Source organism: Balaenoptera musculus, chromosome 12 (assembly GCF_009873245.2).
Source record: "Balaenoptera musculus isolate JJ_BM4_2016_0621 chromosome 12, mBalMus1.pri.v3, whole genome shotgun sequence".
NCBI lineage: Eukaryota > Metazoa > Chordata > Mammalia > Artiodactyla > Balaenopteridae > Balaenoptera > Balaenoptera musculus.
In genome coordinates this window covers 86,950,277-87,022,365 of record NC_045796.1, presented here as the reverse complement: position 1 = coordinate 87,022,365, position 72,089 = coordinate 86,950,277, and positions in this window count along the sequence as shown.

Below are 72,089 nucleotides of genomic sequence, written 5' to 3'. Positions count from 1 at the left end.
AGATGTTTAAAAAAATCCCTATTCACTAATTTAAAATGCTTTTTAGTATACAGTACGTTCAAAATGTTGTGCTACATAGTATAAAGTGCAAAATATTTCCTCTGTATAATTTTATTATATATTTGGTGAAATAAATGTTATTGACAAATAGCTACAATGAATAAATTTTGTTTGGTTTTATATATATATATATATATATTTTCCCCCAGCCCCCTTAGAATTTGATAATAAATAAAATATCACAGAGTTAGTCTGAAAAGATTCCCTCCTGCAGTGGTACAATCTAACATTTACATGAAAACAAATTAATAGCACTAAAGAAATATTCATAATTATCTTAACTTATTCTATTGAAACTTGAGTAGTTTAAGTTATAATTATTCAAGCTAATTAGAAAATAAATTTAAAAAATTCAGAGTAGTCAAATACGCAGTGTAAAAGTTCACTTGAATTGATTGTTTTTACGTTAATGGGAAAATAACCTGCATTCTTGAAGAGTTACTCATTCATCCATCCCATCATTCTGTATGTTTTGCAAAATGACATAAATTATATACATTGCCCTTTTTTAACACATTTTTCAGATCCAAACTTGGTAAAATTTCACACTCAATATTTTTGAAGGTTTAATTGGTACCTTGTATCAGCCTGAATGACCTCCTACTGCGTCGTGCCCTTTACCAAACGCTTTTCATTTGAGAGGCCCAATCCTGGGCCTCTCAAATGAAAGTTCTTCCAAGATTTATAAGCTCATGACCTGCTATTGTTCTTTTCAAGCTACTGTGACCTTCTTGGCTCATCATTCATTTAATAAAATAGATTCACTTTTATGGTGGTGCTAAGTCTCTGTGTTTAGAAACCCAGTGACCTTTTCTCTCATAATAACAGTTTTTTAACAAGCCTAGCCCTCTTAAAACTAAAACCGGTTAAGAGTTTTTTGCATCTTTTCCTAACCATGGAAAAGTGAGCCACACCAATAACTAGTGCCGTGCCCAGCTAAAAGTTCTGCCAAGTTGTACAAAAGCTCACGGTATGCTTGCCTTTAGTTTTGTGAGTTCCATTAAATCAAATGTCATTCACTGTCTGTTGAAGGGCACCCTCTGTAAACGTGTGCTTCTTATTCCCGGAGTGTTCACAGTGAGTCTCTCAAAGACTGTTGATGCTTTCCAAGTTTGTGATGCTGAGGTGGGACAGGGTTGACTGTTCTACAAAGTTGTTTCTAAATGTGTACGTTTATCTCTTTACCTTGTTCTTCCTGTGTGATAACAACTTTCCTACTGCTTTTGTAATGCTTTTATCTCCTAGACCAGGATTTTTATCAGCATTATGTGAACTTTAGATAGCAAAAGTGATGGTAGTCTCCAATGTTCTTTGCATCCCTCTCAAGAAATACTTCTTCCAGTTTCCAGTTTCATAAAAAGGAAGTTTTCTTGAAAAAGTTTCTTGTCAGTCATAGACCTATGGTTTACAATGTCCTTGGCCATCTTGATTGATCTGTATGATGGGTCTGCCCTGATAATTACACATCAAACTGGTAACAGGCTTCCAAAATATTTCTGAATATAAAGAAATAGAATAAATTTATTACACATTTACATAATATATTAGGGTTTGTTTAATTACAGTTATTAGTAATTTTTAGTCAAATCTAAAGGGAGATGCAATGTCAAGGACATTCTATACAGCATTAAAATTGAATATTGGAATGAATTATATAATTTTTTCTTAGTAAAATTAATTTCCCTACTTTTTTTATTTTTATTTTTTTTTCAGATTTTCTAAATCAGACACTCGTGGCAAAATGGTTATGTCCAAGTCACAATTATTTCTCAGTGGTGACTAAACAGGGGTTAATACTTTGCTTACACAACATAACAAACAGAAAATACACATATAGGTGAGAAGCTCCACGGAGCAGGCTCAGGACAGCCTCCCCAGTCACCATCGAGGGTCTCTGACCTTAAAATAAGTAAATGAATAAATACACATATGGAAAAGTGGGCAGTAACCATTCATTTACTGTCTCAAAAAATAGAATATGCTTTGACAATAACACCACCAGTAATAGGGTACATTTATTGGGACCTACAACTGAATCAGGCCGTTCCATGTAGAAACATCTCAAGATCACTCTATGAAATCATACTATCATTAGTCCCATTTTACAGATGAAAAAAATGAGGCCCAGAGTTTTCAGTAACCTTCACATAGTCTTGATGGATATGTACAGAAGAAGGTTTTTATCTCACTTATTCTCCTTTGAGAACCTGTAACTCATCCTCCTGTCTAATGACTCATGAGCGCTGTGTATGTGTGAAAAATCATGCTAAGGGATTCATTTACATTACTTCACACGACTTTTTGTAATAAAGCCAACTGGGACAATACTTTCCTAGTTTTAGAGACAAGAAAACTGAAGTTCAGAAAGTTTAAATGAATTGTGCCAGGTACACCCCACTGGTGAATGGCACATTGAAGATTTGAATCGGGGTTTATTTTACTCAATAGGCTGTGCTCTTAACCCCTTTAGTGACTGTCTTTATATAGTCATCCTCTTCTTCCCAATACAGTTCTTTATCAGTATCCTTTTAGCCTTTCAAAGAGGACAGGACTTACTTTCTTGTAGTCATGGCCCAATTGAATCTTATTTTCATTTTGTAGCCATCTTCTGAGGCTAAGAGTGTTTTAAAATTTATATCTAATTCAGTATTTATTTTTATGAGTCATTGTGTACTATTTCCATTCTCAGGAAGATAATTGATGGCTTCAGTAATACATGCATTAATAACACTGTTATTATTTGAGATAGTATTACTTGTAGTAGTAGTAGTGTTACTTTAATAATTATCCAGTGATGTAAAGGAGAAAAAAATCATATGAATATGTTTTAACAAGCCCAGATGCTGAAAAAGTTGTTTACACATTAATATGCTTTTGAAAGCTAATCTATCCTTTTTTCTTGTCCTCTATTACAGTTTCTGGAATAAGTGTTAGTGATTAAAATAATGATTGATTTCTTGGATTTAAGCACAAGCTAAGAATGGTCTTGTCAACTGAGAATGCAATATTCTGGAATATTATTGATTATGGTTTCCAGAGCAAGAACACTTTATACATCATTTATTATTACTTGCAACAATTTTTATTACCTATGTGTCAAATAAATGGAAAGTTTCATCTAACTGAGAAGTTGTTGACATGAATGTACACCACAGTAGCTCTAGATTATATCCCAATTTACAGCTGAGATAGCCTCTGGATGTGAGAATGAGGGTACATCTTAGAGCAAAAGAATGTGCTGACAATAACACAAGATGGAATTTATATTCCATATCTACTCTATGTAGCTATTGATTATTTGAAATGTATTCTTTCTAACACAGTGCTGAATCCACTTTGCCTTCTTCCCATTGCTTTTAAACTAGCTCCATCTCAGGAGGCAAAGTATCGTCTAGGAAAATCAATGAGAGTAACCTGAACACTGAAACTTTTACCTCTATACCAGATGTCTGGACACTAATATACTTCTGCAGATTATAGCGTTGAGAATACTAGCTTTATAGGCTGGAGTAGTTTCCTGAAATATCTCAACAAGGTAAAATGCAGGCAGCTTTCCAAGTCAAATTGTCAAATTTGGAGTGTTACAGAAATGTAGGATAGCAATGCTTTACCTCATATGCCCATTTGTTCCCCAAATATCTGTTACGAAAGTATGGTCCTCATCATATTCCTTTTGGTGTGTATATTAAAAACAAAACATCTTAGGCCCAAACTCATATCTACGGAATCAGAAAACTGGGTTTGAGATCTCAGAATATGTATTTTATCTAGCACCTTAGATGACACATATGTTGATTTAGGATTCACAGCTAGGCCCATAATGGCTTTTGAATCAGACAAGTATGGATTAGAGTAGAGATTCTACTATGTATTTGCAAGTTAAGTGACCTCTCTAAGCCCTGCTCTCCACTATAAATTTGTGGAAATAATGATACTTGTTTCAAAGTATTATTTTAAAGGACAAATGAGACAGGTAAGAAGCATCTATAGTCCAGTGTATAACATGTAAACAATCAATAAAAATCATATATTATTATTATCATCATTACTCTTTAGGTCTGTGAGAAAGCTGCAAGAATATTGCTTCTTGATCCAAATGAGAGCCTTGGATTGTGTTTATGGAGGAGGGTTGGTCTCATAGACACCCACAAGAATCTCCACCATACACATTTCTAAGTAAATAATTTTAAATGTTTTTTGATTCATTTTCCTCACCCCTTGCATTCTGCCATTTCAAACTCTAAAATAAATCTCCAGTCTCCACTTCTACCCACTGGGCTACTGCCCTAGTCCAAGCCACCTCACCTCTTACTGTAAATGAAGCAATAGCTTTCTAAAGGAAAACAGTAGCAATCTTTAAAATACAAAACTGATTGAGATAGTCTTCTACATGGGACAATTAAAAACAACAACCATACCAACGACACCATAATTGATTTAAAAATTCACCAATGCATTAAAAAAAGAAACACTTCACAATCTTGGTCCTTGTCTGTCCCTCCAGCTCCATCTTAGAAAACGAGCCCACTTCAGATGGATTTCCCAGACATGCTACTTTGTTCAAATAGGCCCAATTAGCTCTTCCCTTAGGAACGTGTGCACACTGCTTCTTTTGGGTATAGGTTCATTCTCATAACTCCCTCATGTTTCTTGGCTACCTCCAAGTATATTTGTATGCCTGACTCAAATTTTACTCCCTCAAACAAAGCTGACCTCATTACAATTCTCCTGCAGTACTGCCATATTTTTCCCCCCTTGGAATCTGGATGTTGCCATTGTTTCTTCCTAACCTATAACACTTTTAAATATATATTCATCTTCATATTTTTTGCCAGTTGGTTTAATACCCATATCTCTTATAACATTCTAATCTCCATGATGACGTGTGATATGTCTGTTTTGTTCTTCAGTCTAGTTCTCAAGGCAAGTGTAACCCCAAACACATTAAGTACCCTTTACATGGTTCTCATCTGAATAAATGATTGGACTGTTTAGATACCATTTTAAAGAACACGTGCCCATTCTTGCCTACTTGGTAATCTTTTATAAAAAATTGAGATTAAAAAAATTATTGGGAAGAAAATGTACACACCTCTATTACTATTATTTTAATAAAAAGCAAGAAAACTTAGAGAATTTTCAGATGTTCAACTTTTATGCTCTCCTTTGGGCAACACTCTTTTAGATGTTGACAGCTTAAAATTGGTTCAGCACTTGTCTCCTTTCTGGGGATTATTTCTATGGGTAAATGAACAGGCCTGAATAATTCTTTCCTTTAGTAAGTACTGTGGGACAAGTAACCAATTACTCCAGGGGATCTGGTGACATTAACTGAGACAATTCAGGGAATCACTAACAATATCCACCTTCAAGATCTCAGAGTATCTTATATTTAAACTTTGAATGCTTTGCTTCTTACTTTATCTTTTTTTCTCTCTCTTTCTTTTTTATTTTTTGGCGCGTTGGGTCATTGAGGCGTTTTTTGTGGTGCTCCGGCTTCTGTCTAGTTGTGGTGTGCAAGTTTTCTCTCTCTAGTTGTGGTGCACAGGTTCCAGGGCTCGTGGACTCTAGTTTGCCGGACGTGGGCTCTCTGGTTGAGGCACACAAGCTCGGTAGTCGTGTCACGCGGGCTTAGTTGCCCTGCGCATATGGGATCTTAGATCCCCTGACCAGGGATCAAACCCGTGTCCCTTGCATTGGAAGGTGAATTCTTTACCACTGGACCACCAGGGAAGTCCCGCATTTCTTGGTATTTAAGTATGTATAGGTATTTTCAAGACAAGGCAAATTATTAGTGCTTTTATATGATCATGTCCATGGAAGTGTAACAAAATTCAGAACCTCTCTAATTGCTACAGAGAAAAGTTGTCTTTGGACCCCTATCTTCTAGGATAGTTAAGCTGAGGATGTGGCAGGTATTCTGCACCCATTACTTCTTTTAACCATAAAATATCTTCAAACATGGAATATTATTATTCACATTTTACAGATGAGAAAACTAAGGTTTAAGGTTTAAAAATACTCACATATCTAATTAATTCATTCATGTTCCATTTACTAATTCATTAAAAAATTCTGAGGCCATATAAGTAAACAAACAAACAAAAAAACCCAAGAAACAGAGGTTCCATCCCATTCTACAGGGGAAGACTGGAAGCATACACAACAAATAAAGTTATATATAAAATATTAACAAGTATTAAATACTATAGAAATAAAGAAGTCTAAATAATATAGATTAATGAATGCGTAAGTTGGTTAAAGAAATTAGCTTTAGGAAAGTTACTGCTAAGTTTTTCTCAATAAAATAAAGCTTTCTATGAAAAAAAAAGAATAAACTTTGAAATTGCCCAGGGCAGTGGTCTTCCAGGAAGAGGAAGAGAAAGGTTGAAGCCACTAAGGCAAAAAGAAGATTGGCAGTTAGAGGACAAGAGGGCTTGTGAGTGCAGTTAGTGAGACATAGAATGGTAGTAATTGGGATCAGAGAGATAGTCTTTTAAAATCTGGGTCCTCAGAGGCTATTAAAATGGTTCTTTATATTCTTCTAAGCTTGCCAAATATCACTGCAGGGTGAGTTTTGAGCCATGAAGAGGCATGATCCTTTTTTTTCCCTAATAATACCTTTTTCTTTGAGATATAATTGACGTAAATTTTATCCTTTTAAAGTGTACTATTCAGGTTTTTTTTCACAGAGTTGAGTAATCATCACAGCTAATTTTAAAATATTCTCATTATCTCAAAAAGAAACTTATTCCCCACCTTCCCTCTTCCCTCAGCTCTTGGTAACCACTAATCTTTTAGTGAAATTTCTATATCTGTGTGATTGTTTAATGTCTATCTTTCCCACTAGACTGTACGAGTCATTAAAAGCAAAGAAAAATGATTGACATATAAGAGTCGCTCAATAAATATGTGTGGTACAAGTGAATGGATTATGCAAAGAAAATACTTTTTAAAGTGTTTCAGTTAAATTTTACTTGAAATAACACCACATTAGTCACATTTAACTTCAGTAATTTATGGAGTATTTGTGTAGTCCTTTGGAGTTTTCTAAAACCTCATTGCTAGGGAGAGTTATACATTCCCTGTGCATTATACTCACCAGCCAAAGTAAAATACAATTTCAATTTCCACTTAAGGTTTCTTTTTCACTTGACGGACCATTTTGCATTAGCTATAACATTCATGGGAAGTATTATAAATATAGCTTTTTTCAGTTTTACAACAAAATGTCCATGGTGGTTTCATCTTTTCTAGGTATAGGTTTCCCCAATATATGAAAGTAGAGTGTTCTTATGAAACATTTCCTAAACTGAAAAGGCATAAAGGGAAGAAGCAATTACCTTAGGACACATATTGCTAATGGATGCACAAAATAAATTAGATAAAGCACAGACACCCACAGACACAGGTCAAAGCCTGATGCTGAGATGCTCAGTGTGGTCCCTGTGGAAGGAGCTTGGCTGTGTCACTCTCAATGCTTGGAGTACACACTGCCTCTATAACAGCTTGCTGCAAAACAAACACTGAACACTGTTTTTGCTTTTTGCCTTTTTTGGTAAAAGCAAAAATCCTCTTTGGATTTCTTTCTGTTAACGAAAACAAGTACTAATGAAGTCTTTTGTAAAAGTGAAGTGGTGTAAAGGGAAGTTTCAAAAAGTGGGGAGCACCTGTACTTTTGCCATAAGCATCATTACAGTAGATATATTTACAGCAGGCATTTTTGCCACAAATATTTTTGCCACATAACTAATTGTCCATAAGGCAATTTTTCAGTAAAAGATAACAAAAAATAAAGGAAGGATATTAAAAAGGACATAATGAAATGTGAAAAAAGAATAACAAGATAAAATAATTTGAATAAATTTAAAAGTGTGTACAGTCATGCAGTGCTGCACAAGTAACTGATTCTACTTTGTGGGTTGTACCTAAGCACTGTCCTCGAAGTCTTTCATTCATAGGATTACACATTTTTTTGCTTATTGATGTGTTTCCTCCTTAAGCATCACACTTTTTCTTTTTCACAAAAATTTCATCCTTCATTAAAGAGGCATCAGTTTCCAAATACTAAGATGCACATTTGTAACGGAACTTTGTATTGCATTGTGAAAGCCTTCTACAGTATCATTTGTTCTTGACATATGGTCACATGTCCTTTGATACATGTTTCTAAGTTCTATGGGAAATGTAGGTTCAACCCTGTGCTTTTGAGACCCTCAGCCTCTTCCTCCTCCAAGGTGGGGAGTTTCAAAATAAATAACCAACTCTTGGGGCAAATCATTGTCATCTGTCAGCTCAATAAACCCATCAATAACATCACTCAATGGAAGAAATGCTAACACATTTCAACCAGTTGACACCAAACTATCAAACCAAATTGTCAACCAGTTATTTTAGCTTTCATAGCACAATTGCCTTATGGCCAATTAGTTCTGTGGTAAAAACGTTTACGGCAAAGCTGTTTACAGCAAAAATACTGGACATGGGCTCCATCACGGCATGGATCAAGCCTACCGATGAACATAACATCACACTATTAAACACATCATTCTAGATATATTTCTTATCTCTTGTTTTCTATGATGAGAATTGAAATTGAATTTCTCCTAGGGAGTCATTTTCAAGGTAAAAAAAATATTGTTTTAATATTTGTTTATTTTTGTTTTATTAAGTCATTGAACATGTAATGAGGAGTTGAGAAAGACAAAATTGAGATGAGATGAAGAGAATGGAAATGGAGACATCAAGTTAACTCAGTCCTGCAGTAAAGTGACACATTAGTTAATATCCTGGACCTTGAGTTTTACTTGCAGATAGTAAAAACCATGAATATTGCATGCACAAATGCTAGAGTTTACTGCAGATATAGGAAGTTCAAAAGTCTATAAAACCACTGGAAGATGTTTCAATTAACATGAAGGATTGGGATACGTGTTGAACTAGAGATACTACAGACCACCCACATGCAGGAGTTATTGATTCTACACAGAAATACAGACTCAATATTAGCAGATCTTCTGAGATTTTTCAGGAGAAACTGGAAATTCAAATTATTTAAATGTGATACCCTCCACCTTAAACATTAACAATTAATTTAAAAATACCAACATCATATTTCCTAATACTCCATGATACAGACAACATAGTTCCTGGCCAATTTTGTGCTATGGGTGAAGTCTGATTTATTGTATTGTTTTCTGGAAAAATTTTTCTTTCAATATTAATTTTTACTTTTTATTCAGTGGTATGGCAAATGAATCACAGTGGATGAGAATGGAAATGGTTGTCTAAGGTAAAATAGTGCCTCTTTGGGAGAAGGCTCAGAGAACTTTGGATAAAAAGCAAGGGGATAATTAAAAGGAGAAAGCACTTTATATTGCATACATAATTCCTCCTCATATAATATAGGCAATTCTATCTTTATCTACAGCTTTGCTTCCTAAAGCCCCAAGGAAGACATCTCTGAGCTCATGTGGTTATTGAACCTTATCACTGGCATGCAAAAACATTAGCCTTTGGCAAAAAGGGAGGAATGAGAATTAAATCTTCAAAATAGCTTCAATTATAGCAGTAGGATTAGGATGTAGTATTTCTCTCTGAGTTCTCACATGGATTTAAGATTTTTTTTTTTCCATAAAGTTTTAAAGTGCATCTCTCTTTCCTGAAGAGAACAGCATTATCCTTAATTAAAACTCCTGAGAGAGCTTTAAAGGTCTGTAGTTCAGATTGCAGTGTTTGAGTCTTTTCACTTAAGAATTTAAGCTCGTTCTGCCAAGTTTTTGATTTTGTTTCAAGATTGGTGGTTTGAGGGACATAGGAATCAATTTAGTTTCAAGTGGATAGCTTTTAATATGGTTTATAATAATATCTCCTTAACCAGCTACATGGAGATTACTACTATGCCAATAACAACAGCAAGACAGATTCACTGAAAATTTATGGAACTATTTTTTAAAATATGTAGTCATTAAATAAACACCTCATAAAATTACATTACTTCGTCTCTAGGTAATGAGTATCCTGAAAGTTACCCAAATAAGAATAATAATGTTTAATGGATGGAAAAAATAATTTTTTTAAGAAAGCAAAAACAAGTGGCCTACACAGTCAGTGGGCAAACAGAATTCAGGAGACTTGGGGTCTAGTTCTGCATCATTCATTGACCTTGAAAAAGTCACTTAGTATCTCCCCAAGTTCAGAGTTCTCATTTAAAAGAAAAAGTAAGTTTGAATTTGACCTCTCCAAAGTCCTCTTTAGTCCTATTTATTCCTGGGTCCCATTTTCTGCAGTAAAATTCTGTAACTGTGAAAGGCTTGGTGAAAAGGATGAAAGAGATGTGAATACAAATCTCTGACCCACCCGTTGCTATAACGGTGACCTTGGAAAAATTATCTCTTGGCTCCAGAACTCATTTTCCTACCTGTCAAATTTAGATTTAGAGAATTTCTTATCTCAGATACTATTAGGAGGATTAAATTTTAAAAAGGAGGTAAATAGGGGGACCTTCAAGATAGTGGATGAGTAAGATATGGAGATCACCTTCCTCCCCACAAATACATCAGAAATACATCTACATGTGGAACAACTCCTACACAACACCTACTGAACGCTGGCAGAAGACCTCAGACCTCCCAAAAGGCAAGAAACTCCCCACGTACCTGGGTAGGGAAAACGAAAAAACAGAGACAAAAGAATAGGGATGGGGCCTGCACCAGTGGGAGGGAGCTGTGAAGGAGTAAAGGTTTCCACACACTAGGAAGCCCTTTCAAGGGCGGAGATTGCGGGTGGCGGAGGGGCGAAGCTTCAGAGCCACGGAGGAGAGCTCAGCCACAGGGGTGCGGAGGGCAAAGCGGAGAGATTCCTGCACAGAGGCTCGGTGCCGACCAGCACTCACCAGCCCGAGAGGCTTGTCTGCTCACCCGCCGGGGCGGGCGGGGGCTGGGAGCTGAGGCTCGGGCTTGGGTCGGATCGCAGGGAGAGGACTGGGGTTGGCGGAGTGAACACAGCCTGAAGGGATTAGTGCACCACAGCCAGCCGGGAGGGAGTCCGGGAAAATGTCTGGAATTGCCTAAGAGGCAAGAGACCATTGTTTCAGTGTTTGTGAGGAGAGGAGATTCCTTCCCTATCTGCCCACAGAAGGCAGAGCACCGCCTAAAAGAGCTCCAGAGAGGGGCGCGAGCGAAGGCTATCAGCACAGACACTAGAGATGGGCATGAAATGCTAACGCTGCTGCTGCAGCCACCAAGAATCCTGTGTGCAAGCACAGGTCTTTATCCATACCTTGCCCCCCCCCCAGGAGCCTGTGCAGCCCACCACTGCCAGGGTCCTGTGATCCGGGGACCACTTCCACAGGAGAAAACATGGTGCACCTCAGGCTGATGCAATGTCAAGCCGGCCTCTGCTGCCGCAGACTTAACCTGCATTCCAATTATAAATACTGTAATTCTCCCTCCCCCGCCACCCCCGGCATGAGGGAGCAAGAGCCCCTTAATCAGTCGCTACCTTAACCCCCTCCTGTCTGGTGTCTGTGCTGATAGCAATGGCATGTGCCTGTCACTGAAGCTGGTTTAGGTGGCGCCCTGAATCTCCTCTCCTTGTTCCGCCAAAAAGAATGGCGACCTACACGCAGAGGTGGGGCCAAAACCAAAGCTGAACCCCAGGAGCTGTGCGAACAAAGAAGAGAAAGGGAAATCTCTCCATGAAGCATCAGGAGCAGCGGATTAAATCCCCACAATCAAAAGAATACACTTTCTTCTCAAGTGCTCATGGAACACTCTCTAGGATAGACCATATCCTAGGTCACAAATAAAACCTTGGTAAATTTAAGAAAATTGAAATCATATCAAATATCTTTTCCAATGACAATGCTATGAGACTACATATCAACTACGGGAAAAAAACTATAAACAATACAAACACAAGAAGGCTAAACAATACACTACTAAATAACCAAGAGATCACTGAAGAAATCCAAGAAGAAATCCAAAAATACCTAGAAACAAATGACAATGAAAACACGACGACTCAAAACCTAAGGGATGCAGAAAAGTAGTTCTAAGGGGGAAGTTTATAGCAATACAATCCTACCTCAAGACAAGAAAAATCTCAAATAAACAACCTAACTTTACACCTAAAGCAATTAGAGAAAGAATAAAAAAAAAAAAAAAAAAAAAAAAAAACCCAAAGTTAGCAGAAGAAAGAAATCACAAAGGTCAGATCAGAAATAAATGAAAAAGAAATGAAGGAAATAATAGCAAAGATCAATAAAAGTAAAAGCTTGTTCTTTGAGAAGATAAACAAAATTGATAAACCACTAGACAGACTCATCAAGAAAAGAAAGAAGACTCAAATCAATAGAATTAGAAATGAAAAAGGAGAAGTAACAACTGACAGTGCAGAAATACAAAGGATCATGAGAGACTACTACAAGAAACTATATGCCAATAAAATGGAAAATCTGGAGGAAATGGACAAATTCTTAGAAAAGCACAACCTTTCAAGACGGAACCAAGAGGAAATAGAAAATGTAAACAGACCATTCACAAGCACTGAAATTGAAACTGTGATTAAAATCTTCCAACAAACAAAAGCCCAAGCCCAGATGGCTTCACATGGGAATTCTATCAGACATTTAGAGAAGAGCTAACACCTGTCCTCAAACTCTTTCAAAATATAGCAGAATGTGGAACACTGCCAAACTCATTCTACGAGGCCACCATCACCCTGATACCAAAACCAGACAAAGATGTCAGAAAAAAAGAAAACTGCTGGCCAATATCATTGATGAACATAGATGCAAAAATCCTCAACAAAATACTAGCAAACAGAATCCAACAGCACATTAAAAGAATCACACACCATGATCAAGTGGGGTTTATCCCAGGAATGCGAGGATTCTTCAATATACGCAAATCAATCAGTGCGATACACCATATTAACAAAGTGAAGGAGAAAAACCATATGATCATCTCAATAGATGTTAAAAAATCTTTTGACAAAATTCAACACCCATTTATGATAAATAGTCTCCAGAAAGCAGGCATAGAGGGAAACTACCTCAACATAATAAAGGTCATATATGACAAACCCACAGCAAGCATCATACTCAATGGTGAAAAACTTTAAAAATTTCCTCTAAGTTCAGGAACAAGGCAAGGTTGCCCACTCTCACCACTATTATTCAACATAGTTTTAGAAGTTTTAACCACAACAATCAAAGAAGAAAAAGAAATAAAAGGAATCCAAATTGGAAAAGAAGTAAAACTGTCACTGTTTGTGGATGACAAGATACTATACATAGAAAGTCCTGAAGATGCTACCAGAAAACTACAAGAGCTAATCAATGAATTTGATAAAGTAGCAGGATACAAAGTTAATGCACAGAAATCTCTTGTATTCCTATACACGAATGATGAAAAATCTGAAAGTGAAATTGAGGAAACACTCCCATTTACCATTGCAACAAAAAGAATAAAATATCCAGGAATAAACCTACTTAAGGATACAAAAGATCTGTATGCAGAAAAGTATAAGACTCTGATGAAGGAAATTAAAGATGATACAAACAGATGGAGAGATATACCATGTTCTTGGATTGGAGGAATCAAAATTGTGAAAATGACTATACTATCCAAAGCAATCTACAGATTTAATGCAATCCCTATTAAACTACCAATGGCATTTTTCACAGAACTGCAACAAAAATTTCACAATTTGTATGGAAACACAAAAGAACCCGAGTAGCAAAAGCAATCTTGAGAAAGAAAAACAGAGCGGGAGGAATCAGGCTCCCTCTCTTCAGACTATACTACCAAGCTACAGTAATCAAGAGAGTATGGTACTGGCACAAAAATAGAAATATAGAGCAATGGAACAGGATAAAACCCCAGAGATATACCAACTCACATATTGTCACCTTATCTTTGATAAAGGAGGCAAGAATATGCAATGGAGAAAAGACAGCTTCTTTAATAAGTGGTGCTGGGAAAACGGGGCAGCTACATGTAAAAGAATGAAACTAAAACACTCTCTAACACTGTATACAAAAATAAGCTCAAAATGGATTAAAGACTTAAACGTAAAGCCAGACACTATAAAACTCCTAGAGGAAAACATAGGCAGAACACTCTATGACATAAATCACAGCAAGATCCTTTTTGACCCACCTCCTAGAGAAATGGAAATAAAAACAAAAATAAGGAAATGGGACCTAATGAAACTTAAAAGCTTATGCACAGCAAAGGAAACCGTAAACAAGATGAAAAGACAACCCTCAGAGTGGGAGAAAATATTTGCAAATGAAGCAACTGACAAAGGATTAATCTCCAAAATATACAAGCAGCTCATTCAGCTCAATATCAAAATAACAAACAACTCTATCCAAAAATGGGCAGAAGACCTAAATAAACATTTCTCCAAAGAAGATATAAAGATTGCTAACAAACTCATGAAAGGATGCTCAACATCACTAATCATTAGAGAAATGCAAATCAAAACTACAATAAGGTATCACCTCACATAGGGCAGAATGGCCATCATCAAAAAATCTACAAACAATAAATGCTGGAGAGGGTGTGGAGAAAAGGGAACCCTCTTGCACTGTTGGCAGGAATGTAAATTGATACAGCAACTATGGAGAATAGTATGAAAGTTTCTTAAAAAACTAAAAATAGAACTACCATATGACCCAGCAATCCCACTATTGGGCATATACCCTAAGAAAACTATAATTCAAAAAGTGTCATGTACCACAATGTTCTTTGCTGCACTATTTACAATAGCCAGGACATGGAAGCAATTTAAGTGTCCATTGACTGATGAATGGATAAAGAAGATGTGGCACATATATACAATGGAATATTACTCAGCCATAAAAAGAAACGAAACTGAGTTATTTGTAGTGAGGTGGATGGACCTAGAGTCTGTCATACAGAGTGAAGTAAGTCAGAAAGAGAAAAACAAATACCGTATACTAACACATATATATGGAATCTAAAAAAAAAAAAAAAAAAATGGTTCCAATGAACCTATGGGCAGGACAGGTATAAACGCACAGATGTAGAGAGTGGACTTGAGGGCATGGGGAGGGGGAAGGGTAAGCTGGCACGAAGTGAGAGAGTGGCAAGGACATATATACACTACCAAATGTAAAATACATAGCTAGTGAGAACCAGCTGCATAAGACAGGGAGATCAGCTCGGTGCTTTGTGACCACCTAGAGAGGTAGGATAGGAGGGTAGGAAGGAGACACAAGAGGGAGGGGATATGGGGATATATGTATACATATAGCTGATTCACTTTGTTATACAGCAGAAACTAACACAACATTTTAAAGCAATTATACTCCAATAACGATGTTAAGAAAAATAAATAAATAAAAAAAAAGTCTTCACAATTTTAAAAAAGTAAAATAAGTTTTTAAAAAATAAAAATAAATAAATAAAATATTTGCAAACATGAAAAAAAAAAAGTAGGTAAAGAATATGAACCAAGCTTGATGCATCATGTATGTTAAAAAAAAAAAAAAAAATTGTAAATGAAACGCTCCTGGAGCCAGATCCCCTGAGGTTCCTTGCTGTTAGAATGTCAAAATAGAAAGTGAAATTGAAGGTCAAAATGTAATTGTAGCATAATTGGAGTCATTTATTGCTTTTTTTTTTTTGAAGTTATTGAAAGTAGCCAGTTCATTGGGTATTTGTGTGTGAGTGTGTGTGTGTGTGTTTGTGTGTGCTAGTTCTCATTGTTACCCACCAGGCTTGCAAGTTGGAGCAAGAAGTCAGCAGTACCTTAGTGGTCCTGACACCTGCTGATGAGTCTCCGTACTCTCCTTAACGAGAGTAAAGCCATTGGAGAAGAATCACTACGCTATATAGCTTTAAATAAAGGAACAGTCAGTGTAGGGCTTCTTAAACTCTCATACACCTTGCTTAGGTATGTCTCTACCACTAAGTATCTTTTATCATCTGCACAGTATGTACTTACCACAGCTCAAGGTCCTTTTCTTTTATACATGGTGTAATATTCTCTGTGTTTTTGTTCTATTGATTCCAAATCCAGTCCAAGAACTATGCCCGCAGATGGGCATGATTCACCAGGTTATTTATCTAGGAAAGTGCTAGAGCCTTGAACAATCCCTGTCACTGACCTTCTCTCCCTTCCTGGACTTGCCTCCAATTTCTTTCAAAACCAGGTGTCTTTAAGGACAGATCAAAGAAAATAAAAAATTCAGTGAGTAATTTCATCAGGCCACTTTTTCCCACTTCTCAATTTAATTTCTCATTAATTTACAGGAAAGAGTGGAGGTTGGTGATTTCTTCATTCTAAGAAAGCCCTATTGTATTTGGAGGAGGAAAGCTGATGGAAGACCATGATTCTGTTTGATGAAATGAGGGACAATGGAGCTGTATACCAGATTCAGAGTTCAAAAGCATGGCTTTGGACAATTTGAGCTTTATTCAGTGGGATTTTTTATTTTTTATTTTTTTCTGTCTTGTTCTTTATGCATTGCTTACCCTTTTTTGATTCTCTGTTATCTTTCTTTTAGTAATGGTTTAAATATCTCCCCTTTTTCCATCTAGTCCCATATTTTCTTTGTGGTCACATACATTTTAGCCAAAGTTTAAATATTATAAATATTATAAAAGTAACCTAACATTAGTTGTCTAAATTGAATTGAACAGGAAACAAGCAGATGCTATTTAAGAAAGGTTTTAGGGAAGTGTCAGTTAAAAGTATTAAATAAAAAATCGGTCTTCAGTAACTTTGCACATGCAATTTTATATTAAATTTCATTAATTTTAACTCTATGGTTAGACTAAATATGCTATTATTGATTTTACTCAGAAAGTTGACTCAAAATAGTAGTGTTTTGCTCTTACTAAAGCATACTTCCTCTTTAGTCTTTTTTTCTTTTTTTCTGGATTCTCCCTACTTCATACTTGATTTATTTGCCCACATGGTAGACTAAGCATTTTATAAGAAATAAAGTATTTTCTAGTTAATTGAAATTATTCCAAGTACATCTGTTCTCAAGGATAGTTTACCTGACATGCCCCTTCCCATACAGCAGCACTGGGGCAAAATACAACTGTGGCCTCTGAAGATGTAGAGGAAGTTAAATGTTCAGCTAAAACAATCACGAGAGATGAATAGTTAAAAATAATACAACCATTTACATCACAGGTTAGAAATCGATAGATTCCTTTTGAAATAACATTTTGAAAGATAAAGTTTGGGAATTCATCAATGTAATCTTTAGAGTACTTAAAATCAATAGCATTTCTCTTTTGCAATACTATGTATCAGAGAAGAACGGATGCTACCAAAAAAGATATCTTTCCTGACATTTCGACTATTTCTGGGAAGAAAATATTAATGTGCCTAGATTTATGAATATAAAGATTCAATCTTTCTGAAATTCGGAGTAGGGTAAATAATAGCCTACTATTAAGAAAATCTTATGAAGTAAATAAAATAAATTTGTCAAAAAAAATACAGTGACTTTCACAAAACAGAGATGATATCAACCTAGTCAATTATGGACATGCTTTGTTTATTAAATAGGAGGGCAGTCTTATGTAGAGAAATATTTTTCTCTATATATTTATGAGTTTATGAATAAGTATGTGTTAAGCAGAAAAACATGTGTAAGAGAATTTTTTACTTTGCAGTTATCTTAATTTTAAATCATGAATTTATATTACATAAAAGGAATTTTTATTTGTAAGAAAATTAAACTTAGAATTTTTAAAATTCACTTTATTTTTGGAGTAGTTTTGGGTTTGCTGAAATATTGAACAGGAGGTACAGAGATTTCCCATAAGACCCTGCTCCCATGCATGTAAAACTTCCTACATTATTAGCATCCCTCATCAGAGTAGTACATTTGTTTCTATTGACGTACCTACGTTGAAACATCATTATCACCAAAACGTCATCATTCATAGTTTACAGGAGGGTTCATACTTGTAAATTCTATGGATTTGGACAAATTTATAATTTGGCATGTATCCACCATTATAGTATATTTCAGGGTAGTTGTGCTGCCTTAGAAATTCTCTGCGCTTCAACTTTTCATCCCCTTCTCCCCACTAACATTTTGGCAGTCACTGGTCTATTTACTATCTCCTTTGTTTTGCTTGTTCCAGAATGTCATATAGTTGGAATTATAGTGTTTATCCTGTCTTTGAGTTTCACAGTTTTAAAATCCAATCCACAAAGCTCTAAGCATCTCATAAACATTTTTTTTCCCTTTGAAGTGTAATCTTCAAACTTTCTGATTCAAAATCACCTAGGACTCTTGTGAAAGTGTGTGCTATACCAAATACACAAATTTGATGGGCTTAAAAATCCAGACCTAAAAATTCAACATTCAGTGGGGAGGTGGTGGTGGGATGAATTGGGAGATTGGGATTGACATATATACATTAATATGTATAAAATAGATACCTAATAAGAACCTGCTATATAAAAAAATAAATAAATAAAACTAAATTAAAAAAAATTCTGCATTCTAGACAATTATCCCAGGTGATTCCGGTGCATATCAGATTTTGAGAACTGTGGCTCTACAGCTCCTTGCCTAGTGCCTTGCTTTTGCATTAGTTATAGTTGCCTCTCAATTCTATCAGAAAAGGATAACTTATAATTAACTTACAGTTTCACTGATCTTTCTCTTATGACCATAAGGTTTTAAGGTTTTGCCTCAAATTGTATGAATATATGGAGCTTTGGAAAAACACTGTACTTGAGCAAGGATTCAAATCTGAATCAGAATCTCTGTCTTGTATGCCCTAGACACCTATATATTTTAAAGCTTCCAGAATATTGCAATTTTCAGTCAATGTTAAGAACTCTAGTGTTAAGCCATTTTCCAAATTTCAAGTAATGTTATCTTTGTAAACCATAAATCTTTTAAAGCATAGTCATCTGATTAATGTCAACTTAATTATAAAATCTAAATTCTGTAATAAAATGACAGTCTGCTCCAGCTCCTGCTTTACTTTCTGGAATGACCTACACATCCAACACCTTCAAGTTATTATGGCTCCTTGTGATTTCTAGAGCAAACCAAGTTGTTTCAAGCTTCTGCCCTTTGCCCACTTGTTCCTCTCTGCCTTTGTTGCCTCACCCTATATTACATAGCTGGCATGTACCCGCTGTTTATTCATAACTGCATAAATGTATGCTCAGTTAAATCTCAAATTTTCCCATGTAGATCTTTCCATTACACAGCTCTACTAGCATTTATTTGTAATTATTGCTTTGTAAATATTTTCATACATATGTCTCTACATTATTAGACTGAGAGCATTCCAAGGCACATTATTATATTCTGCAATACCTAAAGCATAGTGTATACTCAATAAACACATATTGAATTAATGAGAATGTATTTTAAATACTCATTTGTTACTAAGTTGATATGGCATTTCTAGATGAACTATTTTCAAACCATGACCCACCTCCCTGAAATTTCTTGGGTCCAGTACTTTACAGTGGAGATATTGTGGGGCAGAGAAGAAGCTTAGTTGGCAGCAACCAAGCTTTTCACTCTCATTTCAAGCAGAGTAGATGCAGGTTCATCTGCTTTATTAATAGGGGTTCCAGACTTCTGCTTTCAAGATTATGGAGTAATCTTCATTACCCTCCTTTCTTAAATAATTAGAAAACTGGACAGAACATACAAAACAATAACATTTAAACATTGGACAACAGAAGGTACAGGACTAAGAGAGAAGAGGAAAAAGAAGTCCTATTCCCAACTTACTTCTTGAATGCAGTCTTTAGAACAGTGCTAGCTAGAAGGTGGAATCCCAACAGAATCTGGCAATCTAACTTTAGGAGACAGAGATGGGAAACTAGAAAGGATAAGTCAGGTGTAATTTTCAGGGAAGAGTTAATGAAAGAATGAGGAAAAGTAAGAGATAGCTTCAGATATCTGCAGATGGAACCCCTTATATCTGTGCATGCATGAGAAGAAAATCCCTTAGCCTGAGGAATGAAAACCAGGAGAATAAATAATTTCAAGATCCTACACATGGCTTAAAAGAATTCATGCTCACACAAGCAAGGGTGTTAAGACCTCAGAGCCTGTGAGACATTGGGTAGAGTCCTAAGAAGAGTATCACCTTAATAGTGCTAAATTGACCTTTGACTAAAGCTGCTCTGGACTATCAAAAAGCAAAAAAACCATGAAACCACAAGAAGGTAAACTTATCCCAAGTAACTACTTGAGTGCCAGGACAAATCCAACACTATTTAAAGTGACACATGCAAATCAGCATACAACAACAAAAAGTTAAAATGTCTAACATCCAATCCAAAATAATCAGACATATAAAGAGGCTGGAAAATTTAATCCCTAATTAGGAAAAATATTGTTCAATTAAAACGGATCCAAATATTACTCAGAGTATTAAATTTGCTGACAAGTATGATAAAGCAGCTATTATCAATAGGTTTCACATGCTCATGTAGGTAAAGGAAAACATGAACGTAATGAGGAGAGGAGTGAAAGCTATGAAATATTCCCAGGTGAAATTTCTAAAAATAAAAAATATATATGTAATAAAAAATACTCTGGATGGGATTTGCTGATGATTAATCAGCAAAGAAAAAATATCAATGTACTTGAAAAATAACAAGAGAAACTATCCAAAATGAAACAGACCAAAAGAAAAAAAAAAAACCTTTGTAAAAAGATAAACAAACCAAAATGCTTAAAAACGCCTCTCTAGAATTTTATAGCCAGTGAAAATATATTTTAAAAATTAAGATGAAATAAAGATTTACAGCACTAAGGGAAGCTTAGAAAACTAATCACTAAAAAATCCACAGTATAAGAAATTCTAAAAGATGCTCTTCAGATAGGAGAAAAACAATACTCAAAATAATGAAGATGCGGATCTATTGAAGGAATTAATAATCTTAGAAATGGTAGATTATGTGTGTAAATATAAAATATATGTGCATATTTATTTTTATTTTTACTTATAGTTTCCTTTAAAGATTGTTTTGGAAAAAATATTCATAGGATATCATTTTAAAACTGCCTTAGGAGATCTTGAAAATTATAAATCATTCTTATAGAGTTTTGCAAACCATAGACTATCTAAATTATTTCCTAGCATAGTAGATGCTTCATTGAGGTTAGTTCTAATTTACTTACCACTATTTTTAAGAATGGCAAAAATAGAACAAAATAGCCATTTAGGTAGATATAAAATAATATAAATCACAAACATCAGAGAAAAATACAGATACACCCTTAAGTGGATTTTAAAAAATTTTGTCAAGATGCCAATGGATTAGAAAGCACTATTGGTACAATGCCATATTAAGATAGTATTTCAAATATAGAACAGTCTAGTCGAGTGTTGAAACAGAAATAATTAATTAGTGGATATGAGGTAACGCACAGACTCTCCAAGGATGCTAGAAAGCCAGATTTAAAAATTACATCCTCATTGTTCACAGATTCCATATTTGCAAATTCACCCACTCACTAACATTTATTTGTAACCTCAAAATCAATACTTATGGTACTTTAGTGATCATTTTTGGACATTTATAGAACAACAAAAAATTTGAATCACCTAAGTACAAGTAACCAGCTGAGGTCCAACAAGGCAACTGTAAACAAGTGTCCTTTTGGCAATATAATTAGCCTATGTTTTTGCAAGGTTTTGCTGTTGTATATTTGTGGGTGTGTATTTTTTTTTTTTGGTAATTTTGCTGTGTAACATGCCCCCAAGCACAGTGCTGCAGTGCTGTCCAGTGTTCCTACACATAAGAGAGCTGTGATGTGTCTCATGGAGAAATGTGTGTTAAATCAGCTTTGTTCCAACATTAGTTACTGTGCTATTGGCTATGGATTAAAATATATATTAAATAAGGTGTCTCTGAACAGAAACACATAAAGAAGGTAAGTATTGATTTGTTGATGAAATGTTGTGACCACAGGCTTGCAAGAAACAAACACTGTATTTCCCTAGGAGCAATGTTCAATATCCTCCAGTTCAGTTTTGGCAATGAATGTAAATCGTAACAACTGCAAATAATGATAATCATATTACATATGCATGTATACACAGAAACAAACCCACAGCCATCCTGCAGATTGCTCCAAGGAAGCACCAACCGTCACCACTGCTGGGTATGAATAGCGCAGCTGACACCACTGATACTGTGCCCTGGACACCGAACCTCTGTGAATACTGCCCTCAAAGACACCACCCTGGCCAGAATACAGACTCTGCAGGACCCTTGCTTCTTCCCGGAAGCCTCCTCTAGATGTATGCTTTGGATGTTGCCTAGATCACATGATGAAGCCCTCTCCAAGGGGAGCTGAGAAAGTGAGTTTCTGGTTTCTACCTTCTTAAAGTAGGAAATTTGCCAAATGCAGGAAGTATATTCCCAAGGTGCTGGATACCAAATAAAAATAACAGACAACAGTTGTCAGAAGGTTTATCAGTCAATGTCATTTTAATGGTGAAGATGATATAATAGTAATTGCTAGAATTTACTGAAAACTTCTTATACTGTGCCAGTTACTTTTCTAAACTTTGTATCTTTGGGCTCATTTATGTAATCATAATATAAATTCTATTTATTATCATTTTCTCTATTTTTCACATGAGAAGATTGAGCAAAAACGTAACTTAAGAAACTTTCCCATGCTTACACAGCTAATAAATAGTAAAGTTGAAACTTGACCCTGGAGATTCAGAGAGAATTTGAAGCTTTCGGAAAAAGCTATTTGAGAAAGTGTTATAGCAAGAATAAACAAACAAATAAATGTGGGATGGTGTAAAAGAATGTAAGAGTGACAAAATGCATTTTTGTTAATTTAAGAAGATAAAAAATTTCAAAAGAAACTATTTTTATAGTTATGAAATATAAAGTTTCGTTTAGCAGTATTTTATCACCTGGGGACTTTTGAAAAATCCCCAGACTGAGGATGCACCAGATGTTAATTAAATCAGAATCTCTGGGGGAAGACTAAGCACCCATATTTAAGACAAACCAGATGATTCCAATGTTTTACACATTGTTTCACACAATTTTCCAAGTGCTGCTTTATACACTTAGTACTCGGTGATTGTTATTAAGCCCATTCTCAAGCTTCAATGTGCTTATAAATCAATAGGGGATCTTGATAAATGCAATTCTGTTTCATTTTGTCCAACGTGGGGCCCAAGAGTCTGAATTTCTAACAAAACACCCAGGTAATTCTGATGCTGCTGTTCTGAAGCCAAGTTTTAGAGAAGCATGTGTGGAAGATACAACTGGAACTTGTAAAATCTCAGGGCTGTTATCAGACCTGTTGAATCATAATGTACATTTTAGCAAGATCCCAATTAAGTCATAAGCACATTACATTTTAAGAAACATTATTGTAGTTGAAACCAACAAGCTTGACAATGAAAGGAATGATAAGTGACAGAGAGCGAAAAAGAAAGCTTAAGTGTTGATTTAGTTTTAGGCAGAAGAGGTAGACTTTGAAAAGTTTTAAGAAATTGATATTTTTTTTTAAAATGCATGGCTTTTAATAGAGAGTAATTACCAGAAGCATAAAACTGGAAATTGTAACTGTCAAACCAGCAGGAATACAGTTGTATTACTCAATAGATGGTTATGAAAAAAGAGAAAAACAGGAATAAACAGTAATTATAGGAAAAACAACCAACAGACTAGGTGTAACAAATAAGTTATAATATCATAGTAACTGAAGTAAATTCAGATATGTTAAATTAGCTATCCCTTGAAGAAAAAGTTAGAGAGAGAGAGAGAAAGAGAGAGCTAATTTGATATATAAACAACAACAAAAAAATCAAGATCCGAATAGTGTTCTTAGAAGAAATGGTTTGTGTTCCAAGAATCCTGCTGGTTTTTATTTTCCACCTCAACTTTCATGATACCTACTCTTCCACTTTAACAGAGAAGAACATGTCTCTAAGCCATCCTGAGTCTTACTATGGTTGATTTCCCAGGTGTAAAAATAAACATTCAAAGTTGACAGATAGACAAAGAATTCTCAAATGTTGGGACTTAAAAACAAATAAAGTTAGTGTCACGCCACTCTTTATTAAGGCTTCAGAAATTTTCAATAAGACACAATGCCCTTCCCTGTTCTATTTATATATGTTTCTACTAAGGGAAAGTTTTGGCATTAGAAGTGAGATATTTGAACTCATAGGATGATTTATAAAGTAAGGTGAGGTGGGGTTGGCAGAAATTTTAATACATTCTATTAAAGGACTTATTTTTAAATTTTCAAATGATGTATCATTTTTCAGGTAGGATCCCATGATAGCAAAGCAGAGAGTGTAAAATACATTTAAGAGCTAATATATGTTATCCAAGCTACAAATTCATGGCAAGATTCCTCTAATTCCTGTCATGTCTATTTGTATTGGGTTGGCCAAAAAGTGCATTCAGGTTTTTCTGTAACATCTTATGGAAAACCCGAACAAACTCTTTGGCCAACTCAATATATTTGTCTTAGGAGCCAGAAATCAGATGATTTTTCATGGGAACCTGTATATTAACATGTTATGTAAAATGGACTCAGAACCTCAAAGCAAGTAATTTTAATTTGACTGGTTTGAAAATGGAGACTGGCCTTGCCAATTGGTCTATACTGTGGGTGTTTTCTATTGAAAAGAGCTGAATCTGGAGCTCCGAGGGTTAACAAAATATATTTAAAGCTGGGAAATAAAAAACACATTTTATTGAAAACTTTATTTGTAATAGGGTATAAATACTAACAATATGTCAATTTTGCCATTGTTTTCTGAGCACGAGTTTAAATAATATGTCTTTAAATGAAAGTGTAAAGTTTTATTTAATAGTCATTTTCTAAGTTTTACAACAGTTATGGTATATTTCACAGATATTAGGGAGTAAATACCTGTGATGAAAATGTTACAAATCTCTAAAAAATTCTGTTGTTTAATTCTTGGTGTCAACTTGAGAGAGGAACTATAAAGTTATCAGCTAAGAGAGAATAAAAATAATTTTCTTAACAAATTAATGTGTGATTTTTGCATATAATTTGAATGAAGTTTAAAGGATAGTGCGGTTTGAAAAAGAACCACTAGAGACAGATTAGTCAGAGATATCTAAAGAAACAGAAACAGAAGCAATATGATGTATGTATAGGGTGCATGTGTGTGTGTGTATGTGTCTAGAGAGAGGGAGAGAAATTTTAAGGAATTGACTTACACAGTTATGGAGGCTGACAAGTCCAAAATCTGCATCTAACTCAAATTCAAGAATTCCCTCTTGTTCAGAGGAGGTCAGTCCTGTTTTATTCAGGCTTTCAAGTAATTAGATGATGCTCACCCAAATTATGGAGGCTATCAGCTTTATTCAAAGTCCAGCAATTTAAATGTTAATCTCACCCAAAAAAACTCTTACAGAAATATCCAGAATAATATTTGACCACAAACCTAGGTGCTATGGCCCAACCAAGATGACACAGAAAATTACCATCACACACTCTCAGTGCTGTACAGCTAGATTTTATTCTGAACCCTGTCTCATTTGGCAATAAGAAATATTCAGCCATCAAATGTGAACTACACTGGAATTAAATACTATCTCTGTCATTAAGAGAAAAATAAACACATTTTCAGTAAAATTTTACTTTTTACATTTATTAAGTTTTTATAAAAAATATATACATATGTGCATATATTATTTTAATTAATCATAAACTAATACAAATTAAAATAATCTTTTGATTCAGAATACTGAGGTTTATATTCACAGGAAATAAAATGACAATTTTAACAAAAGGCAATTAAAGAGTTTTCATGTACAAAATTATAGTAATTTATAACAATAAATACCTTAGATAGGATAAAATTTGGCAGGGAAGTAGAATGTAAATTCATACTCATGGAGAAACCAAAAATTTCTGATTGTTAAAGTAGATCTACTTCATTAATTTTTAAGTGTTTTATATTAAGTATAAAATAAATAGGATGTTTAAATTTCATTTATTATGTTTGAAAACTAATATAACTCATTTGAAAATATCAATATTCACAAGATGTCAGAAATCACATAACTACATAATTTTAAAATTATAGATTTTAACTTGTAAACTTATTCTTTAAAATAGGACTCATGAAAATGTTGTTAAAGCTGGTTTAGAATACGGAGAAAATAAATTTGGGCCCCGATTTAACATTATAACCCAAGGTGAAATTTAATGAACTAAAGATATATATGAAATAGGAAACTAAACATCTAATAGATTAAATTTTAAGAATACATTTGTGTTAATTGTGTAAATTTTAAGAATACATTTGTGTTAATTTGGAAGGATTTATTTAAAAATAAACAAGAGCTTGAGATTGTAATATGTAAAGTTGAAGGTTTTGAATACATTCAAATTGAGTTTGTGATTAACAAAAGACCCAACATATAAAGTTAAGAAAAGTTTGATTGACTGAAAGATTATTTCAAGTCTGACGTTAGCAAGAATTAAAAATCTACTATATCTAAGAATACTAAATGGCTACTACTTATATGAAAAGACATTCACTGCCACAATTAATCAGATAAATAATTCAACAATAAGAAATATTTTTTGTTCCAAAAAGTAACAAGGAGTTACTTTAAACCCACTGGATTGACAAACAGTAGAAAGTTGAAGAAAGCCAAAAGCTTGCAAAGATGTTAGAGGACAGCTATCCAAAGGTACTATAGTTGTGTAGTTGCATTTCTAGAAGTCAATCTTATAATAAAATTATGAACATATTTATTTTTCAAAAATTCCATGTCTAAGTATTTCTCACATAGATATAACCTCTAAGAACCAAGAAACTCAAAGAGCAACAAGTAGAGTTAATAGTACCCCCAAACACACGTGTAAACATACACACACACACACACGTGCACACAAATTAGGAATATCATAAACTGCCAAAAACCAAAGATAAAGAGAGAAACATGACGGCAAACAGGAGGCAAACACTTGCATACGAAGAAGCAAGGATGAGAATTACATCAGACCCTCATTAGAAACCAAGCATAGAAGAAGACAATGCAGTAAAATCTTTACTCTTGAAAAAAAAAAAACAAAAAAAAAAAACAACTATCAACATAGAATTCAATATTCAGTAAAAATAACCTTCAAAAATGAAGGAGCCACTGAAGACTTCAGCTCTGTTGTATTAGGAGCTCAGAACTCATCACTTCAGACATTACAACAATAACAACAATGTTAAACAAACTCAGAATCAGTGATTTTCTTGGACCTAACAGAGAATTGCAGTCACAGAGAAAACCACCTGGAAATATGGAGAGACAGGTGAAATGCAGAGAAACGCAGCTGATATCAGCTTATGTAGTGCGGAAGCTGCAGGAACCATAAACTGGTAGGAACACTTGAATGGTGGTTTGGATGAATTGCTGGAGGTTGAGTTTGGACTGGTTTGAGAGTAAGAAACTGGTGAAAGCCACAGTCCTGGGCACCCCACATTACTGTGGCTTTCACCTCCAGGTGCTCTACCACATTCAAGAAAAATTGTCAATTGTCTGGCAGGTGGAAGGGGAACCATTTAAAATACAGGGGTTTATTCTGCATAACAGAAACCTACTCTCCAGTGAAAAATACTTTCCTGGAGCCTTATATCACAGAGGTAGAAAGGCAACCACCCAACTCAAGATTCCTCTAGCCTTCCTGTCTCACCTAAACAGGGGAGGAAGAAAAGATAAGAAACACTTGTGAAGCCCAGGGACCAGGACCAGTAAGAGACCGAAATTTAATCATAGGATTATAGGCCTTTAATTTATTTAAGCAGTATTCCAGATTATTTATCATACATATCATGCACATATTGTGGCAAATATATTCCTAAATGTCATGTTTTGGGACTCTATTGTAAATATTGTTTTAAAATGTTATTTTCCAGTAGTTTGCAGGTAGCTTATGCAAATGCATTTTTGCATTACTTTGCATCCTGAGACCCATATAAATTTATTTATTACTTCTAGTCACTATTTTTGTAGATGTTTTCCCTGTAAATGACCAGATTGTCTGTGAATAGTCAGTTTAACTCATATTTCCCAAAATATTTTAAGTACATTTTTCTTGACTCATTTCATTGTTTAGAATTATTTGTATAATGCTGAGTAGATGGAAAGAGAACAAATATGTTTTTTTCTTTTTCCTAATTTTAGAGGAAAAATAATCAGTCTTTTGCACTATGTATAATAATAGTGTAGGGATTTTGGAGATCCCTTTAACCGGTTGAGGAAATTTCTCTATATCTCTAGGTTGCTAAGAGTTTATATTATGAATGGATATAGAATTTTGTTAAATGATTATCCTGCATTAAATGAAATAATATGACGGTTCATTATTCTGTTAACATCATGAATTGCATTGATTTTTGAGTGATAAACCAACTTTGCATTTGGTTATGATGTAGTGTCATTTTGTATATTGCTGTATTTGATTTACTAACATTGTGTTAAGAATTTTGAAATCTATATTTATGAAAAGATCTCTGAGATTTCTTTTTTCAATGTGTTTTTATTGTTTTATTGTCAGGGTAATACTGGCAACTGCAGCTGCAGTCCTCAAGCAAATCAGCTCTTTCTTGTCATGTCATGACTCTTCTCTGCTTCTTGGGAGCACTTCCAGCATCACTACGGCGCTTTGTATGAGTGTTGTAGTGTTATCAACGTTTAAGGTATTACATGAAACATGATGAAAAATACAGCAACACCGCGAGTGCTATGCAATTGACTGGAGAGACAAACTGCTCAAACGGAGATGATTACCATCACAGGGTGTTTCAAGTGGATAGTTGTAAAACTTGAGCTCACTGCAATAGCAACAGGAGGTAGTCACAAAATTTTACAGTATTACAGTAGGTACCACAGTTAATCTGATGTAGTTATGACTTAGCCCTGCAGCATTACATTTGCTTACATTTCTCTTGACTGTGAATGGCACCATGTACAGTCTGTTTGTATGTAAGTTTTGATAAAATTAAGTTGTTTTACTTGATTTGTGTATATTTTATGGTAGTAAATTATAATATAGAGTAGTATCTACATATATTTTATGCATTCATGACATATCTAACTTTTTCTTAGTTTCTTTTTTTTTTTTTTTTTTGATATGTTTAGGCTATGCAGTTCATCTGTGACTTTTCAAATTGTCACAAATCTCCCAAAATCTTTCTATGTTGATTTGAAATAATCCACATATAAGTGAACTTGCACAGTTTAAACCCATACTGTTCAAAGGTCTTCTGTACTGTGTTTTAAAGAAACTTTTAAATATGCAAGAAATCTCCATGCATATTAAGCATGCCATCATTGTCAAACACCACTCTTTTTGTTCCATGGGTCCAAAACTTGGAATTACTCCAGACTGCCAAGGTCTCCAAAACTGTGTTAAAACCTTAATGCTAGGGGAACTGGAGTAGGGGTCTCCAGTTCCAAGTCATTGTTTTGAGCCCTTTACCTTCCCATTTGTAAATTCTTAAAATTTCTAACTTACTCTCCAAAAGTGTCAGATGTGGATATGGCCAATTTTACTCCTTACATAACATGCAGTATGCATGGTGATTAGGGACCTGGAATGTGCCTCAGAGTGCTTGTGTGAATTCACTTTCTGTAATTTACTATGCGTGGTAACATTAGGACAATTGCTGAACTTTTCTGTATCTCAGTTCCTTTTCTGTAAAATATGAGCATAATGATAATAGTACTTATTACATAGGGCTAGTGTATTATTATGTCAGCTAATATGTACAAAGAGCTTAGAAAATTGCCAAGTATGTAATAAGCATTATTACTATTATTACGATGGCTAAGACGGACTGTTCTTAAATGCAAGGCAGTTGTAACAACCAAATGGCTTTGCAAATAAACACATTTTTAATGGAAGAAAATAGAAAGTAACTTTTAATAATTGCTTTTTCTGTAATTATAGAGCAATGCAATACATGTGCACTTATAAAACGCACACATACACACCATTTATATATATGTCCATCCATTTATATATTTGCTTGTATTTAAACCTGTAGAAAACTAAACCATATAAAATTTGTACAATAAAATTATTATTAAGGAAAGAGAGGAAAAAAGGCTAGCTAGGGTAGGACAAACATAGAATGTATACTTCTCTAAATAGCTCTTGTTTTGTTGATTTGACTTTAAACTTGCATATATAATTTAAATAATTTAAAGCAGGAGAAACCTTTTGAAAAGGCAATTATTGCCTATGAAAAACAAAATTAAACTTGAACTTAACTGTATAATGAGTTAAATTTTAACTGCTTCTTTTCATAGATAAATGGAAACCTATCACTCTTCTCTTTCTAATTTTATATTAGAAAAATATTACCTGAAATTCTTCCATGGAAGTATTTAGAGACACTCTCCATTGTTTTCTTGAGCTGCATAAAAAGACATTGTGTGGATGTTCCTGGTATGTATAATTGATTCTCCATTGGTTTTTCTTTCTATTCATTTCTTCTTATAAATTGTGCATTTTTCCTTTTAGATTTTTTTCTAGTGTATCTTTTGGATAAATTATTAGTAGTGAGATTGCAGAATCAAAAGACACATGCATGTGTGATTTTACTACATACTGCAAAATCCCCCTCCTGGTTGAACTATTTTACATTCTCTGCAGCAATGTGTAAAACATCTTGTTTACCCAAAGTCTCAATAGCAAGTGTGTGGTCAAACTTCTGGATTTTACTGATCTGTAAAATGGAAAATGTTCTCCTAAGTGTAGTTTATTTTGCATTTATATTACTATGAATGAGGTTAAGACAATTTGCATTTCTTTTTCTGCAGACTCTTCATATTTCTTACCTGCTTCCATTAAGTTTTCAGGCTTTTTCTCTCCATTTTTAGAAGCTCTATATATAGTAAGAATATTTACCACTGGTCTCTAATATCAATAACAAATAAAACTTACTTATGGTGTTTTTAGCTATCCAAAGGTTTGCTTATATTACAGTCAAATTTATCAATCCATCTTTTGTTGCAGCTAGATTTTGAATCATCAGTAGGAAAAATTTACCCCACTCCCAAGTTACAGAGAAAATTATCCATGCTTTCTCTCTTTTTTTTTAAACATCTTTATTGGAGTATAATAGCTTTACACAGTGTGTTAGTTTCTGCTTTATAACCAAGTGAATCAGCTATACATATACATATATCCCCATATCTCCTCCCTCTTGCGTCTTCCTCCCACCCTCCCAACCCCACCTCTCTAGGTGGTCACAAAGCACCGAGCTGATCTCCCTGTGCTATGTGGCTGCTTCCCACTAGCTATCTATTTTACATTTGGTAGTGTATATATGTCCATGCCACTCTCTCACTTCATCCCAGCTTACCCTTCCCCCTCCCTGTGTCCTCAAGTCCATTTTCTATGTCTGCATCTTTATTCATGTCCTACCCCTTGGTTCTTCAGAACATTTTTTTTTTCAGATTCCATATATATGTGTTAGCATACGGTATTTGTTTTTCTCTTTCTGACTTACTTCACTGTGTATGACAGACTCTAGGTCCATCCACCTCACTACAAATAACTCAATTTCATTTCTTTCTATGGCTCAGTAATATTCCATTGTATATATGTGCCACATCTTCTTTATCCATTCATCTGTTGATGGACACTTAGGTTGCTTCCAATATTCCATTGTATATATGTGCCACATCTTCTTTATCCATTCATCTGTTGATGGACACTTAGGTTGCTTCCATGTCCTGCCATTGTTTCTCTTATTCCTTGAATATTTTAGATATTTAGATTTAAACACCTGATCAATTTGGAATTAATTTTGCATAGATTAGGAGAAATATATCCAACTATGTATTCCCTATAATAAACCAGTTGTCCCTTTAAAACTGTTAAGAAGATGATTTTCCTGAAGATTAAATAAGCTAACTTCATTGTATATTACATTTATATAAAACTTGGTGTGTGTATATATATATTTTTTTTCTCGTTGGTCCTCCTTCTGTTTATTCACCAACATCATATTCATTTTAATTGTTGAGATTTCAAATGTGTTTGAGTATTTGGTAAAAATAGCACCCCCCATTGTTATTCCTTTTCAAGATTTTCCTGGCTATTCTTGTTTGCTTGTTCTTCAAGTTGATTATTCTAATGAATGTTTCTGACTCAGACAAAATAAACACACAAATAAAAAAAAAAAAAAAAAAACTTGTATTTTTATTGGTTTTGCATTAAGTTAACTTAGGAAGGGATGACATAGCTACGGTGTTGAATTTTCTTATTCAAGAGTATATTTTTCAGATACGTTTGTGTCTTTCAGGAGTTGTTTTTACAACATTTCTCATAAGATTTTGAACTTTTTTTTTTTTAAGTTTATAGTTAGGCCATCAGATATCCTTTTCTAGGATTTTCCTGGGAGTGTTGCTATCAGTGATTTGGAGTCCTCTGCATGTATTTGGCAGCTCATGGAGATACTGTGTCACTTGTTTTTATTACCTGAGTTGGCTATAATAATTTTCTTTCTATTTTGGGTTTTTTTGTTATGTTATATGTTGTGGGATGATTTAGGGATATTCATAAACTACACTCCTGCCACGGTCACTTTGTCTGGCATGCTCGAAAGGTTTTGAAGCTACATATTTTCTAACATAAATTTCCTTTCACCAAATATGCAAAAATTATTTCAAAGATTAAGTGATAATTATCCCAAGGACATCTAATCACAGAAGAATTACAATGTATACAATCCTGCTCTCAAGTGCTTACTAATTAAGATAGACAATACAAACAGAATCTGCAAGAAACAAAGTAACTGAGTTGGAACCAAAACTTCCAATTCGCTTTGTCCAGCTGTCCCTCCCGATATGTAATCTTTGGCGCAGTTCCCATTCCCCACTTCAGAGAAAACAGATATTTTCTTTCTCAGCCCAAATTTCCATATAATCCATAATTTGCATGTGGAAAAAGATACTGTGAATTATCTTACAGCATTAGCCTTACTGAAATTCAATTATGTCATGTAAATTCAACCACAGGTAAGGAATTACTGCACAAACATATGGGTCATTAATACCCAATTACCTTCAGGGAGAAGGTAGAGAGTGATTGAGAGGCAGGGCTTGTGGAGGCCACTCTTCTGCCCAGCAACATGGTCTCTCTAGTCATGATGAGTCTAAACAATTCTCTGAGAGTATCGAATGCCAGCAGGGCAATGTTACGATTTCTCATGAGTAAGTGTAACAAGAGAAATTTCCCTTTCTCAGAATCTGGAGTCATGTAATGTAGAAATGAAATTCTGCTGCTAGCAGGATGACTGTTAATAGCAAGGCTTACACAGGTTACTATTATTTTTCTCTCATAAAGAAAACAAGAGAAAGTCAGTCTATGGTAGCTCCTCTGTCTTTATGCTCACAGACATCCTTAGTGTATGACTTCCCTACCTGAGGTCACCAAACCGTCACAAGATGCTTACTGAAGTCCCTAACTTTATTTCTGGTATCAAGGCAGCAAGAGTAGGAAGGAAAATAAGGGACTTATTAGCTAAATTTGGCCCCTTCGGAAAGTGGTCTCATAAGCTTTAACCAATGCCTTCGACTTATGTTTCATTCACTACTAAAGTCAAAGAAGGTTGCAAAATATAAAGATTTTTTTAATGGACACATAGATACACGAAGTAAAATTGGTTCTGTGTTACTAAGGAAGAGGAAGAGAATGCGTGTTGAATTGGTAACGGTCTTTCTCTACCACGAGGTTAGACTGCATTTACCATCTGTCTTGTTGTCTTCTTTATAGTCTGCATAGGAAGAACCAGTTGTAATACCTGTAAGTTAAATTTTGAAGAAAGCATTTTAGCAGCTTTTATTACACCTTTTACCACTAACTGTAGGTGTCATGAATATTTACCTTCCTTTAAAAAACAGGTAAAACAAAATATAACAAAAGCATTTGTTCTTTGAATGATGCTCATCTGATATTTAAAATCAGATGCTCATCTGAATATTTTTTTAAAAAAATATATTGGCATTCAAACTTTATATAAGTAGAATTTTTTTTTTTTTTTTTTTTTTTTTTGTATTCCAACATATTTTAGCATTCTACTGCTTTTTGTTTAGGAAATCAGTTCAGCAACCATGCAAAGTTTAGCACCCAAGGCAGATCAAGATGAATGTGGCCATTCTTGTTAAATAGGGCACTGTTTGCTCTATGGAAAGAAGATGTATTACCAGGGTGGAATTATATATATATATATATATATATATATATATATTTTTTTTTTTTTTTTTTTTTTTTTTTTTTTTTTTTCTGCAGCATCTTGTTACCACACTCCATTAGAAATGATTGCCACCACAATGTTTCATGGTCTGAATTAGGTTCATATTTCTTTAGAGCACAAAAGCAAGAAAGAGGCCAACTGCCAGGACTGCTTGACGGGGTCTGTGGCTCTGCCTGACCTGTGTCAGCAGGAATCTCAATCAAAGCTGCAATGGCCGCCATGTTAGCCGGGCACTTCTCACACTGGTGACTTGTTGTTAAATCACTGGGTCTGAAAATAACAACCGTCCATCAGTGTCAGTGCATGAAAAATTGAATTTCATCAGAATTTAAAAGAATTGCAGACTAGACTAATGCCATAGAGTCAAGTCCTGTGACTGTGATTTGTTCTTTCTGTCGCAGCACATTGACAGCCTTCTGACTGCTTCTCTTACCAGAGGGGATGTAACAGAAGAATAGTTTCAAAAATATTTACCCACTTTCATCACAAATGCCTGAATATGCATTCAAGAGTACAATGGTTTGAAATAATTAACCACCTGGCAATTGCTCTTTTGGCCTTTTGGACTCAATTAACAACAAGTGTGTTCTTAAATATATTCCTCTTTAATGAAGAAGAGGTTTAATAAATATCTACATTAAAGTCTAGGTTTAAAGCATACTGAAGTCATTGATATATTTAGGGATGAATACTTATTACTAATGAAACCCAATTTTAATCTTAGGATAGCATAGAAGATTTCATAAATGAGCCCTCAGTGTGATCCAAGTTGATTCATAGCAGGGATGGGGGAGAATACGGAAGTGCAAAGGCATACATGGAAATTTCTTTGGAATAATGAGAATTCACTAACCTGAGATTTTATTAACTGGCTATTTGAAGTAAATCTCTTTTAATAGAATTAGAAACCAATCAACTGCAGTAATAGGGATGACTAACACAAATTATCAAGCCAAATTTTTTAAATAAATAATTTTATGATACTTAAGTAGAATTTTCTACTCATAGAAGTTAAGTATGAATTTTATTTACAGTCATTAATATAGGATAAGGGTTGATTCTTGGGAATAAAGGGGGCCTTGAATTTAGCATTGAATTTAGCTCCAATTTTTTATCTAACAGTTTCAAAAAGATCACTCTGGTTACTTGTCTTAGTTACTGCTGCTATAACAAAATGCCATAGCTGGGTGGCTTAAACAGCAGTCATTTTGTTTCCACGGTTCTGGAGGCTGCAAGTCTGAGAGGAGGGTGCCGGCATGGTCAGATTCTTGGTGAGGGCTCTCTTCCTGGTTTGTAGATGGCCACCTTCTCATTGTAACCTCACGGGATAGAGAGAGAGAGAAGAGGGGAAGAGAGAGAGGGAGAGGTAAGTCAGTCTTGAGTCTTTGCCTCTTTTTAAAAGGACATTAATCCTATCATAAAGGTGACACACCCACAATCTCATCTAAGCCTAATTATTTCCCAAAGACCCCCACCTCCAAATACTATTACATTGGGGATTAAGGCCTGAACATATGGATTCTGGAGGGACACAAACTTTCAGTCCATAGCAGTATTATAAGGAGAATAGATGATGTGAGAGTAGGAGGAGACAAGTTTCAAGGGCAAAGAAACTAAGTAGGAACTATTCTAATTGTCTAGACTCTAGCCATAAAAGATAGTGGTTCAGACCACTTTTACAGTGGTAGAAGTAGTGAGAAGCGGCCAGGTTCTAGACCTATTTGGAAGGTCCAGCTGACAATCTGTGCTAATTTATTGGATGTGTGGTATGAGAAAAAATTGACCTCAAGAAAGACTTAATTATCTTTTCTAAGCTTTAATTTCCTCAAGCACACAATGGAGAACTTACTAAATATAACATGGGATTGTTGAGAAAGTAAAATGTCAATGTCTGAAAGCAATTAAGACAATGATTATATATTATGATAATATATATCATGTAAAATAATTATTATATTATTATATTATAGATAATAAGTAACAGCTTAACATCAGCCCTGGCACAAAGTTTTAAACTCCTTCAGTAAAAGGCAGGCTCAAGTTCTAGAACTTGGTCTTTCTATATCCATATGGAAATTTTCAAACACGAATACTTGGTTTATGTGCCTTTACCGGCAGATCTCCTATAGCTACCTTCTTTATTAGGCAGGTGCAGTTTTAATTCATGCCACGTTAACGTATTTTAAAAGTTGCCTAGTTTCTGTTTCTTCTCGTCCCATGATTTTGGGTTGTTTGCAAGCCACTAACTTAAAGACTTTGTGCAAGTGTCCATCTTACAGAATTTCTTATTATCATGGGAAGCGGTGTCTTCAGAGGCAGAATTTCAAACAGAACAAGTTTGTGGAATGAAAGACCTGAGAGTCAGGTCTCAGGCTTCCCATGTACGCAAGAAGTCAGCTGACTCTGGGACCAGAGTGCAGGGTATAACTGCTCAGAACGTCAAAGGCCATCTGTGTTTATTCAGTGGTGACACACTCAGAAGATAACAGCATCTTATGGCATACTGAAATATTGCATTTTTTCCAAATTTTGTAATTATTGCAAAAGCAAATAGTAGGGAAAATGTAAAATACTGAATTTGTATAATTTTTTAATAAAATATTTTCAAATTTCTAAAGAGATTAGTTGAACTTGCTTCTATGAATATATCTATATTGATATCTGAAGCCATATTTATAGCAATATGTATTTCTTTATATTTAATATTGTTTTATGCTTGAACTGTCTACATAGAATCCCTAATTATGTTTTATTTTCCAGGGAAATTTTTATTCTTGATAGAAATCATCAAGGAGAAAACTTGGCTATTTGGCAATCTCTTGCAGATAAGACTGTTTATCACAATTATATACATGGTTTTATGTGAACATGTGAACTTCCATTTATAAAAGGAATGGTGACATTTCAAAATGTGAGAAAAACAAATAAAAGTAATGAGTTTCACATATGCAATTTTCCTTCCTAGAAAGAAGGTTGTTCAAATGTTGTGCTTTTTTTAAATTAAACTTTTATTTATTCATTTGAACAAATACCACATTAAAAATATCTTTAAAATTTATTCTTATTAAAGTAAATGCTATTTACATAAAATGAAATTGGTTTCCATCAACAACTGAACGATAACAGCCCAGGAGGATCACTTATATTTAGTTTTAATAAAAAGTGACATGTAATTATATAATAGCATTTTGTGCTTGAAAAGCACCTTTCATCTTTAAAATTTCAAAAGCCACAAAGTGTAATATAGTGATATAGTATATCCACTGGCATTAAACCTTTAAAGAAACCAATGTACTAGTGATTAAATATTTTAACAAGAACTCTACAAAAGCATATTTTCTTTCTGTGGTTCAGAAACCTCAAAACTTGGTAATTTTAATATAATACTGCTTATTACAAGAGACTAATGAATCATTATCATTTTTTTCTTAGAAATCCATCTCAAATGGATGTTCTTATTCCTCTACAAACTAGCTGTGATAAATAAATAAATAGGACAAATCTTAAGTGTCCAGTAAAGGGTAAATCATTCTTTGATTATATTAACAATTTAGTGATACATTATAATTTATTGGTGACCTGACAGATAACTCCATGTATGGATACATGGGCTAGTATAACACTTTGCTTCTCAGATTTCTGAGAGCCTAAAATGGCAAACAGAACAAAGAAAATTCTAATAGAAATCTTTAAATATATTGATAAAACTTGCAGGATTATTACATTTATAAATTTTTATGATCAATGAAAGTTTCCTCCTGTTTCTAAATAATCATTTTAGATTAATGTAAAATTAAATATAATACTATTAAACAACCATTTTGTTATTAAATACTCAGCAAACCAATTAAACATATAAATAACCTCCTTTGTCTCATGAAGTCTTTCTTGGAGACACCAACTATCAGAGTAGTTACTTTTAGCCTCCAGAGGTCAAAGACAGAAAATTTTACATCTTGACCTGTCAAAGTCACTTTAGGATTTAACCTAGTCCAATTTTAGTCTGATGATGTTTAGCTTGTTCAAAGCTTTTAGACCAGGAGTCCCTAACCCTGAGTTCATGACTAGAATTTAGGAGATCTGTGACTCAAATGAGAAATATGAAAAGAATTTGTTTTTTTCCTATTTTCACTAACCTCAAATTAATATTATGCACTATGCTCAACTTTGGTTGTAGGTAATAAACCAGAGTTGAGTTGGCTGTATCTGAGATGTGAGGCTTGGTCACCTCCATCAAAGTTGTTATAGACACCTGACAATACCTTTTACCCATATTGTTACTTTAAAATTATAGTAATTGTTGTATCAATTACTAGATATTGTTGATATTTTAGTAAGAAACACTTATATTGCTATATATCAAATATTTAAAAAATATTTTGCCAGCTGCATTTCAATATAATTGATATTCTTTGTGATTTTATGTATTTCTTGTATGCATTTAAAAACACTGTTCTTAGAGATCCATAGACTTCATCAGACTTTCATACTGGTTCATGGCAAAAAAAATTGTGAAGAAATTCTGTGTTAGGTTAAGTTGATTAAGAATTCTGTTTAAATCATCTTTATCATTACTGATTTTCTGCCTGTATAATACATCAATTAATGAGCAAGGGACATTGAAGTCTCCAAAAATAATTGTGAATTTGTCTATATCTGTTTTCAGTTATAAAAGTTTATTGCACCATGCATTTTAACATTCTGTTTTTACATGCGTACACATTAAAGATTATTACATCTTCTTGGAAAATTGTCCCCTTTATCATCAGGTAATGTTTCCCTTTATCCCTGATTATCATCCTTTTTTAGTAGTCAGTTTTATCTGAAGTTACTACTACTTCTGCTCTCTTTGATTAGTTTTAACATGGTATATTTTTCTCCATCTTTTTATCTCTTTACTTTTACCCTATATCTTCATGTTTAAAGTAGGTCATTATATGTAAAGGGGGTCTCTTGTAGACAGCATGTAGTTGCATCTTCTCTAGATAATCTCTGTCACTTAACTGGTATGTTTATATCACTTACATTTAAAGTGTTTATTGATATAGTTAGATTAGAATTTGCCATCTTGTTATTTTATTGTTGTTATTCATTTCTTTTGGCTTTTGTTTCTTTTTAATTTCTCTTTCTGCCTTTCCTGGTTTTAACTGAGCATCACTTATGATTCCATTTAATCTCTTCTTTGAACATTTCATTTATATATTTTTTAAAATATGTTGGTGGTTGCCCTAGGATAGACAAAATGTATTTTGCAATAATGTATACCCATTTTCTAATAATATTGTACTTCTTCACATGTAGTGCAAGTGTCTTTTAACAGAATAATCCCAATTCTTCCCTCTTGTGACATTGTCCCTTATGTTATTCATTTCATTTTTACATATGCTATAAACATCTAACACATTGTCACAATTATTGCTTTAAGTAAGTTATTTTTAGTGTAATTAAATATAAGAAAATTAAAAATTATATTTTACCTCAAATATTCCTTTTCTGATGTCCTTCTTGATACGTATATGAGTTTCTAAACTGCATCAATTTTCTTCTACTTCAAGAACTTCCTTCAACATATTTTGTGGGGCAGGTCTACTGGCTGTGAAATTCTTCAGTTATTATTGCCTGAAAAAGTCTTTATCTCTCCTTCACTTTTTAAAAATAGATTTAATATTTTAAGTTTTATATTTACAGAAAATTTTATAAGATAATACAGAGAATCCCCATATATTTTACACCATGTTCCCCTATTATTAACATCTTATACTAGTATGGTGAATTTTGTTAGAATTAATGTACAAGTATGGTTATGTTATTATTAGCTAAAATGCATAGTTTATTTAGATATCCTTCATCTTTATATGATATCTTTTTATGTTTTAGGATCTCATCTAGACTACCACATTACACTTAGTTGTTTTATCTTCTTAGGCTCCTTTTGTTTGTAACAATTTCTCAGTTTGCCCTTGTTTTTGATGAACTTAGTTTTAAGGAGTATTGATCAGGTATATTATAGGATGCCTCTTTATTGGAAATCATCTGAATTTTTTTCCATGATTATACTGGAATTATGGATATTTATTTATTATTATTTATTTATTGGAATTATATTTTTTAGCACTTCCTTATTTACTGGTATTATAAGATGCTCCAGGGTCATCTTGTATATTTCTAGCCAAGTCTTAGAATCAGCCATTTCTCCAAGAAGCCTCAATTCGTTTTTTTTAGAGGTTGGCATTAGAAACCAAGATCTAGCTACTAGGTATGCTCATTGTTACTGGACTGTCAGTGCTTCTAAGCCCCCTTGGCTAACAGAGAAAGGAAATATATGTGTGTATAATAATCCATCTAGATACATATATCTAAATGTTTTGTAAACATCTGTAATTATATTACATTAAACATGAGTTTATAATGAATATCCACCTCTAACCCATTACAACATGGTTCACTCTAGGCTCCCATTGCTTTTCTGTGGATATCCACTTCAACAGAGAAACTCACCATCTGCCATCCATTCATGAAATTGTTCAATTCAGTATATATGTATAATAATATCAGAATTGTTTCTCTTTACCCACATGGGAAACAACTTGATCAACTTCATCACATTATATTGAGGATAAATTCTATCAATAGAGCTTGTATTTGTCTAATGAGTACTTTGCTTGTGTGCAGTTAGTTTTTCCTTTTGTCTTATGGACTCCACTCATTTCCAAAGCACATTGTCCCCACTTCCCCTACAATATGGTTGTTTCATACATTTATTATATAGTTAATATCTCTTGTCTTAGTCTTCAACCTCTCAAATAATTTTTTTTCAATCTGCATACATTACATTTCAATCTTTGTGCTGTAAAAATCTATGGGTTTTGACAAATACACAATATCATGTATTCAACATCACATTATCATACAGAATAATTTTGCTGCCCTAAAAATCCCCTGTGCTTCTCCAAGCTTAATCCTCACCCTCTCCCCCCAAGCTCCTGGAAACCAATGATGTTTTTGCTGAATCCATGGTTTTGCCTTTTTCAGAATGTCATATTATTAGAACCGTGGAAGTTTTTTCTTTTTTTCAATATTTTTAATTAACTAGAGACCATAGTATATTTAGATTTCCTTAGTTTTCACCTAATGTTCTTTTTCCCCAGGATTCCATCCAGGGTACTACTTTATATTTATTTGCCATGCTGTCAGAGTGTCTCAGATTAATCTTGGTTTTGATGACCTTGAGAATTTTGAGGAATACTGATCAAATAATTTGTAAGTTGCTTCTTTATTGGATTTTTTTCTGATGTTTTCCTCAGTATTATACTGGGGCCATGGGGTTTTGAGTGAAAGTCCACATAGATTAAGTATGCTATTTATTCCATCATATCATATCATATTACTATCCATGATTTATGACTGTTGATATTGACATTAATCATCTGGCTGAAGTAGTGTTTGTAAGTTTTCTTCACAGTAAAATTACACATTTTTTTTTCTCTTTGAATTCTAATACTCTTTGAAAGGAAGTCAATATCTGAAGCCCATACTTAAGGAGAGTGATGTTCTTCCTTTTCTAGAGTGGGTCTAGATAAATTATTTGACATTCTTCTGCATGGGAGATTGTTTCTTTCTACAATGTATTAATTTAATCAGATATATATATATATATATACACACACACACATACATATTTTATGTTTTGGGTTGTAATCCAGTACTACTTTATTCTACTGTCGAAATTTTTCCTGCCTTAGTCACTGCAGACTCTTTCAGTTGGCTCCTGTGTCCATTTGACATATCCCCATCAGTAATTTCTTTTTTGAGTACTTCTTACTTTCTGGCATCATCAGATACTCCAGGCTCCTTTTGTGTATTTTCTGCCCCAGCCTTAGAGTCCACTATTTCTCCAAGGGGCCCCAGTTGCATTTACTGGAGAATGGTATTTGAAACCAAGATCCAGGAGTAAGTGTGCTGCTTGCTGCTGGGGTGTTTATTTTAGACCCTATAAGGTGAGAAGGCAAAAACAAACAAACAAACAAAAAAAGTGTATATACATGTTCTATAATCCCTTCTACATAAAACATTTTGTATATATATTAAGTTAAATTTGTCCCCAAATGATGTATCCACCTCCAATCTATTACCAAATGGATAATTCTACCCTACTTTTATTTATCTGTAAATTCCTACTGCAACGATGAGAAACTAGCTCCCAATATCATCCATCCTTTTATTTAACATTCATTTCCAGTATACATACATAGTAGTATCAAAAAGATTAACCCATACTTCTATGGGAAACAACTGTATAGACTAAAGTCCTTATGAACAGTTAACTTTGCCTTTAGTTTTACAGATGTCATTATTTTCCAAAAATACTTAAATCAGCACTTTTCCCTACCACGTTCAGTGAGGTTCTTTCATATACTTGTAATTCAGTTACGTTTTCTTGCCACAGTCTGCATTCTTTCCTGGGATCCCATGACCCCCTAAATATTTTTTTTAAAAATTTGCTTTCACTAAAGTTCTCTTTTCGTGTTACAGTTCTATAGTTCTTGAGAAATGCAAAATGTCAAGTGTCCTCGATTATAGTATCATACTAAATGGTTTTACTGCCCTAAACCTCCCCTGTGTTTCACCCATTCTTAAACTCTGGCAATCAATTAACCTTTTTAATTGTCCCTATAGTTTTGCCTTTTCTAAAATGTCAAATAAATGAAATCATATAGCATTTAGCCTTGTTATACTGGCTTCTTTCACTTATCACTATGCAGTTAAGGTTTCTCCATGTCATTCTGTGGCTTGATAGATTATTTCCTTTTACTGTGGAATAGCATTCCATTGTATAAATGTACCAGACTTTGTTTACCTCTTCATCTATTGAAGGACTTCTTGGTTGCCTCCAGTTTTGGGGAATTATGAATAATGCTGCCATAAATATTTACTGGTAGGTTTTTGCATGGACGTATATTTTAATTGTATGAGAATGGCAGAGCATTATCATTAGATCATGTGGTATTATGTTTGTTGTTGTTAGAAACTTCCCTACTTTCTTTAAAAGTGGCTGAACCATTTTGCATTACCACCAGCAATGAATGAGAGTTCCTATTGGTCTGTATTTTCACTGACATTTAGTACTGTCAATTATTATTTTTTAAATTGTAGCCAATCTCATATGTGTACTGTGGAATATGTGTGTTTATACAATTGAATTTGTTATTGTTGTTTTAATTTGCAATGTACTAATGACAAATTATGTCAAACATCTTTCCATATTCTTTGTTGTATTTTTATGTCTTCACTGGTGAGGTATGTTTTCAAATCGGTTGTCCTTTTTTTAATTGGGATTTTCTTTTGACTTGTTTCAATTTAAGAGTTCTTTGAAAATTTTAGATACAAGTCCTCTATCATATATGTATCTTAAAAATAATTTCTCTTAGCATGTGGCTTATCAGTTCATTCTCTTAAGGGTGTCTTTCACAGAGCAGAAGTATTAAATTTTAATGAATCCTTACTTACCAACTTTTTGTTTCTTGGATAGTGCTTTTTGTTCTGTTTCTAACATCTCATCATCAAACCCAAGCTCACCAAGATTTTCTCTTCTGTTTTTCCTAAGAGTTTTATAATTTGAAGTTTTACATTTAGGTCTATCATCTATGTTCAACTTTTGTGAAGGGTGCAGTCTGTGTCTAGTTTTTTTGTTTGTTTGGTTGTTCTTGTTGTTTGCATATGTATGCCCAATTTTTTCAGTGCCGTTGAGTAAAAGTTATCATTTCTGAATTGAATTTCCCTTGCTCTTTGGCAAAGATCAGTTCACTATATTAGTATGGTTCTATTTCTGAACTCTCTATTCTGTTCCATTTGTTTATGTGTCAATCAATGCCATGCTCTCTTATTTACTGTAACTTTATAGCAAGTTTTCAGGTTGGGTAGTGTCACTCATCCAACTTTGTTTTACTTCTTTAGTATTGTACTGGCTACTCTGGGCTTTTGCCTTTGTAAGTAAATTTTATATGCTTGTTAATATCTAAAATTTGCTTGCTGTGATTTTGATTTGGATTAGGTAGAATCTATAGATGAAATTGGGAAGAAGTGACATTCTAAAAAGACGAGTCTTCCAGTCTACAAATACACATGATGTCTCCATTTTCTCAGATATTCTTTGATTACCTTCAAGGGTTTTGTAGTTTTCCATATACAGTTTCTGTACATATTTTGTTATCTTATGCATAAGTATTTATTTTTTTAATGCCATTGTAAGTGATATTATGTTTTTAATTCAAATTATTGATCATTGCTAGTCTTTGCTAGTTTTGATATTAGGGTAATTTTGGCCTCAGAGAATGAATGAGAAAGTGTTCCTGCTGCTTGTATTTCATGGATGAGTTTGTGGAAAATTGGTATGATTTATTTTTTAAATGTTTGATAAGATTCACCAGTGAAACCATCTGTACCTGGTGCTTTCTTTGTTGGAAGGTTATTAATTATTGGTTTAATTTCATTAATAGATATAGATATTAAGATTCTATATTTCTCCTGTATGAATTTTGAAGTTTGTGCCATATAAGAAATTGGTCTATTTCATCTAAGTTATCAAATCTGTGGATACTGAGTTGCATATTCCTTTATTATTTTTATGTCTAGGATCAGTAAAGGTGTCCCCTCTTTTATTTCTGATATTGATAAACTGTGTCTTTTCTCTTTTTTCTCCTTTGTTAACCTGGCCAGAGGTTTACCAATTTTATCAATTTACCAATGTACTGATTTTATGGATCCTTTCTAAGAATCATCTTTTGGTCTCTGGATTCACCTGTTTCCTCAGATATCTAGATAGGGTTTTATCCTTGACCTTGGTTTTCTGATATTCTAATAAAAAGTGTTGATTTTTAGTTCATTCAGCTTTTTTCTTATTGCTATGCTTGGACAATTTCCAATTTTTTTAACATATTAGACCTACCTGAAACTGGAAGTCTATCTCTTAATTTGAATTTCATATATATATATATATATATATATGTTTTAAAATATTTTTTATACACTCTTACAAAGACTTTTTGTAACACTCTGTTCTCCTTTAGAATTTTAATATCTCCTTGTTGACTCTGTGAATAGCAGATCTCTAAAAATTCTATTCTCCTCCTGGAATTATTTCAATTTCTTCAGTCACAGATTTATTGTTTAATCATTTGTTTATCTTTTTTCATCTTGTTCATTTAATTTCACATCTGTTGATCCAAAACACTCCAATTATATTTAAGAATGATGTTTAGCATTTGGGACTAAGGACTCTGTTTATGTGGGAAGGATATTTCCAAAGTCATTTTTCATTTTCTGAGTCTGGTCTCAGAGCTAGTTGCCTTGCTGCACTTTAAGTGGAAGTCTTTGCTCCAGGTACAGTTTCTATAAGAAAATATTGATTCATAGCTCTTTGGCATTCTCAATATGAAGTGAGGGAGGGAAATTGATAGTTTAACTGCCCTGTGTAACTTCAAATAATTTCCCTGGTTTTCAACCTCATGACTTACCTCTGATATTCCTAGTGTTTCCCAGTCCAAAGACTCCTGTAGCTTCTTTGGGCAGGATCACTGATCTTCTCTGAAGAAAGCTGTGTAATGTTCTAAGCTGCAACTTCTGCCAACTTATTTCATCTGTTAGCACTCCTCTATCTTCATTTTAATGTTCCTACAAACTGTTAAAATTTCTTCTGAATTTTTTCCCTTTCTAATTATTTTCCCTATTAAAACCCATATACTTTCCTTTTCTATAATATCACTAAGTGGCATCTTAGGGAAAAGGTAGAACTGATAAATGCATATGCAGTAAGTCTTATTTAATTAGAATTCCATCAGAAATGCTTCAATTAAAAATTCATATAAACAAGTTATTTTGAAGAATACTAAAGATTATCATTTATGTGTAATATTTTTATATTAGAATGTTTAATAATTAGTTCAGAGAAAGCCACAGCACCCCAGATTATTTTTCTGTAACTCTATCAACTTCCAAAAGAGAAGGAGTATATTGACTGTCCCTTATTTGTTACAACATTTTTGGATTTAGTGACCTTTTAAGTAGCATTCTTTATATTTTCCAAGTAGAAATATTAAGAAAAAGAAAAAAAAGAAGAACTTTATATTTAAGCTATCACTTCAGAAATGTAAAGACATTTTACTGTGAACACAGAAGATTTAAATTCCTAATAATGATGAAGAAAGAGGTGGCAACCTTCACATAATCTTTATCCTGGGCTTATATAGTTTACAGTCTGGCATTGGGAACTAATTGCTAAGCACAATTATTGAAAATGATCACATAATCCCAGTAGCTTTTTGTAAGCCGTTTACTATTCTGCATATTTGATTTACTAGATGGAATTTAATTCAACTTTCCTAATTCTCTTCATTGTTTTTTTTTGAAACAGCCCCAACAAATCTGTTGACAAACATTTAATCATGAAAACCAGATCTCAGTTGTTATAGCATAGTTCACATTTTATTTGCTGACTAGTCCACTGGCAAATGCAAGCAGCACCTGGAGAGAAGGAACACTTAATACATACACTTAAAAATGTTTTACCTTAAAATTTTTGCTCATTATCCATATATTTATTCAGCTGAGGAAATCTGAAAACAAGATTAATAGATACAAAACACCTTTAAAGACTAGATATTTGTTTTACTATACCATACCTATTATTAAACTTGATACAAATAATAAAAAAAATTAGTTACTGAAAGGAGACTTTAAAGTAAATAATTAAACTTAATGGACAACCTTGGTATTGAAAGGTATTTATTTCATTTCTATACACATTTTATAAATAGAACAGCTGCAATTTATTCCACAATCAGTGGCAACATCTTTTTTTTTTTTGTATAGCTTGAAATTGTGATTGAACATTGATTTGAAGCAACAAAATTAAAAGGCAAATTGATAAACATCTGAAGAATTTTTTAAAAAACAAGCACAAGAAAATTGTGAAAAAGACTTAAGAAACAATGCTGATTTTAAACTAAGTTTTACACCATTTTAAAAACCTTAATTTGTTCTTTAAAAAGATTTAATTGCTATAAAAATAATAGAAAATTCAAAGTGATTTTTTCCACAAAATGCTAATATCTTTTGCAATTATATTTAAATACAACAGGGATACTATTTGAAATTAGAATAAAATATAGTTATCATGATTTTTAACTTCAGACCTGCTTTCAAAGTCCACAAGTTTGCCTACAAAAATAATTTAAACTATTTTAGTGGTAAATAAATGTAATTACTTATATTAGGAATGATATGGTATAGATTTAACTGGCAGTAATAATTTTTTAACCCAACTTTTTAAACTAAATTTGTTAACTAGCTTATACATAAAACTTTTTTTTTTTTTTTTTTCCCAAATATTGGTACTGGAACAGAAGATCACATGGTAATTATTCACCAGTGAGGGGAGTGGGGGGAAACAGAAAACAAAAACAGCCCTTTTGTCCTTTACACCAGAATTATTTCCCTCATTGTTTCTACCATTAATGTGGTGAAGAGATAGTGAAGGAAAAGAATCCCATGGGGGGAAAAAAAAATGAGAAAGTAGCTGATGAATGGCTTCTTGACATGACAAAAGTAATAAACTTCTCCAGGCATGATGCTTACCTTCTCCTTCAAAGCATTCTGTATTGCAGAAATTCTGAACTATTTTGCCATAGCCAAACACACTATAAAATCTGTACATATTTGTATATTCTTTACTTTAACAGGAGCGCTTCTCCATCAAACCACTTTTATGGTCTACTTCTTCTTTATTCATGACAACTTGTCCTTGCTGTTCCTAAAGATCACCAGAAGTGAGAGTAGATGCCTTCACATATGATCATCTCAGAGCTATCACAGAGATGATGTTTAGTGATTTGTTTCCAGAAGAGTTGTCTAGTACTCACAGATTATATTATAAAGTCAGCATGTAAGAAAAAAATTTTTCTGAGTCAGTATTATACTTGAAAATGAGTGAAATGCACATTTCAAAAACTCTTCACAACTTAAGCCTTGATGTTTGAGATGACATGCACAAGATCCAGAATTAAGCAGGATTAGGAAAAGACATTTCCCAGCTCGAACTTGCATAATGTTAAACACAGTGTTCTTTCTTTTTCATTTTTTTAGAAATATATAATATTAGGGTAAAATTACATGTGGTAAAATTAATTACTTTTAGTGTATATTTCTGAATGTTTGACAAAGAATGCATTCATATAACAGCAACACAATCAAGATGTAGAACACATTCATCACACTCAACAATTACTTCAGGCACTCTTGTTTCAAACCACCCCCCAACACACAACCATTAGAAACATCTATTGAGTTTTTTTCCCCACACTTTTCCCTATAACACAATGTCATATGAATGAGATTGTCCTGTATGTTGACTTTGGAGCATAGCTTCTTTAATTTATCATAATGCATTTATTGTCTTGTGTATCAGTTTCACTAGGTTTTATTGCTGAAGAATATTATACTGTTTGGGTGTTACACATTCATTTTGTTTTCTTTTTTTTTGGCTGTGCCCCAACCAGAGATTGAACCTAGGCCCTTCACAATGAAAGTTCAGAGTCCTAAACACTGGACTATCAGGAAATTCCCTGTTTTAGTTCTTTACCAATTCACCAGTTGAGAGATATTTGTGTTGTTTTTGGTTTGGAGTGATTACTAAGAGAGCCAATATAAAAAATGGCATGTAGACGTTTATGTGAACAAAATTATAATTTCACTTTAAGAAATAACATGGGGTGGGGTGACTGAGTGATATACTAAGATTATGGAAGAGGTATGATCTTACTTGTAACTTTAAAAGGCAACTCGGAAGTCAACACACCTGGTGGAGTAAGTTAAACAGACTTACAAACAGTAAGTTAAACAAAATGAGAAGACAGAGAAATATGTAGCAGAAGAAGGAGCAAGGTAAAAACCCACCAGTCCAAACAAATGAAGAGGAAATAGGCAGTCTACCTGAAAAGGAATTCACAGTAATGATAGTAAAGATTATCCAGAATCTTAGAAATAGGATGGAGAAAATACAAGAAATGTTTAACAAGGACCTAGAAGAACTAAGGAGCAAACAAACAATGATGAACAACACAATAAATGAATTTTAAAATTCTCTAGAAGGAAGCAATAACAGAATAAATGAGGCAGAAGAATGGATAAGTAACCTGGAAGATAAAATAGTGGAAATAACTACCACAGAGCAGAATAAAGAAAAAAGAATGTAAAGAATTGAGGAAAGTCTCAGAGACATCTGGGACAACATTAAATGCACCAACATTCGAATTGCAGGGGTCCCAGAAATAGAAGAGAAAAAGAAAGTGTCTGAGAAAATATTTGAAGAGATTATAGTTGAAAACATCCTTAACATGGGAAAGGAAATAGTCAATCAAATCCAGAAAGCACAGAGAGTCCCATACAGGATAAATCCAAAGAGAAACGTGCAAAGACACATATTAATCAAACTATTAAAATTAAATACAGAGAAAAATTATTAAAAGCAGCAAGGGAAAAGCAAAAAATAACATAAAAAGGAATCCCCATAATGTTAGCAACTGATCTTTCAGCAGAAATTCTGCAAGTTAGAAAGGAGTGGCAGGAAATATTTAAGGGGATGAAAGGGAAAAACCTACAACCAAGATTACTCTACAGCAAGGATCCCATTCACATTCGACAGAGAAGTTAAAACTTTTACAGACAAGCAAAATGTAAGAGAATTCAGCACCACCAAACCAGCCTTACAACAAATGATAAAGGAACTTCTCTAGGCAGGAAACACAAAAGAAGGAAAAGACCAACAAAAACAAAACCAAAAACAATTAAGAAAATGGTAATAGAAACATACATACTGATAATTACATTAAATGTAAATGGATTAAATGCTCCAACCAAAAGACATAGACTGGCTGAATGGATATAAAAACAAGACCTATATATATGTTATCTACAAGAGACCCACTTCAGACCTAGGGACACATACAGAATGAAAGTGAGGGGATGGAAAAAGATATTCCATACAAATGGAAATCAAAAGAAAGCTGAGTAGCAATTCTCATATCAGACAAGATGGACTTTAAAGTAAAGACTATTACAAGAGACAAGGACACTACTTAATGATCATGGGATCAATCTAAGAAGAAGATATAACAATTGTAAATATCTATGCACCCAACATAGGAGCACCTTGGTACATAAGGCAAATGCTAACGGCCATAAAAGGGGAAATCAACAGTAACACAATCATTGTAGAGTACTTTAACAGCCCACTTTCACCAATGGACAGATCATCCAAAATGAAAATAAATAAGGAAACACAAGCTTTCTTTTTTTTTTAAACATTTTTATTGGAGTATAATTGCTTTACAATGGTGTGTTAGTTTCTGCTTTATAACAAAGTGAATCAGTTATACATATACATATATCCCCATATCTCTTCCCTCTTGCGTCTCCTTCCCTCCAACCCTCCTTATCCTACCCTTCTAGTTGGTCACAAAGCACTGAGCTGATCTCCCTGTGCTATGTGACTGCTTCCCACTAGCTATCTATTTTACACTTGGTAGTGTATATATGTCCATATATACACTACCACTATCTCACTTTGTCCCAGCTTACCCTTCTCCATACCCGTGTCCTCAAGTCCATTCTCTAGTAGGTCTGTGTCTTTATTCCCGTCTTGCCCCTAGGTTGTTCATGGCCATTTTTTTTTGTTTTTAGATTCCATATATACGTGTTAGCATATGGTATTTGTTATTCTCTTTCTGACTTACTTCACTCTGTATGACTAACTCTAGGTCCAACAACCCCACTACAAATAACTCAATTTCGTTTATTTTTATGTCTGAGTAATATTCCATTGTATATAAGTGCCACATCTTTATCCTTTCATCAGTCGATGGACACTTAGGTTACTTCCATTTCCTGGCTATTGTAAATAGACCTGCAATGTATATTGTGGTACATGACTCTGTTTGAATTATGGTTTTCTCAGGGTATATGCCCAGTAGTGGGATTGCTGGGTCATATGGTAGTTCTATTTTTAGTTTTTTAAGGAATCTCCATACTGTTCTCAATAGGGGCTGTATCAATTTACATTCCCACCAACAGTGCAAGAGGGTTCCCTTTTCTGAACATCCTCTCCAGAATTTATTGTTTCTAGATTTTTTGATGATGTCCATTCTGACTGGTGTGAGATGATATCGCATTGTGGTTTTGATTTGATTTCTCTAATGATTAATGATGTTGAGCATTCTTTCATGTGTCTTTTGGCAATCTGTATATCTTCTTTAGAGAAATATGTATTTAGGGCCTCTGCCCATTTTTGGATTGGGTTGTTTGTTTTTTTGATATTGAGCTGCATGAGCTGCTTATAAATTTTGGAGATGAATCCTTTGTCAGTTGCTTCAATTGAAAATATTTTCTCCCATTTTGAGGGTTGTCTTTTCGTCTTGTTTATGGTTTCCTTTGCTGTGCAAAAGCTTTTAAGTATCATTAGGTCCCATTTGTTTATTTTTGTTTTCATTATTTCTATTTCTCTAGGAGGTGTGTCAAAAAGGATCTTGCTATGATTTATGTCATAGAGCGTTCTGCCTATGTTTTCCTCTAAGAGTTTTATAGTGTCTGGACTTACATTTAGGTCTTTAACCCATTTTGAGTTTATTTTTGTGTATGGTGTTAGGGAGTGTCCTAATTTCATTCTTTTACATGTAGCTGTCCAGTTTTCCCAGCACCACTTATTGAAGAGGCTGTCTTTTCTCCATTGTATATTCTTGCCTCCTTGATCAAAGATAAGGTAACCATATGTGAATGGGTTTATCTCTGGGCTTTCTATCCTGTTCCATTGATCTATATTTCTGTTTTTGTGCCAGTACCATACTCTCTTGATTACTGTTACTTTGTAGTATAGTCTGAAGTCTGGGAGCCTGATTCCTCCAGTTCCGTTTTTCTTGCTCAAGATTGCTTTGGCTCTTCAGGTTTTTTTGTGTTTCCATACAAATTCTGAAATTTTTTGTTCTATTTCTGTGAAAAATGCCATTGGTAGTTTGATAGGGATTACATTGAATCTGTAGATTGCTTTGGGTAGTAGAGTCATTTTCACAATGTTGATTCTTCCAATCCAAGAACATGGTATATCGCTCCATCTATTTGCATCATCTTTAATTTCTTTCATCAGTGTCTTATAATTTTCTGCATACAGGTCTTTTGTCTCCTTAGGTAGGTTTATTCCTAAGTATATTATTCTTTTTGTTGCAATGATAAATAGGAGTGTTTTCTTAATTTCACTTTCAGATTTTTCATCATTAGTGTATAAGAATGCAAGAGATTTCTGTGCATTAAATTTGTATCCTGCTACATTACCAAATTCATTGATTAGCTCTAGTAGTTTTCTGGTAACAGCTTTAGGATTCTCTATGTATAGTATCATGTCATCTTCAAACAGTGACAGCTTTACTTCTTCTCTTCTGATTTAGATTCATTTTATTTCTTTTTCTTCTCTGATTGTTGTGCCTAAAGTTCCAAAACTATGTTGAATAATAGTGGTGAGAGTGGGCAACCTTGTCTTGTTCCTTATCTTGGTGGAAATGGTTTCAGTGTTTCACCATTGAGTACGATGTTGGCTGTGGGTTTGTCATATATGCCCTTTATTATGTTGAGGTAAGTTCCCTCTATGCCTACTTTCTGGAGGGTTTTTATCATAAATGGTGTTGAATTTTGTCAAAAGCTTTCTCTGCATCTACTGAGATGATCATATGATTTTTCTCCTTCGATTTGTTAATATGGTGTATCACACTGATTGATTTGCGTATATTGAAGAATCCTTGCATTCCTGGAATAAACCCCACTTGATCATGGTTTATGATGCTTTTAATGTGCTGTTGGATTCTTTTTGCTAGTATTTTGTTGAGGATTTTTGCATGTATATTCATCAGTGATATTGGTCTGTAGTTTTCTTTCTTTGTGATATCTTTGTCTGGTTTTGGTATCAGGGTGATGGTGGCCTTGTAGAATGAGTTTAGGAGTTTTCCTCCCTCTGCTATATTTTGGAAGAGTTTGAGAAGGATACTTGTTAGTTCTTCTCTAAATATTTGATAGAATTCGCCTGTGAAGCCATCTGGTCCTGGGCTTTTGCTTGTTGGAAGATTTTTAATCACAGTTTCAATTTCAGTGCTTCTGATTGGTCTGTTCATATTTTATATTTTTTCCTGGTTCAGTCTCGGAAGGTTGTGCATTTCTAAGAATTTGTCTGTTTCTTCCAGGTTGTCCATTTTATTGGCATATAGTTGATTGTAGTAATCTCTCATGATCCTTTGTATTTCTGCAGTGTCAGTTGTTACTTCTCCTTTTTCATTTCTAATTCTATTGATTTGAGTCTTTTCCCATTTTTTCTTGATAAGTCTGGCTAATGGTTTATCAATTTTGTTTATCTCTCAAAGAACCAGCTTTTATTTTTATTGATCTTTGTTATTGTTTCCTTCATTTCTTTTTCATTTATTTCTGATCTAGTCTTTACGATTTCTTTCCTTTTGCTAACTGTGGAGTTTCTTTGTTCTTCTTTCTCTAATTGCTTTAGGTGTAAGATTAGGTTGTTTATTTAAGATGTTTCTTGTTTCTTAAGGTAGAATTGTATTGCTATAAACTTCCCTCTTAGAACTGCTTTTGCTCCATCCCATAGGTTTTGGGTCGTCGTGTTTTCATTGTTATTTTTTTCTAGGTATTTTTTGATTTCCTCTTTGATTCCTTAAGTGATCTCTTGGTTATTAAGTAGTGTATTGTTTAGCCTCCATTTATTTGTAGTTTTTACAGATTTTTCCTGTAATTGGTATCTAGTCTCATAGCGTTGTGGTCAGAAAAGATACTTGATACAATTTCAATTTTCTTTAATTTACCAATGCTTGATTTGTAACCCAAGATATGATCTATCCTGGAGAATGTTCCATGAGCAGTTGAGAAGAAAGTGTATTCTTTTGTTTTTGTATGGAATGTCCTATAAATATCAATTAAATACATCTTGTTTAATGTAGCATTTAAAGCTTGTGTTTCTTTATTTATTGTCATTTTGGATGATCTGTCCATTGGTGAAAGTGGGGTGTTAAAGTCTCCTACTATGATTGTGTTACTCTTCATTTCCCCTTTTCTGGCTGTTAGTATTTACCTTATGTATTGAGGTACTCCTATATTGGGTGCATAAATATTTACAATTGTTATATCTTCTTCTTGGATTGATCCCTTGATCATTATGTAGTGTCTTTTTTTGTCTCCTATAATAGCTTTTGTTTTAAAGTCTATTTTGTGTGATATGAGTATTGCTACTCCAGCTTTCTTTTGATTTCCATTTGCATGGAATATCTTTTTCCATCCCCTCATTTTCAGTCTGTATGTGTCCCTAGGTGTGAAGTGGGTCTCTTGTATACAGCATATATGCAGGGCTTGTTTTTGTATCCATTCAGCCAGTCTATGTCTTTTGGTTGGAGCATTTAATCCATTTACATTTAAGGTAATTATCAGTATGTATGTTCCTATTACCATTTTCTCAGTTGTTTTGGGTTTGTTATTGTAGGTCTTTTCCTTCTCTTGTGTTTCCTGCCTAGAGAAGTTCCTTTAGCATTTGTTGTAAAGCTGGTTTTGTGGTGCTGAATTCTCTTAGCTTTTGCTTGTCTGTAAAGGTTTTAATTTCTCTGTCAAATCTTCATGAGATTATTGCTGGATAGAGTAATCTTGGTTGTAAGTTTTTCCCTTTTATCCCATTAAATATGTCCTGCCAATCCCTTCTGCTTTGCAGAGTTTCTGCTGAAAGATCAGATGTTAACCTTATGGGGATTCCCTTGTGTGTTATTTGTTGTTTTTCCCTTGCTGTTTTTAATATGTTTTCTTTATATTTAATTTTTGATAGTTTGATGAATATGTGTCTTCGCGTGTTTCTCCTTGGATTTATCCTGTATGGGACTCTCTGTGCTTCCTGGACTTGATTAACTATTTCCTTACCCATATTAGGGAAGTTTTAAACTATAATGTCTTCAAATATTTTCTCAATCCCTTTCTTTTCCTCTTCTTCTTTTGGGACCCCTATAATTCGAATGTTGGTGCATTAAATATTGTCCCAGAAGTCTCTGAGACTATCCTCAATTCTGTTCATTCTTTTTTCTTTATTCTGCTCTACAGTAGTTGTTTCCACTAACGTATCTTCCAGGTCACTTATCCGTTCTTCTGCTATTGATCCCTTCTATAGAATTTTTAATTTCATTTATTGTGTTGTTCATGATTGTTTGTTTGCTCTTTAGTTCTTCTAGGTCCTTGGTAAATGTTTCTTGTATTTTCTCCATTCTATTTCCAAGATTTTGGATCATCTTTACTATGATTATTCTGAATTCTTTTTCAGGTAGACTGACTATTTCCTCTTCATTTTTTAGGTATGGTGAGTTTTTACCTGACTCCTTCATCTGCTGTGTGTTTCTTTTTCTTTTCATTTTGCTTAACTTACTGTGTTTGGGGTCTCTTTTTTGCAGGCTGTAGGTTCGTAGTTTTCCTTGTTTTTGATGTCTGCCCACAGTCATTAAGGTTGGTTCAGTGCATTGTGTAGGCTTCCTGGTAGAGGAGACTAGTGCCTGTGTTCTGGTGTATGAGGCTGGATCTTGTCTTTCTGGTGGGCAGGTCCACGTCTGGTGGTGTGTTTTGGGGTGTCTGTGACCTTACTATGATTTTAGGAAGCCTCTCTGTTAATGAGTGGGTTTGTGTTCCTGTCTTGCTAGTTGTTTGGCATAGGGTGTCCAGCAGTGTAGCTTGCTGGTCATTGAGTGGAACAGGGTCTTGGCATTGAGGTTGAGATCTCTGGGAGTTTTTCACTGTTTGATATTACGTGGAGCTGGGAGATCTCTGGTGGACCAATGTCCTGATCTTTGCTCTCTCTCCTCAGAGGCACAGCCCTGATGCCTGGCTGGAGCACCAAGAGCCTGTCATCCACACAGCTCAGAATAAAAAGGAGAAAGAAGGAAAGAAAGAAAGAAAAGGATAAAATAGAATAAAGTAAGAAATTTATTAAAATAAAAAACAAAAAATAATTATTAAAAAAAATTTTTAAGTAATTAAAAGAAAGAAAGAAAGAAAGAAGAGACAACTAAACTAAAAAACAAATCCACCATTGATAACAAGTGCTGAAAACTATACTAAAAGCAAACAAACACACACACAAAAAATGGACAGACAGAACCCTAAGCCAAATGGTGAAGCAAAGCTATACAGACAAAATCACACACAGAAGCATATGAATACACACTCACAAAAAGAGAAAAAGGGAAAAAAATATATATATCATTGCTCCCAAAGTCCACCTCCTCAATTTGGGATGACTCATTGTCTATTCAGGTATTCCAGAGATGCAGGGTACATCAAGTTGACTGCAGAGATTTTATTTGCTGCTCCTGAGGCTTCTGGGAGAGATTTCCCTTTCTTTTCTATGTTCACACAGCTCCTGGGAGTCAGCTTTGGATTTGGCCTTGCCTCTGTGTGTAGGTCGCCTGAGGGCATCGGTTCTTTGCTCAGAAAAGACGGGAATAAAGGAACAGCTGCTTCAGGAGCTCTTGCTCACTCAGGCCAGGGGGAGGGAGGGGTATGGAATGCAGGTCAAGCCCGGTGGTGGCAGAGGCCAGCATGACGCTGCACCAGCTTGAGGTGTGCCATATGTTCTCCAAGGATGTTGTCCCTGGATCACGGGACCCTGGCAGTGGTGGGCTGCACAGTCTCCCAGGAGGGGAGGTGTGGATAGTGACCTGTGCTTGCACACAGGCTTATTTGGGGCTGCAGTAGCAGCCTTAGCGTCTCATGCCTGTCTCTGGCATCTGCGTTTATAGCCACAGCTCACGCCTGCCTCTGGAGCTCCTTTAAGCAGCGCTCTTAATCCCCTCTCCTCGCGCACCATGAAACAAAGAGGTAAGAAAAAGTCTCTTGCCTCTTCGGCAGTTCCAGACTTTTTCCCAGACTCCCTCCCGGCTAGCTGTGTTGTACTAGCCCCCTTCAGGCTGTGTTCACGCAGCCATCCAGAGTCCTCTCCCTGGGATCCGACATCCAAAGCCCTAGTCTCATCTCCCAGTCCCCACCTGTCCTGGAGGGAGAGCAGACAAGCCTCTCAGTCTGCTGAGTGCTGATCAGCACCGATCCTCTGTGTGAGAATCTCTCCACTTTGCTCTCTGCACCCCTGTTTCTGTGCTCTCCTCCATTGCTCCAAAGCTTCCCCCTTCTGCCACCCACAGTCTCCGCCCACGCAGGGGCTTCCTAGTGTGTGGAAACATTTCCTCCTTCACAGCTCCCTCCCACTGGTGCAGATCCCATCCTTATTCTTATGTCTCTGTTTTTTTCTTTTTTCTTTTGCCCTACCCTGGTACGTGGGGAGTTTCTTGTCTTTTGGGAAGTCTGAGGTATTCTGCCAGCATTCAGTAGGTGTTCTGTAGGAGTTGTTCCACATGTAGATGTATTTCTGATGTATTTGTGGGGAGGAGGGTGATCTCCATGTCTTACTCTTTAACCATCTTGAATCTCCTTGAAATACAAGCTTTAAATGACACATTAAACAAGATGCACTTAATTGATATTTATAGGACATTCCATCCCAAAACAAAAGAATAGACTTTCTTCTCAAGTGCTCATGTAACATTCTCCAGGATAGATCATATCTTGGGTCACAAATCAAGCCTTGGTAAATTTAAGAAAATTGATATTGTTACAAGTACCTTTTAGAAACCACATTACTATCAGACTAGATGTCAATTACAGGAAAAAGATGTAAAAAATACAAATACATGGAGGTTAAACAATACACTACTAAATAACCAAGAAATCACCTGAGAAATCAGAGGAAATCAAACAATACCTAGAAACAAACCACAATGAAGACACGATGACCCAAAACCTATGGGATGCAGCAAAAGCAGTTCTAAGAGGAAAGTTTATAGCAATACAATCCTATCTCAAGAAAAAAGAAGCATCTCAAATAAACAATCTAATCTTACACCTAAAGCAATTAGAGAAAGAACAAAAAAACCCTAAAGTTACAATAAGGAAAGAAATTATAAAGATCAGATCAGAAATAAATGAAAAAAAAATGAAAGAAAGAATAGCAAACATTAAAAAAACTAAAAACTGGTTCATTGAGAAGATAAACAAAATTAATAAACCATTAGCCATCAACGAAAAAAGGGAGAAGACTCAAATCAACAGAATTAGAAATGTAAAAGAAGTAACAACTGACACTGCTGGAATACAAACTATCATGAGAGACTACTACAAGCTACTATATGCCAATAAAATGGACAACCTGGTAGAAATGGACAAATTCTTAGAAAAGCACAACCTTCTGAGACTGATCCAGAAAGAAATAGAAAATATAAACAGACCAATCACAAGCAATGAAATTGAAACTGTGATTAAAAATTTTCCAACACACAAAAACCCACGACCAGATAGCTTCACAGGCGAATTCTATCAAACATTTAGAGAACAGCTAACACCTATCCTTCTCAAACTCTTCCAAAATATAACAGAGGGAGGAACACTCCCAAACTCATTCTATGAGGCCACCATCACCCTGATACTAAAACCAGACAAAGTTGTCACAAAAAAAGAAAACTGCCAGCCAATATCACTGATGAACATAGATGTAAAAATCCTCAAGAAAATACTAGCAAACAGAATCCAACAGCACATTAAACGGATCATACACCATGATCAAGTGGGGTTTATCCCAGGAATGCAAGGATTCTTCAACATATGCAAATCAATCAATGTGACACAACATATTAACAAACTGAAGGATAAAAAACATGAGATCATCACAATAGATGCAGAAAAAGCTTTCGACAAAATTCAACATCCATTTGTGAAAAAACTCTCCAGAAAGTAAGCATGGAGGCAACCTACCTCAATATAACAAAGGCCATATATGACAAACCCACAGCAAGCATCATACTCAGTGGTGAAAAACTGAAAAATTTTCCTCTAAGTTCAGGAACAAGGCAAGGTTGTCCACTCTAACCACTGTTATTCGACATAGTTTTGGAACTTTTAGCCACAGCAATCAGAGAAGAAAAAGAAATAAAAGGAATCTAAATCTGTAAAGAAGAAGTAAAACTGTTAGTGTTTGCAGTTGATATGAGTTTATACATAGAGAATCCTAAAGATCCTACCAGAAATCTAGTAGAGCTAATCAGTGAATTTGGTAAAGTAACAGGATACAAAATTAATGCACAAAAATCTCTTGCATTCCTATACACTGATGATGAAAAATCTGAAAAAGAAATTAAGTAAACACTCCCATTTACCACTGCAACAAAAAGAATAAAATACCTAGGAAGAAACCTACCTAAGGAGACAAAATACCTGTATGCAGAAAATTATAAGACACTGATGAAAGAAATTAAAGATGATACAAATAGATGGAGAGATGTACTATGTTCTTGGATTGAAAGAATCAACATTGTGAAAATGACTATACTACACATAGCAATCTACAGATCCAGTGCAATCTCTATCAAACTACCACTGGCATTTTGCACAGAACTAGAACAAAAAATTTCACAATCTGTATGGAAACACAAAAGATCCTGAATAGCCAAAGCAATCTTGAGAAAGAAAAATGGAACTGGAGGAATCAGGCTCCCTGACTTCAGACAATACTACAAAGCTACAGTAATCAAGACAGTATGGTACTGGCACAAGAACAGAAATATGGATCAATGGAACAGAATAGAAAGTCCAGAGATAAACCCATTCACATATGGTCACCTTATCTTTGATTAAGGAGGCAAAAATATACAGTGGGGAAATGAGAGCCTCTTCAATAAGTGGTGCTTAGAAAATTGGGCAGCTACATGTAAAAGAATGAAATTAGAACACTCCCTAAAACCATACACACAAAAAAACTCAAAATGGATTAAAGACCTAAATGTAAGGCCAGACACTATCAAACTGTTAGAGGAAAACATAGGCAGAACACTCTATGACATAAATCACAGCAAGATCCTTTTTGACCCACCTCCTAGAGAAATGGAAATAAAAACAAAAATAAACAAATGGGACATAATGAAACTTAAAAGTTTTTGCACAGCAAAGGAAACCATAAACAAGACAAAAAGACAACCCCCAGAATGGGAGAAACTATTTGCAAACGAAGCAACTGACAAAGGATTAATCTCCAAAGTATACAGGCAGCTCATGCAGCTCAATGTCAAAAAAAAAAAAACAAACAACTCAATCCAAAAATGGGAAGAGGACCTACATAGACATTTCTCCAAAGAAGATATACAGATTGCTAACAAACTCATGAACGGATGCTCAACATCACTAATCATTAGAGAAATGCAAATCGAAATTACAATGAGGTATCTCTTCAAAGCAGTCGTAATGGCCATCATCAAAAAATGTACAAAAATAAATGCTGGAAAGGGTGTGGAGGAAAGGGAACTCTCTTGCACTGTTGGTGGGAATGTAAATTGATACATCCACTACAGAGAAAAGTATGGAGGTTCCTTAAAAAAACTAAATATAGAACTACAATATGACCCAGCAGTACCACTACTGTGCACATACCCTGAGAAAACCATAATTCAAAAAGTGTCATGTACCACAATGTTCATTGTAGCACTATTTACAATAGCCAGGACACGGAAACAACGTACGTGTCCATCGACAGATGAATGGATAAAGAAGATGTGGCACATATATACAATGGAATATTACTCAACCATTAAATGAAACGAAATTGAGTTGTTTGTAGTGAGGTGGATGGATCTAGAGTCTGTCATACAGAGTGAAGGAAGTCAGAAAGAGAAAAACAAATACCATATGAAAACACATATATATGGGATCTTAAAAAAAAAAGGTTCTGAAGAACCTAGGATCAGGACAGGAATAAAGACGCAGATGTTGAAAATGGACTTGAGGGCATGGGGAGGTGGAAAGGTAAGCTGGGACGAAGTGAGTGAGTAGCATTGACATATACACACTACAAAATGTAAAATAGATAGCTAGTGGGAAGCAGCCGCATAGCACATGGAGATCAGCTCAGTGCTTTGTGACCACCTAGAGGGGCGGTATAGGGAGTGTGGGAGGGAGACTCCAGAAGGAGGCGATATGGGGTATGTGTATACATAGAGCCGAGCTGTTTCACTTTATTATACAGCAGAAACTAACCCAACATTATAAAGCAATTGTACTGCAATAAAGATGTTAAAAAATGTGCAAACCCCCCTCAAAAAAAAGTTTAGCATAAAACAAAATTTAACTCTGTGCCTATGTGTAGTATGTGTGAATTCTATGATACACATCTATACTTACTCTGTATACCTGTGCTGATTTTACTTTTACTCTCTCTACCTCATGCTTTCTCTCTACCATTTTCATAATCCCCTTTATATTTATTGACAAGACACTAGTGAGGAAAAGTTGTAGGATTATATTTCTTTTTTTCCCCCTTCTAATGATAATTTTATAGCATCCAGTCAATATAGGCAACCTCTGATATATTGGTGGTTTGTTTCTAGACCACTAAAATAAAGCAAATATCACAATAAAGCGAGTCATCCAAATTTTTTTGTTTCCCAGTGCATAGAAATGTTATATTTACCTTATTCTGTAGTCTATTAAGTGTACAATAGCATTATGGCTCAAAAATATGGATACCTTAACTCAAGAATTGTTATTGCTAAAAATTGCTAACCATCATCTAAGCCTTTGGCAAGTTGTGATTGTTTTGCTGGTGGAATGTGTTGTTTCAGTGTTGATGGCTGCTGACTAACCAGGGTGGTGAACCTTGCTGAAGGTTGGGGCGGCTGCAGCAATTCCTTAAAATAGGACAATGATGGGGCTTCCCTGGTGGCGCAGTGGTTGAGAATCTACCTGCTAATGCAGGGGACACGGGTTCGAGCCCTGGTCTGGGAAGATCCCACACGCCTCGGAGCAACTGGGCCCGTGAGCCACAACTGCTGAACCTGCGCATCTGGAGCCTGTGCTCCACAACAAGAGAGGCCACGATGGTGAGAGGTCCGCGCACCGCGATGAGGAGTGGCCCCCGCTTGCCACAACTAGAGAAAGCCCTCTCACGGAAATGAAGACCCAACAGAGCAAAAATTAAATAAATTAATTAAAAAAAAAAAAAGGACAATGATGAAGTTGGCCTCATGTATTGACTATTTCTTTAGCGAATGATTTCTCTCTAGCATGTAATGCTGCTTGATAACATTTTATCAGCAGTAAAACTTCTTTCAGAATAGGAGTCAGTCTTCTGAAAACCTGCCACTGCTTTATCAACTAAGTTTATGTAATATTCTGAATCCTTTGTTGTCATTTCAACAATCTTCACAGCATCTTTACTACTAGTAGATTTCATCTCAAGAAACCAGGTTCTTTGCTCTTCCATAGGAAGCAACTCCTCATCCATTCAAGTTTATCATGAGATCGCAACAATTCAGTCCCATCTGCAGGCTCCACTTCTAATTCTAGTTCTCGTGCTATTTCCACCACATCTGCAGTTACTTTCCCCACTGAAGTCTTGAATCGCTCAAAGTCATCCATGGGGGTTGAAATCAGCTTCTTGCAAGCTCCTCTTAATGTTGATATTTGGACCCCTTCCCATGAATCACAAATGGTCTAAATGGCATCTAGAATGGTGAATCCTTTCCAGAGGTTTTCTGTAGCCTTACAAAATGTATTTCTTAAGTAATAAGACTTGAAAGTTGAAATTATTCCTTGATCTATGCATAGGCTGCAGAATGGATATTGTGTTAGCAGGCAAAAAAACAACATGAATCTTGTTGTCCATCTCCATCAGAGCTCTTGGGTGACCAGGTGCATTGTCAATGAGCAGTAATATTTTGCAAGGAAACTTTTTTCTGAGAAGGTAGGTCTCAAGAGTGAGCTTAAAATATACAATAGACCATGTTGTAAAAAGATGTGCTGTCATTCAGGCTTTGTTATTCCACTTATAAAGCACAGACAGAGTCAATTTAGCATAATTCTCAAGGCCCTAGGATTTTCAGAATGGTGAATGAGTACTGGCTTCAACTTGAAGTCACCAGCTTCATTAGCCTCTAACGAGAGAGCCAGCCCATCTTTGAAGATTTGAAGCCCGGTACTGACTTCTCCTCTCTAGCTATGAAAGTCCTAAATGGCATCATCTTCCAGCATAAGCTTGTTTTTTTCACATTGAAAATCTGTTGTTCAGTGTAGCCACCTTCAGGAACTATCTTAGCTAGATCTTCTGGATAACTTGCTGCAGCTTCTACATCAGCACTTGCTGCTTCACCTTACTCTTTGATGTTGCAGAGATGGTTTCTTTCCTTAAACCTCAAGAACCAACTTCTGTTAGCCTCAAACTTTTCTTCTTTAAGTTACTCACCTCTCTCAGCCTTCATAGAATTGAAGAGAGTTAGGGCCTTCCTCTGGATTAGGCTGTGGCTTAAGGGAAAGTTTTGGCTGGTTTGATCTTCTCTCCAGACCACTAAAACCTCCTGCCTATCAGCAATAAGGCTGTTTTGCATTCTTATGTGTCTGTTCCCAGGAGTAGCACTTTTAATAGAATTCAAGGATTTTTACTTTTCATTCACCAGTTGGCTAACTGTTGATACAAGAGGTCTAGCTTTGGGCCTTTCACAGCTTTTGACAAGCTTTCCTCACTAAGCTTAACCTTTTCTAGCTTTTGATTTAAAATGACAGACATGAAATTCTGCCTTTCCCTTGAACACTTTGAGGCCATTGTAGGGATACTAATTGGTCTAATTTCAGTGTTGTTGTGTCTCGGAATGGGGAGGCCTGAGGAGAGGGAGAGAGATGGGGGCACGGCCAGTGGGTGGGGCAGTCAGTACAGTCACATTTATCTATTAAGTTCTGACGTCTTATATGGGCACAGTTCATGGTGCTCCAAAACAATTACAATAGCAACCTCCAGGATCACTGACCATAGATTACCATAACAAATATAATAATGAAAAAGCTTGAACAATTGTGAGAATTACCAAAATGTGAGACAGAGACACAAAGTGAGCAAATGCTGTTGGAAAAATGGTGCTGATAGACTTGCTCCACTCAGGGTTGCCACAAACCTTCAGTCTGTAAAAAGGCACATATCTAGAAAGTGCAGTAAAGCAAGTGCAGTGAAAGGAGGTCTGCCTGATTATTAGTCAGAAGGAACGTTGCTGCAAGGTGAGGCTGAAGAGAAATGCACAGGAAGATTATGACAAAGCTCCATGGTGTTGGTAAGGAATCTGGATTGTGTTCGGAATGTGACATGAGGTCCTTTGAGACCTTTGAAGCAAGTGAGTCACATGCTCCAAATTATGTCTAAGATGATTTCTGTGTTAAATTTTTGGTATTATCAGCTAAGGCAATAAATTAGAAGTGTTAGGTTAAACTGTATGATGCGAGCATATATTTTATGAAAGCAAGCTTCCCAGGGTCATTTGTTCTTAGGGCATGTTTTGCAAAGGCAGCACTGGATTGGGAATCAAGACATCTATTATACATAGAATGGATAAACAACAAGGTCCTACTGTTGCACAGGGAACTATATATTCAATATGCAGTGATAAACCATAATGGAAAACAATAGGAAAAAGAATGTATATATATATATATATATATATATATATATATATATATATATGTGTGTGTGTGTGTGTGTGTGTGTGTGTGTGTGTGTGTGTGTGTGTGTGTTTCAGGTATGCGTATTTATATATTTAAATCAAAGACATGTACAGATATCTGTGTATTCTGAGAAAGGCTTGAAAAAGACTGTTATAAATGCTACTCTTGAGGTTAAAAAAGCTAGGAGGTAAGTGTGGGGAAGGATTACTGAATTACCTAAGGCATCATCTGGAGAGTAATGCAGCAGTCTTAGAGAGAATTTGACTTAATTGGGAGACAATATCATGCATTACATCCAAGACTGAGCATGAAAATGAGTAACAAGGCCAGTGTTTAGCAAAGCATGGGAGGTGAAATTAAAGAATTGGAGATTTTATACAGGAAAGAGAGAATGTTGCCATGAAATCTCTCTTACAAAGTGTCTGGCATCTGAAATGGAGTAGGTGAATGCTCCTTGCAAAAGCCAGACTGGCCTGAAAAAAATTTTCCCATGAAACATGAATTGTGATTTTTGTGTAAACTAAATATTTTCAGTAATTCTAATAATTACAATAGATGAACTTAATTTTTTAAAAGAAACCACTTTTCCTTCTTTAAAGTTAATGATTTCTAAAATATTCAGGTGTTGAAAATCTTGTTTGTTTGTTTTCTTCACTGATATTTACCATCTTCCATCTTCCCTAAAGTTTATGTATTGTTAGTATTTGATTGGCAGAAAAATATTTCTCACAGCTTTTTGTCTTAATCTGTTGACTGAAAAAACAAACCTTACTGCCATCTTGGTTATATGTTTGAACTTTTTGTTACCTAACACAACACAAACTAACATAAGCCAATGTCATAAGGTACATAAATGTAGCTCAGATACAATGTTCAGTCTCTTTGTTTTTCACTAGTCACATGCTTATAATAGCAGAGACAGTGCTTCCTAATTTACATAAAAGGCTTTAAAACTATTTTCATTATCCTCATCTTTATCATCATGCGCTATTTTCAAACTTGAAGACATATCTATTGACTGTGTTTTGCACTTGTTGAAATGCAAAGAGTTTTGAGAGGTAATTTTTTTTCTAGGAAAAATTAAAATACTCTTTACTTATTGGCCCACACGGTTACATCTTGTCTCCTCTATGGCCAAAAGAGAGGTGTCTGACCTCCCTCTGGGACAAATTAAACAAGTTGACCCCTATAGAACTTATCCCCAGTTTACAAGCTCATTAGCAATGTGCTCTAAGCAAATTAAGGGGATGGCAACTCCTTACTTTTGTGCCTATTTTACACATGGCACTAAATTAGCTGTTTGAAAACCTTTAGTGAGTTTCATCTGGTGCACTCAAAAAATTATATCAGTGGTAGATTAGTGGAATGATTGTTACCTTTAATGACTTCCTACTGGAGCCCATATAGTACAGTGGAAAGAATACAGGAATTACAAAACCTAAGTTTTGCTTCTCACTCCACTATCTTTGAGATATATGTGACTAGAAAACCACTAAGTGTTCATTAAAAAAATTTAATGTATTAGGTAGCTGTTACTTGATAGGTACCATGCTTAGTACTGGAGATACAAGGATGAGCAAGAGACCCTAGCCCCTTACCCCTAGATCCCCTCACTACCTCCAGGGAGGGGCTCAAGTAAACAACATATCATAACCCAGGGCACAAAGTGTGTAATATGAATACACAGAGCTTGTAACTCAGGACTGTACCTACTTTGTTAACCATTTTATCTCCAACACTGTGGCGGCATTTATAAGGAATTTAATAAGTAATTTTGGATAAATGAATTAGAAAATATATCTCACATTTAAATCTCATAAGAATTAATGAATAAGTGATAAATTCTGCTTGAAGGAAATCTGATGATAAATCAGGTAAAGATGAGTATGATTTTCCCAAGAAGAGAAGGCTTTCTAGGAAAAAAAGCAATATGGGCAAATTCATAGAAACCTGAGACATGAGCATGTGTTGGGTATTAGGGAAAGAATAGAATCATGTTACAAGACCATATAATCCTTAGCAACAAATGGTAGAATGGAGCTGGAAAATGAAAGTTAGAACCAGATGGTGAAGAATTTTATATTTCACGGTAAGTACATCTTATTTCATTAGAGCTTAAAATACATGCTATTTTAACTTATTCCTGTCTTCACCTCAAAACAAGAGTAACTTGAAGTGCTTTGCATTGGTTAGGTTAGGGGTATAAAGTGAGAGAATTTATTTAAATACAAAGACATTATTTTCTTTGAATATTAGAGAAAAAAATAACTGGGGTCTTAAATATACAAAAGAAGGGAAAAAATTGCATAGGAATATAGGATCAGAGATTTATTGCACTATTCTATTTTTACTTAATAAATATAAAATAGTTTATATTTATTATTTTGAGACCATGTTGCCTCATCTTTATCATTTTCATTTTTGCTATAAATATGTGTTTGTACGATTGAAGGAAAGGACAAGTATAATGTTTCCCCCAATAATGCACTGTATCAAGGTTTAAATTGTTAATTAACGTTTCTGATTATTCTAATTTCTGGTTATAGTGTGTCAGTGTTTTGCGGTGAACCACTTCAGTCTTTGGTGGCATGGGTTCTTATTTACTGATATATCATGTAAGGCATTGGATAGAGAGATATTGTCTTTAGGCGAAACAAAATAAAAGTTGAAATGTAAATATTTTGTAATGGAATTCAGAGTATAGAAAGTTAATCTAATTGATTTTGAATCCCACTAATTTTTATGGTCCTCAGTTATGTAGATTAGGCTAAAGTTTCAAGACAATTGTCCACTGATATCCTCTTGTTCCCTGTGGAGATGTCTGTGCCGTACAAAACACTAATACTCAATAGTAAGACTGTCAAATTTGTGATGACATCATAGCATCACGATTTTAAGATACCGCTCATGATATGCAATATTTATTACTATTGCAGACCTCATAGTGTAGTGCTTGAAATTATACGTTTCAATCAATCCCAACGGGATTTGACATCTAGACAGGTTGTTTAGTATCTAAGTGAGTTGGGGTCAGTTTTTTTTTACTATATCTAAGTCTCATGTTCTCTTTCTGCAATGTTAAGATAACAATGCCTACTCAAAGCATATTATATATTAAATAACAGACATGCAAAAGTTTTATGGCACACAAGAAGTGCTTAGTAAAACATGGCTATTAGAACACTACAGTGTTAAGCTGTTATAATCTCCTAAGAGATTTCCATTTATCAAAATGTATTTGATGGTAACCATTTGTAAAATGTAATTTTTATTGAAGACTCTTAGGACTTCAGATAGTGTTGTATTCCTTGTATGTATTTCAAAGAGAGGTTGATTATACACATATATTTTTTCAACACCTGTTAGAGAAGAGATTATAAATGTAAATGGTTATGCATCCCCCAAATCACAAAATTGTCTGTGAGAGAAGAGTCCTATAGTTAGTAATTTTATTAAATGACATATAAAATCTCGCCCTGCAGAATAACATTTTTAAATGATCTCAGAATTCTTACTATATTAAATTTTTTTAAGCCAAAATTTCTCAAAATTATTTGTCCAATGAACTTTCTCCCCTATTCTATGTTGTGTGTGTGTGTGTGTGTGTGTGAAAAGAGTTATAGTTATTATCCTATTATGTAAATGCTAAAAACATATCCTGCTTTCCTCCTCCACACCTACCAGGTTTTCTCATGACAGCAGAATACAATCCAAAGTCTCCCCCATGGTTTACAAAGAACCACATAATCAAGCTCCTGGTCTCTCTTTATCTCCTCCTTGATTTTCTTCAAGTTCATTCCACTACAACCACATAGAATGCTTCTGCCTCAAAGCTTTTCCCTCACTGTTATCAATGTCTAAAATGCATTTTCCTCAGATGATTGCAGTTTTATTCAGATCTCTCCTCAAGATTCATTTTATCATCCTATTTATAATAACACTCATGTGAAGTTCCCTTGTCTTCTGCCTCATTTATTTTTCTTTATAATATTCATCACATACTACCTGGAAATACATCCAATATCTATTTCATTATTTTCTGCCTCCTACCAAAATCAGAAATACAACTTTCATGAGAACAATCTCTCACAGCTACCTTGTTCATTGCTATATTCATCAGTATCTAAAATGTGACTAATACATAGTAGAACTGAAATATTTATGAAATATTTGACACTCAGCTGGTCAAAATTTATACTTTAATGAAAAGTTACACCTCACACAACTAAATACGTGGTTTAAAGGGATGTAAATGAAATCAGTTTGGAGTTACCTATATTTTAACTTCTCTATGAATTAAGTGAGATACAGATAACTTAGTACTCATAATATTAAATTTGAGGTGGTTAAAATCTAACTTTTTATAGCTCATCTAATGAGAGAGATGAAACTGAGTAAAGGGAGGGAAATTATGTCTTGGTTCATTCCTAATATAGCAAAATGTCAGAGAAATGATGCAAAGAGTACTAGAGACACTACACGTCACAAATGCATTTTTGTTTAAAGGGTTTAAAGAGCGTTTTGGTGTTAATAAGTGGAAATTAAATCTAAATTATTTGTGTTTGTATCTCTTCTCTTACTGACAGTATTTGTTTTGGTAATTTGTACAATTACCCAGCTCTAAATTGCTCTTATTCCCATCCCAGATAACTCTCTTATTAGGAAAAGCAGAGTTACAGAACATACCATACTCTAAACTCTTGTTGAAACAAATCAGATAATTAATTATTTTTTCCTTTCCCACATACTACACTACCTTTGACGTAACTGCAGTTAAGTTTAAGTTTCAAATGCTAACTCTACACATCGGGTGAATCTAGGGATTTAAACAGTTATAGCAAAATGACATGTTCTTGTAAAATCCAGAATACGCAATCTGTTACCCTCTATTCACTCAAAGGATAAGTTTTACAACTGTGTTATCGCCACCAACTGTAGTTGATTTAAGAGACAGGATTTTTTTTTTTTTTTAAGGCATGACTTCCGTAATAATTGATGCAAGAGAGACCCCTAGCAGTGTCTACGCATGCTGAACTCTTAAATCAAGGATACTGGCTCCATTCCCAACTAAAGGTTGTATCTACATTGATTAATCTTTTTTTGGCCACCAAGGAAAGGAAATATTACACAAGGGGTACTCACCCTGACTTTTCCAAATATTCATGAAATGATATAATGTTTGTAAAAATATAGGAGTCCTGCTTCACTTATTCACCCCACGCTGCCCAGCCAACCCAAATGGAAGGAGTCATAGGTGTCAATAAAGCACAGCGTGGATGTTAAGATGAAATAATAGTTGGCTGGGAACCACAATCCTGAAAACCAAAATCCCTCACCATTTACCTACTCCTGCCACAGATTCACAAAAGTGATATGCAGAAAAAGTGTACAAGACAAAAATCTCCCTGTTTTTTAGAATTAAACATGATACCCTAATCTTGATGGCAAACCTTGAGTAGCCACTGCATGCAGTTGGCAAAGATAGGTTGAGTGGTGTCTGGGTGTCCTGAATCTGGACTCTTTAGGTTGACACAAGAAAGACAGAAAAAACAATTCCAAGAAAAAAGATATCAAGGAGAAGGAAAGCACTGAGGTACACATCAGAACCAGTCAGATGTATACCCCAAAACTACCCCAGGATGATGTTTCTTCCCAAATAGTAAAGAGCAGCCTGGGACCTTCTTACCATACTGTCCAAGGGGATGGTACAGAGATATGACAAAAAGAGATGGGAAAATTACAGATTTCTATAGAATGGGTGGCCCAGTGTTTCCCATTCACCGGAACTGGCCCATATTTCCAACAAAGGACGAAAGGTAGAAGAAACCTTACATTCTCCCTAGAAACTAAATCTTCCCCCCTTTTGTTCTTTATTTTTAACCCACTGGGCTTAAAAGTCAAACTGTTCAACCAGGAACACAGGTTTACCTGTAAAGGAAGGAGCTCATCTGAGTCGACTGTCAGAAGGGTTTTACCCAAAACTTCCTGAGTTGTTTTTTCTCTGCTCTCATTGACCTAAAACACATCCTCACCCAGAACAATGGCATATGCATTTTAGCTACAGAGACCTCTGAAATGGAACATGGGAGGAGACAACAATTGAGTTTACTTCAAGAACACACAAGTTATAGAATGAATTTTTAATCTTCTATCTTCCATCTTGATTTATGCCAATGTATGTGTCTATCCCATCTCCTTCTGTAAGGGTTACACACATACATGTGTATAGAGGTAAGATATGCTGTACAGCAGAAGGATGTGCTTCAGATTTGTCTCTACCCCATAAACTCTGACACTGGGAACCTCTCACATTTTCAAGTGAAGTTATTGATTCTACGGCAAAATTTATGTTCTACAATATGTGTAAAAGCATCTTCCTCACTCAATTTTCTTCTTATCCTGCTCAGTGTAAGCCAGAGGACGTGCCTACTTGGAGTCTGCATGTCTCAATTAGCAGCCTCCATCAGCTTCTCCAGAGCACAGCCCCTTTCCCTCCCCCACCGCTGAGTTACCCCAGCTCCAATTTTCTCATGTGATCCTCTTAGAGGCAAGAAGAGACCTAAGAATATAACAACATCAGCTCTCCATGAAAAAAAAAAAAAAAATTAAAACAATGAAACAAAATTTCAAAATTATATGTGATAACAGCTGCTTATAATCCAAGCTCCAATTTCTTCTTAAAATAGAATTTTGCAGCAAATCAATGTATCTAGAACTCAAAATAATCCAATTTAAAATCATACAAGAGAATTTGCCAAGTATCAAGCTATATTAATAATTTTAAGAATCAAGGCATCAGGACTAAGAAGGGAGAGATCTGGGTTGTCCCATGTGGCTCCCTGGATCCTTGCTTTCCACGTCAGACAGCTTACCACCAACAGCACAAAGAGTTAAGTTATGAAACGTCTATGTCCTACAACACAGAGAGTTGTACATCTTATGTGACATTCTGCATTAATTGTTTGCTTACTTAAACAATCCTAATCCATGGACATTAAGATCGTTGCATAGATAATGACCAGTATCACTAATCTACTTACCCATTCAATTATCATGTTTATAGTTGATTACTTACTCACCTGCCTTATTTTTCCCTCCAGTGTT